This window comes from Vulpes vulpes, chromosome 12 (assembly GCF_048418805.1).
Source record: "Vulpes vulpes isolate BD-2025 chromosome 12, VulVul3, whole genome shotgun sequence".
Taxonomy (NCBI): domain Eukaryota; kingdom Metazoa; phylum Chordata; class Mammalia; order Carnivora; family Canidae; genus Vulpes; species Vulpes vulpes.
In genome coordinates this window covers 98,081,435-98,142,382 of record NC_132791.1, presented here as the reverse complement: position 1 = coordinate 98,142,382, position 60,948 = coordinate 98,081,435, and the positions used below count along the sequence as shown (strand labels likewise).

General features: G+C 46.2%; 2 protein-coding genes across 2 annotated transcripts; one reads left to right on the top strand and one right to left on the bottom strand.

Moving 5' to 3' along the window:
• The first annotated feature begins 523 nt into the window (after positions 1 to 523).
• WRNIP1 (WRN helicase interacting protein 1) lies at positions 524 to 24,888 on the top strand. Its single transcript, XM_025982603.2, has 7 exons — positions 524 to 1,436; positions 3,618 to 3,809; positions 5,100 to 5,341; positions 18,161 to 18,390; positions 22,668 to 22,823; positions 23,516 to 23,595; positions 24,163 to 24,888. The coding sequence occupies exons 1-7, from the start codon at positions 651 to 653 to the stop codon at positions 24,436 to 24,438; spliced, it is 1,962 nt and encodes a 653-aa protein (XP_025838388.2). The 5' UTR covers positions 524 to 650; the 3' UTR covers positions 24,439 to 24,888.
• A 21,475-nt stretch (positions 24,889 to 46,363) lies between these two features.
• Positions 46,364 to 55,589, bottom strand: SERPINB1 (serpin family B member 1). Its single transcript, XM_072729234.1, has 7 exons — positions 55,426 to 55,589; positions 53,940 to 54,114; positions 51,808 to 51,945; positions 51,152 to 51,269; positions 50,041 to 50,183; positions 49,783 to 49,950; positions 46,364 to 47,818 (listed from the first exon to the last, which is right to left on the bottom strand). Exons 2-7 carry the CDS (start codon positions 54,105 to 54,107, stop codon positions 47,417 to 47,419), a joined length of 1,137 nt encoding a protein of 378 aa, XP_072585335.1. The 5' UTR covers positions 54,108 to 54,114; positions 55,426 to 55,589; the 3' UTR covers positions 46,364 to 47,416.
• Between the last annotated feature and the right edge of the window lie 5,359 nt (positions 55,590 to 60,948).

Below are 60,948 nucleotides of genomic sequence, written 5' to 3'. Positions count from 1 at the left end.
AGACGACGTGCGGCTGTTTGCATTGTCTTTTGCTTGCATTGTTCCTTTGTGCAGCCTCCCTGGGATCCGAGGCCCCCCCACGGCCGGCCGCACGCCCCCGCTCGGCTCTCCCGGGGCGGACCTGGTACCATCACCGCGGCGGCAGGTGCAACCCGAGCTCCCCAGCCCCGCCCCTTCCTCCCCTCCCAAAGGGCGCTCCTGCGCATGCGCGCTCCGCCGGCCTCCGGGCCTCTCGCAAAGGTGGCTTTCCGCGGCCGGCCGGAAGCGTAGCGGGCAGCGGCCTGGGCGGGGCGCCGTGTACTACATTTCCCGAAAGGCTGCGGGACGCGAGCCCGGCCGATTACGCTTCCCGGCGTGCCTTGCGCGAGGCGACGCCCGCAGCCGGCGGCGGCGGCGGCGGCTGCGGTGCGCAAGCCGCGGACTACACTTCCCGGCGCGCCGCGCGGGGGCGCTGCGGCGGACTACTCCTCCCGGCGTGCCTCGCGCCAGGCGCCGCCGGCCGCCGGCCGAGGGCGGGCCGACGCGGGAAGCTCCGGACGTGAGGCATGAGCGGCGCCCTCCCCCGGCCCGCGCGCGTCCTGCCGCCTCCCCGAGCGAGGGTCGCGCGGCGCGGGGCCTAGCGGCGGCGGCGGCGGCGGGCGGCAGCCGCCATGGAGGTGAGCGGGCCGGAGGACGACCCGTTCCTGTCGCAGCTGCACCAGGTGCAGTGCCCCGTGTGCCAGCAGATGATGGCCGCCGCGCACATCAACTCGCACCTGGACCGCTGCCTGCTGCTCAACCCCGCGGGCCACGCGGAGCCCGCGGCCGGCCCGCACCGCGCCGGGGAGCGGCCCAAGGCGCTGTCGCCGCCGGGCGCCAAGCGGCGGCGGCTGTCGGAGAGCTCGGCGCTGAAGCAGCCGGCCACCCCGACGGCGGCCGAGAGCAGCGAGGGCGAGGGCGACGACGGCGACGACGGCGGCGAGACCGAGAGCCGCGAGAGCTACGACGCGCCGCCCACGCCCAGCGGCGCCAGGCTCATCCCCGACTTCCCGGTGGCCCGCGCCGGCAGCCCCGCCCGGAAGGGCTCGGGGAAGAGGCCGGCGGCCGCGGCGGGGGCGGCGGCGGCGGCGGCGGGCAGCGCGTCCCCGCGGAGCTGGGGCGAGGCGGAGGCGCCGGACGAGGAGGACGCGGCGGGCGACGGCGACGCGGACGGGGACGCGGACGCGGACGGCGAGGACGAGCCGGGCCGCTGGGAGGCCGCCGCCGCCGACGTCGGGGCGGGCGCGGTGAGGCAGATGCTGGAGGGCAAGCCGCTGGCCGACAAGATGCGGCCCGACACGCTGCAGGACTACATCGGCCAGGGCAGGGCCGTGGGGCAGGACACGCTGCTGCGCTCGCTGCTGGAGACCACCGAGATCCCGTCGCTCATCCTCTGGGGCCCGCCGGGCTGCGGCAAGGTGAGTGCGGCCCCCCCACACCCCCCCCCACCCCCCGGCGGGCAGGCCGGCCGGCAGGCTCGAGCTCAGAACCGAGGTGCCTGCACGCCGGGCTCTGCAGGCGCGTCCGAGCTTAGAGGGCCGGGGAGGACCCAGCCCTCCAAGGGAGGACGTGCTGGCGACTGCAGGGGAGCATCCCTCCTCCCCGGTGGGCAGGCTCGAGCTCAGAACCGAGGTGCCTGCACGCCTGGCTCTGCAGACGTGTCCGAGCTTAGAGGGCCGGGGAGGACCCAGCCCTCCAAGGGAGTACGTGTTGGCGACTGCAGAGGAGCATCCTTGTAGCCAGTCTGGAGGTTATATGGGTGTGAGCATTCCCGGGGGAGGAGGAGAAGGAAGGAGGTGGGGAGTCAAAATTGTGTTGTTTCCGTTGTTTGCTTCCTGTCCCTCGGGCTGTCAGCTTATTTTAACATTCGGGCGTTTGTTTATCCTTCAGAAGGTATATGTAGGTAACCAGGATGACAGGTGGACTCCTTTTCCTTTTCCAAGTCGTTTTCACCCTGCATTTTGCATGAGCCTCCCCGTTTTGCGTCTGCCTTAGACAACACGTCAGTACATTTTCTTCCGGTGTTCCAGTTCCACGCAGGGCGTTAGGAATTAGCACACGGCCGGAGGAAGTTCGGTTTGGATGTTGGGGTCTGGGAAACATGTCACTGGAGAACATTGGAGGGACACTGGTGGAGGCCAGCCAAACAGACCAGGCTAGGAGGTGTTTAGGTATGTGATTTTTTTTTTTTTTCTAGGCACAGGAAGAGAGGATGAGCATCAGTGAGTGAAAAGGCAAAACCCCGGGATCCAGGTGTAAAGGGGCTCTCGTAGCTCCGTGGTACAGACTCCTGAGTTTAGTGTACAAGGACTGGAACGACTTGTCCCGGTTTTTCTTTTCCGACTTCATCTCTGACTTAATCACACCTTCCTTTACTGTTAATTCCTAGAATGCATCTTGCCCATTTTGTGCCTCCTTGTTCGCACTCATACTTTCCCTTTGGCCAGGAATAAATCTCATCTATCCCAAATAACGTGATACCTGGTGGTACATTGACTTGTTATTACCCCACTTAGGAGATTGAGCAGGAGCACGATTAGTGATTGTTCGCAAAATCTTTACTTAAGATCATGGGATGGCTAATCAGCTGTTGGTGGACCAGATGGCAAGGAAAAAACTCCCTAAGGAAACGAGTAGGGTGAACTAATAGAAGATGCCAGGCAAGAGATGCGATGGGCCGCTCAGCATAGTGGTTGATGGTCACCAGCTTAGACGTATGTGGTGTGGGATTTGATGGAGAAGCAGCCGTAGTATCTGAATGGTACTCTACAAATTTTAGAAAGTAAAGTGCTCCTTTCCATTCATTCAGGACCAGATTTGTCCCTCTCTGTTTTATTTTTTTTTATTTTTTGGTCTGTCTCTATTTTAAACCTACTTTTTGTTTATTCTCATTCTTATTACGCTTTTCTGCTAACAATAATGACAAATATCAATAACAGTATATGCACATTTATGGAGCACCTGCTAAGTGCCAGGCACCTGAGCGCTGCCTTCCTTGGATCTCGCCATTGTCTTGCAACTTGTAACGTGATCAAGGTGCTGCTGTTTAATCTACTTCCACGGTAGACATTCAGAGGTGGCAGCATCTTACTATCTAGTAAGATAGTTGTCATTGGTCTTTCCTTCAGTTCAAAGGCTCACTCCTTTTCTAAGCTGCACTGATGAGCCTCCAGTTGTAGGATTGATTGATTCTGTGGTTCTGCACTGTTTCCATAGCTCGTCCTTCAGCAGTAATGCTTTCTTGGCTGGAAGAGGTCACAGCTGTCACTCAGGCTCTGCTAAATCAAGACAGCCGCTCTTTACGGGGATTCCAAAGATCTTAGAGTCCCCAAAAAAGGACTCAAACAGGGTTAGGTATAAAAGAGAAAAGGTCAGGATTAGCCTAAGGTTTAGCTGCTTTCCTGTGTTATTTTTAACTTTTTTTTTTTTTTTTAATCTTTAAAAATGTGCTCTGGTATTTTGGATTGTGTCTGTGCTAAGCATTCTTAGAATTCAAGTTGTTTGGTAGATAGTGCTGATGCTGCGTGTGTTAGTGCCCATGGGTGCTTTTCTCTCTGTGTCTGATCAGCTTTCCAAACTATCTGTGTCCTATTTTCTAGACCACTCTGGCTCACATCATAGCCAACAACAGCAAGAAACATAGCATACGGTTTGTGACATTGTCCGCAACAAATGCCAAGACAAATGATGTGCGAGATGTCATAAAACAAGCTCAAAATGAAAAGAGCTTTTTCAAGAGGAAAACTATCCTTTTTATTGATGAGATTCATCGGTTCAATAAATCTCAGCAGGTATATTCACTTTCTTTACCTTTTGGTCATTGTGAACATTAAGGTAAATATAAAATATGTAAAGTCACTTTGAAAAGCATAAAGCACCGTGCAGATGGTGAGGATTGTTGTCATTGATTTTCTGCATACAGAGAGGTATAAATTGTCAGCGCATCTCTCTTGAGCCTGTTTCCCCACTTTTTCCTAGGGTTTTTGGTGACAAGCAAATGTTTTCTCTATCTGATAAGTGAAATTATGAATATGGCTCAGAGCTATACAATATCTGAAAAGCAGCTTTATCGTGTTTCTCATTTTTACAGATTTTGTATCTAAATATTAGGAGTCCTAGTAAGCAGTTTAAGTTGATTTTAAGATCCTTATTTTCATATTTTTAAACTTCTCCCCTGTACAGTCTTCCTTTATTTTCAAAATTAAAGAGTGTTTCTGTGACCTCAGGCTCTCAGCAGGGTGAATGTTACAAGATCTGATCATCACTAGTTTTTTAAACAGTTGTCTGAAATAAAAGTATAAGGACAGTTTATTTTAATAAAGCCAAGCCACTTTTGTATTGTTTCTAAATAACATTAACTTTTTTCTTCAAATATGCTTTTTTCTTTAGCATATTTGTTAAAGCTTTTTAATCAGAGATATTTTACAAAACCTATTAAGCTTTTGTTTCTGATCTGAATCTCTCTCCTCTTTTTTTTTTTGTTTGTTTGTTTGTTTTGGTTTTTTTTTTTTATCTGAGTCCCTTTTTAAGTAGATTCTACAGAGTTCTGACAGGATGTTATCACTTCAAGTTTCATTAGATCACTGACTTGACTTAGCATTTCTTCCCTGTAAGGGAACATCCAGTGGTTACATATTCACCAATGCATATTTATCAAGTTTGTTAGGAAGAATAACTCTTAAGGATTGAGTACTCCAGCGAAAGATTTTAGGAATACTAATGTTTTTGTGCTTTCTTAGGCTTAAATAGCTGCTGTATGTAAGTTGTCTACCAATTTAAATAGAAGCCTTAGGATAGAAGAGAATTTCCTAAGTAAAAAAAAATCATTTATGCTGTAACTACATTACACTTCTACTTTGAGCAAGTGGCTGGGCTCAAACATCCACGTCCCAAAAGATGTGTTTTTTGGCTTAAAAAGAAAAGCATGAGTTGCACTCTCCCAACAGTGCATCCATATTCAGTGAATATAAAGCTTTGGTTTCTGAACTCAAAATTAGGAAAAGAAAGGAATGGCCAACTTACATAGGATTCTGCAGGTTGTTGACTGGAATCAATTTCTTCTGTTTTCCTCCCATGATTAGGACACTTTCCTTCCTCACGTGGAATGTGGAACAATCACTCTGATTGGGGCAACCACAGAAAACCCTTCCTTCCAGGTCAATGCTGCTCTCCTAAGCCGCTGTCGGGTTATTGTTCTTGAGAAGCTTCCCGTAGAGGCAATGGTGACTATTTTAATGCGAGCAATCAACTCACTGGGAATCCACGTCCTAGACTCCAGCCGTCCCACTGACCCTCTGAGCCACAGCAGCAACAGCAGTTCAGAGTAAGTTGACTGTGGGCAGTATCCTGGGGGCACAGACCTCTCAGAGAATCCGCTGGCACGGGGCCAGAAAAGGCTGGCTGTCAGGAGAAGGCGGGGACAGAAGATACGTTGATCTAGTAATGAAAACAAGAGTGGAGGAAAGGGCTCAATTGTACCAAATGTACCAAATCTATCTCTGCAAACATTTTGTTTCTTTTTGATGGATTTTATAGCCCTTAAGGCAGGGAAGTGCATCTAATTTTTCAAGCTTTAAATTGTCTTGCCCATTATTTCAGTCTTGGGTGTTTGCTTTTGTGCTTAAGGATTTTGTTTTTTCCTGACACACTTTTTTTAAAGGCTTGAAAGACTATGGGAAGCCTTACTGATTATTTTCTTATCATGGAATAGGCTTAAGCTACAAGTCTTGAGATTTATATTCAGATTCCAATTTCTTTTTTCCTGTAGTTTACTGCTGTCTTAGAAATATTAAGTATAAGTTGATGTAAATGTTATAATAATTTTTTGAAAAGCATAAAGCACTTGCTTTCTAGACTTATTTGCATAAAGCACTAATCTTTCTAGACTTATTTTTGTGCATTCACATTCTAAAAGTCAAACTCAATTCTGTGAAAGTAGAGAAATTTTACTTGAAAATGACACATTAAAAGCTCTCTCTTTAAAAAAAGAAAAGCTCTCTCTTTCCTTTTGGTAATCTATTTGTATCATGAGTACCATGTGAGCTCATTAACATACAGAGTATGTGTGTATATATAGTATATAATCAATTAGATGACTTGGGTCAGAGGTTTTCTTTATATTCGAATATATTCTTCAGATGTCGTTTATTCATGTGTCAACTGAAATAACGCAGTGGAACATAAGCTGGTGTGATGAGAGACTAATGCCTGCCTCTTCATGCTATGGACCCCCACAGCTGCTGGTGCCTGCCCTGAGGCCAAGTTCTGGAGCCGCTCTTCTGTGAGGATTAAAGTACGAGACATAGTTTGAGGTTCAGGGCTTAGGTTTCAAAAGTCTCTCCCTGTGCATCTGGCCTCTCCCATTTGCCCCTGTCTCGTGTAGGAGGAATTATACTGTGCCTCACAAAAGCCTTGAAACATGGCCAAGAACCCCCAGGCGCAATGAAGTCACGTCATTTTAGGGTCGAGTTGTGATGGCATAGCCATCAAATTTGTGGCTTAAAAGAAATAAGGAACCTGCTGGTATCATTAAGTATGTTCACACTTAGGAGCCCCTTTGCGTGCTGGGCACTTGACAGGGAAGGGCTAATACAGCTAGCCTGTCACATACAGTAGGGTTGTCTTTTAAACTACATTTTCACTACAAAATTCCTAGAACCAAGTGATGAAAATGGAAAGAGAGGGATAAATATCCCAACATATTTCTGTGTATTTTTATGTGTGCTGATGATCAAAATATATCTACAACTATTATCCTACATTTTTATTAATCTAGGGTAGTTTTGTTGATTTCAGTCACGTCATGATTTCTTGGAATTGTTACGCAGTTACCCTGAGGTTTTCTCTCCCCAGTCACTGCCATGCCATAATTAGGTGAAATGAGGAGGACTGTAGAATAATCATGGAGCTCATCTTAAAAAGGATTTCTGCATTTTAACAGGATCCCCAAATCATTTGCATGCACATTAAAATCGGAGAGGATCAAGTGAAAGAATTAAGATTTCTCTTACTACTGATACTTGGGAGCCTGATTTAAAAGTGAACCAATGATTCTTAATCTCCTAAAATTGCACTTCAGTCAGAGAAAACCGTGTCCAGTGGATTATATACCTTTTCCACTATTGCTCATTTGGAATTGAGCAGTTATTATTTTTTATTCATTCGTTTCCTACCACTCCCCTTCCTGGAAGAGCTAAGAGGATAAAAACTTATCCTTCTTTTTCATATTCCCAGCACACTGCCTAGTGTATATGTGCTTAGTAAATGATTTGTGAGTGAGTAAATTCTAACTTTCAGTAGGAGAGAAATAGTTTGATTTTATTTTTGGATAGTCCAGAATAAGGAATGATTGCCCCATTGCCCAGGTATCAAGAACCTTTTTCTTTAGTACTGTTGCCTAAGCAAACAGTGAAATTAAAGACTATTAAGCTTAATTAATTGGTCTACTTGTTAGCAATTCTGACAAGAAAGTGAAGTTGGGAGATGTCATAGGCCACAGAAATAACTCTTAAGGTATAAGTGATTTTCTAACAGAAGCACCTGACCACCCCAGTTGCCATGGAGAATAAAAAATGGATTTTGTTTTCTATCGGTTTTAGATAAAATTGTACTTTCACATCTTTTGATTGGCTTCAAATGTAGATACACTCTTGTGGACATAACTTAGATTCAGTTATATTAATATAGTTAGAAGGAAAGACTTTTAACCCCAAATAATTACTTTTTCTGGGAAGGCATGAGTGCGTTTGTAGCCTTGTGTCTTGTTACCCTAGTTTACAGAGAAATCTAGACTACTTATGGCTGTGTATGAGAGGAGCTGAGCAGGTACTGGTCTGGAAACTAGTCGAGCTGAGGCTTAACACCATTGTTGGATTTTCTTGAGGAATTGTGAGTTCTCATCTAGTATGCATTTGTACGTGACAGATTCCCGTTAGAGTCAGATAAAAGTATTCTTTTTAAATTTTTCCTTTAAATTTATTCAGCATGAATTGAAGGCCCCCTATATGCTAGGCATTAGCTGAGTGTTGAAAAGCACATTCCTGTGCCTTTAGAGAGCTTGGTGTGTGATAAGGAGATAGATGGGTAAATGGGCTTCCAGGGATGTGCTGTGATTGAGTTATGACCAAGGAGCAGTAGGGGATAGAGAAGAGGCATCTAGAGTATATGAAGTCTGATGGCTGAGTTGAATTTTGAAAGATAAGCAGAATTTAACTAGATGAAATGGAAAGCTCATTTTGGCTAGTTAATGTAGCATGTGAAAGACAAGGTGGTAATAAATAGCATGATCCATTCATTCATTATAGCAGAGTGGAAGAATGGGTGTAAGTGATGGTCAGCGGAGCCAGGGAGGGAGGCAGAGCCAGATTACGAAAGATCTGTGTTCTAAGATAAGGTGAGTGATGTGGAGAGCTATGGGAAACCAGAGAAAGATTTTGAGCAACAGAATGACATATCAGCTCTACATTTTAGGAAGATGGGAACAGCATTGGAGAGGGTGGGTTGGAGGGAGTAAGTCCAATCTTCCCTACCCCTCACCAGGCAGCAGGAAGACCAGTTAGGAAGCTCTGACTGTGGTGCTGAAGACCCATTACAAATGCACGTGACTTGAGCAAAGGCAAGAGCTGCTCTGAGAAGTCGCAAAGGTGGTAGGCCTAGGTGTGAGGAGAGAGGAAGGAGGAGTGTCTAAGATGACTCTCCTACCTTGTGACTGGGCAAACAGTTGTAGTTTTGACAAGAAAGATACAAGGAGGAGCGCCTGGGTGGCTCACTGGTTGAGCATCTGCCTTTGGCCCAGGTCGTGATCCCAAGGTCCTGGGATCAAGTCCTGCCTTGGGCTCCCTGCATGGAGCCTGCTTCTCCCTCTGCCTGTGTCTCTGCCTCTCTCTGTGTCTCTTATGAATAAATAAATAAAATCTTTAAAAAAGAAAAAAGGATATAAGGAGAGGAATAGAAGAGGGGTGGAGTTCAGTTTGGGTCTTAGTTTGTGGGGCCTCTGGATGATTCATATGAAGAGACTTTCTAGGCAGTTAGATAAAGAAGTCAGGAGAGCAATAGAAATGTCTTGAGCCAGAGATTTGGGAGCCACCAACACTTCAGAGAATGTATAGTCCATGTGTTTGAATACGAGAGCTAAAGAGAGCCATGAACTAAGGGTAGGAAGTTGAGGATTGTCAGCATTTATAGTGTAGGAGAAGAGACAAAGTTCAGAAAGGTAGGAAAACCAGAAGGATGCTCCACAGGGAAGAGCTTCAGGAAGGAGAGAGTACTCAACATTATTGAACCATTTAGGAATAGATTTGCTGTATATAACAGGAAGAAAAAAAAAAATAAGACTAACTGGCATAAACAAGATAGATACTTTCCTTCTCATGTAAAAGTGTCCTGAAAGTAGACAAATGTAAAAAATGCAGTTGCTAGTCAGCCTCATGGTGTCAGGGACCTGGGCCCTTATCCTTCTGCTCTCCCACCTTCAGCACAGGGCTTCTGCCTCGTGCCCCAAGGTGGCTACTGGAGCTCTAGCCATCATACCTGCATTCCAGGCAACAGAAAGGAAGAAGGGCCAAAGAACAGCATCTTCCCCATCTGGTCACATGATACAAACAGTGAAGCATGTTATCTGTGCGCTGGGTTAATTTTGGAGACCAGGGGAAAAAAATATCCCTGATTTATGTCGTCCAGTGAACTTGTGCTGCTGGAAATGAGAACGTGAACTAGTGTTTAGTCACTCTGAGAACTTGCTGCTTTGAAGGATTAAAGATTCCACATAATAGGATCCATGCTTATTCAGAAACACCCGGAAAGAATCCATTGTGTGTGGGCCAGATACCAGTGCATTTGTGTGTGGATGTGAGGAGACTGAAGAGAGGAGTCGGGGCTGCCCTGTCGCTGTCTAGCTAGACAGTTCCGACAGTTGGTTGAAGTTAAAACAGCTCTGTCCTCCGGAAGTGAGGGTGCTGCGGCCTGACTCGGAGACTGGGAAGGGAGAGCCCGCACAAGATGGCTGCAGGCTGGCTTGGTTGGTTTTCACTAATTAATATTATTAATATTAATACTATCATCTGCCTTTCAAAAATAACCTTTTTTTTTTTTTAACACTGAATGGAGAAAAGTTAGTGGAACACCAATATAGAAAGTACTGGTTGTAATGAGTTGTGGATTTAGAGTAGATTTTAATAATTCTCCTTAGAAATGGTTCAAAATAAGAGGGAAAAAAAGGTATATAAGCATATGTTATATAAATGATGACAAAAATAACGGCAACTGGAAAGAAACACCAGTTGGTTTCTCCTGACCTTGTATTCCTGCCGTCACAAATTATGGTATCTTTTTGAAAGTTCACATTACACACGCTGCATATTCACAAAAAGACCTGCATTCATAGGTCATATGAAGAGGATTTTCACTCTTACCAAAAAAAAAGGCAAAAAGCAAAAGTAGCATCCAGCACTCGTTTCGCAGTGAGTCCTTTACAGAGGCAGTGCCCCCAGCAGGTGGAACGGCCCTACCCAGCTCCTTACCTGGGAACCACTCTCCGTGTCAGGCTTTGGATTCTGTCTGTGAGCATGTTTTATCTCAGTTCCTTTTGTGCATCTGTTAGCAAGATGTGTCCTAAGATCTCAGAAAAGCCTAAGAGAGGGTCACTTTTTGGGTCTGGGAACACTAAAAAAAAAAATCTCCATTATAAATTAATGGTAATTGGCTATTTATGCCATTCTGGCTTGCAAAAGGTTTCAGGAGAACCCTGTACTTTCAGGTAGTGGGGACAACCTGTATCACAGAGTGGGTGGCTTACAACAATAGATATTTATTCTCTCTCTCCCTGTTATGGAGGCTCTGAGTCTGAAATCTAGCTGTCAGCAGGCCCATTCCTTCTGAAGGCTCCAGGATAGTCTTTCCTTCCATCTTCACACGGCTGTCTCTGTACCTCTGTCTTCTCTTTTCCTGTCCCCTATGAGGACGTTTAGGTTTAGGCCCCATACTAAATCCAGGATGATCTCATCTTGAAATCCTTAATATAGTTAAATTCACAAGTTCAGGGATTAGCATTTAGGCACATCTTTGGAGGCCACTGTTCATCCCAGTGTTCTCTCCCAGGTGGAAGGTAATTGGGAAAGATGTATGCCTCCATGGGATTAAACAAGGGGAAATCATCTGTGAAGTTTATGCAATTTTTGGAAAAAGTAAGGGTTTTTTTGTTTGTTTTGTCTTATTTTTAGTCTGGTTATCCTGGAAGCAGCAGAGTTGAGGGCTCTGCCTTGAAGATTTGCAATTCTAGGCTAATTGGAATGAGGTGTCATTACCTCCCTTTATTAGATGAAGAAACCAAGGCACAAAAAGGTGAAGCAATGTGTCCAAGATCACCCAGCTTGACTGCAGTAGGGCTGGTATCTGAAGGCATGCTTCTAACCACAGGCATACCTCAGACATAATTTGGGTTTGGTTCTAAACCACTACAATAAAGTAAGTCAGGTGAATTTTTGGTTTTCCAGTGAATATAAAAATTATGTTTATGCTACACTGTAGTGTATTAAGTATGCAGTAGCATTATGTTTTAAAAAACAACATGCATATCTTAATTTAAAAACATTTCTGCTAAAAATTGCTAACAATCATTTGAACTTTCAGCAAATCTTAATCTTTTGCTGGTAGAGGATCTTGATGTTGACAGCTGCTGACTGATCCAGGATGGTGGTTGCTGAAGGTTGAGTGGCTCTGGCAGTTTGTTTAAAGCAGCAGCGAAGGTTGCCACATCAATTGACTGTTGTTTTCACAAACAATTTCTCTGTAGCATGTGATGCTGTTTGATAGCATTTTACCCACAGTAAAGCTTCTTTCAAAATTGGAGTCTCACCTCCTGCCACTGCTTGATCAACTAAGTTATGTCATATTCTAAATCCTCCCTTGTCATTTCAGCAGTCTCCATGGCATCTTCGCCAGGAGTAGGTGCCACATGAGGAAACCACTTTCTTTGCTCATCCATAAGAAGGAACTCCTCAGGGCACCTGGGTGGCTCAGTTGGTTAGGCATCTGCCTTTGGCTCAGGTTATGATCCTGGGGTCCTGAGATCGAGTCCCACATCAGGCTCCCGATTCAGCGGGAGTCTGCTTCTCCCCCTACCCCTCGGCCTTGCTTGTGATCTCTCTGTCAAAGTTCTAAAAAAAGGGGTGGGGGGGGAGGAAGGACCTCCTCATCCATTCAGGTCTTATCACAAGATTACAGCCTTCCAGTCACATCTCCAGACTTCACTTCTAATTCTAGTTCTCTTGTTATTTCCACCACATCTGCAATTACTTCCCCCATTGAAGTCTTGAATCCCTCAAAGTCATCCACAAAGACTGGAATCAGCGTCTCCAAAAGTCTTGTTCATGTTGATATTTTGACCTCTTCCCATGAATCTTGAATGATCTTAATGGTATCTGGAATGGTGAATCCTTTCCAGGAGATTTTCAGTTGACTTTGCCCAGATCCATCAGAAGCTCTAGCCTTACAAGATGTATTTCCTAAATAATAAGGCTTGAAAATTGAAATGACTCCTTGATCCATTAGCCACAGAACGGATGTTGTGTTAGTAGGCCTGAACACAACATTCATCTCTTTGTGCATCTCCGTCAGAACTTCAGGATGAACAGATGCATTGTCAACAAGCAGGAATATTTTGAAAGGAATCCTTTCTTCTGAGCAGGTCTCCACAGTGCGCTTAAAATACTCAGTGAGCCATGTTGTCCACAGATGCGCCATCATCCAAACTTTGTTCTTCCATGTACTAAGCACAGGCAGGATAGATTCAGCATAATTCTCAAGGGCCCTAGGATTTCAGAATAATAAAAGAGCATTGGCTTCAACTTCAGGTCACCAGCTGCATTAGCCCCTAGCAGGAGAGTCCAGCTCTCCTGGCTTTGAAGGCAGGCTTTGGCTTCTCCTCTATAGCTATGAAAGTCCTAGATGGCATCTTCTTCTAGTAGAAGCCTGTTTTGTCTGCATTGAAAATAACATTGAATAGTTTCCTTTGCATTTTTAACTTGGCTGTTTGGTGCAAGAGGTCTAGCTTTTGGTCTGTCTGGGCTCACACTGTGCCTTCTTCACTCAGCTTAATCATTTCGAGTTTTTAAAGTGAGAGATGTGCTACTCTTCTTTTCAGTTGAATGTTGGGAGGCCACTATAGGGTTATTAGTTGCCCTGATTTAAATATCATGTCTCAGGGACTAGAGGAACCTAAGGAGGAGGAGAGCAATGAAAAGGGTTGATGAAGCAGTCAGAACAAATATTTATTAAACGGTAAAAGTTCTGTCTCATGTGGATGTGGTTTGTGGTTCCCCAAGGCAATTAGAATAGTAACATCAAAGATCACTTATCATAATTCACCATAACAAATAATAGTGAAAATTTGAAGTAGTTTAAGGACTACCAAAATGTGACCTAGAGACATGAAGTGAGCAGATGCTACTGGAAAAATGGCATTAATAGACTTACTCAGTGCAGGCTTATCCCAGACCTTCCATTTGTAATAATGTAGTGTCTGTGAAGTGCTGTGAAAGGAAGCAAGGTAAGGAGGTAGGCCTGTACTCCGTCTAGAAGGGGTCTAAGTACCAAGTTAAGCAAGTTACTTATTTGCGCTTAGTATCAAGTTAAAATGCTACTGGTGGATATTAAAGTTCCAGTCTTCCTCTGTGTTTCTTTGTGTAAAGACAATAGTTTTAACTTGTGAGAGATTAAGAACCAAAGATTCCCATCTGCAATTTGGCAGTAGTGCCTTTTAGCCAGATCTACATACCACATTTGCCGAGAATACATTTTGAAAATATAATTGACCCCTGAACAATATGGGTTCACTTACACACACATTTCTTATGGTACAGTACTGTAAGTGGATTTTCTGTCCCTTATGATTTTCTTAATAATCTGTCTTTAGCTTATTTTGTTTTTGAGAATACAGCATGTAATACAGGTAACATACAAAAGACATATTAACTGACTTTTGTTATTGATAAAGTTTCTGTCAACAGTAGGCTATTAGCAGTTACGCTTTGGGAGACTCATAAGTTTTTTGTTTTATAAAGTTTTTCTTTTTTTTTTTTAAGATTTTATTCATTCATTCATGAGAGACGCAGAGAGAGAGAGGGCGGGGGGCGCAGAGACACAGGCAGAGGGAGAAGCAGGCCCCATGCAGAGAGCCTGACGTGGGACTTGATCCCAGGTCCCCAGAATCATGCCCTGGGCTGAAGGCGGCGCTAAACCGCTGAGCCACCCAGGCTGCCCACTCATAAGTTTTATATGAATTTTTTTACTATGTTGGGGGTCATTGTCCCTAAACCCCACATTGTTGAAGGGTCATCTTTACATGTGCCAGGGTCTGTCCTGGAGATTATAGAATCAGTATATCTGTGATTAGATACACATGTCTGTATTTTAGGATAGTTCTTTGTAATGTCCTGCACATTCATGTGCAGTTGTCACCCTGACCATGGAATGTTCCTTTTCTGTAGTAAGAGAGAGTCACAAAGTATTGTTTCGTGATTTAGAGAGAGTTTAACTGAGCCACACCTATTTTTTTGTTCTGCCACAAAATAACAAGTACATTGTCACTTATTTTCACTCCTCCTCCAACTTGAACAGCTAAGCATCTAAAAAGAATTCTCCAAATCCTGGTATTATCCACTACAAAAACAGTGTGCAGAAAGATTCAGGCCCTTAGAAATAAAAAGGAAAGGAGGAAGTTGACTTTACAGCATGCTTCCTTTACACCTGCTAAGACCAAAGCATCTCTCTTCGGTTAGAGAAACAAAGTTAAGTCTTTAATTTCTACATCTGTTAACTGGGAAGATGATCTTCTCCAGTACACTTATTTTAACCATTTTTTTAATAAGTTTATGCTTAAATTTTGAAATAATATCTCTGGACAAGGAGCACTCTTCCAAGATAATTTGTGCAATAGTTACCGTTTATCAAGGAGTTTTGCAAGTATCAGTATAAATATTCATTGTTGTTGGCATGAGTACTTATGTGCTCCCTCTTCTAAGATTTCAAGATATTTTAATACATCTTATGACTTTTCAGAACCAAGGTAGTGTAAACTGGGGTTCAGGACCTACTGGAGAATAAGGTGTAGAACCTTTTGGAAATCCTGCACCGTGTTCTTAATAGCAAATTTCCATTTGGTAATTTGCTTATGTGACCATTGTGAGTGCCATCAGCAGTCACCTTTTATTACTTGAACAGAGTTGCTGACAGATTCATTTGTGTTTAAAAATACTCATTTCGGACAGGGGTGAAATTTGAAATGTGGATCATATCAAGGGGGAGGAAGAGTGGAGCAGTGGGAGAGCTTGTAGCTCTCATTGTGGCAGCTCTCCCACTCCCCATGACTCCAAACCTGATTAAAAAGGATAACAATAGAATGATTCCAACTTTAGTTAAGAGTTTAAAAATTGAAGGAGAGAGAGTATTTTTCCAACCGCATAAAATACCCATTGAAAGGCCTATTTACATTGTGCTATTTATAAATCTATGGAGCAGTCTGTAGTTGGCTTCTCTCATAATTATTACGGCCTACTCGCTGACTTTGTATGAGGACCAATGGAATTGAGGCTGCAGAGTCAGTGCTAGGGGTATATAAGGACACCTGTCTTTTTTCTGTCCCAAAAGCACTCCATGCTGCTAAATATATACAGTGGACAAGTTCATTAGAAAGGGAATCTATACCAAAATACTAACACTGAGGTAGTACAGCAATAGGTGATTTTTGCCCCTTTATGTCTGTTTTTCAAATTTCATATAATGTTTATTTTGTTTTGCAAAATATTATTTAACTGTTAAGGGTGCAAACTATATATAGTATTATCCAAATTTTGTTTTAAAAATTAAATGTAAGGTTGATGGTTGCATAGGTTGTTGGACCATAAAGAAAACTCACCAAGACCTAGTAGTTATTATTATCTTTAGGTGGCACATAAAACGGGTTTTTTTGTTGTTGTTTTTTTAAATGTTTTCCCATGTGTTATAATTTTTAAAAAAAATAAACACTTCACTCTGAGATTGTGGGGAAAATTGAAATTAGTCCATTTATTGTGCAGATACTGAATGCCTGTTCTCTCCCAGGTACCAGGGATGTAAAAAAAGGAATAAAACATAATTCCTGCCCTTGAGGCCTCAGCCTTTAGTGGGGATTGAGAGATGAGAAATGTGATCAAGTAATGGCCCGACTCCTGGTGATGGCTCAGTCAGTTAGGATTGATTAGGGCTCCTCCTTTATTCCTTTTTCTTCCTCCAAATGATCCTGTAGGCTCTTTGTTGCTAGGAAGCCTTCCACAGAGATGGAAAGCTTTGCTTTTAGTTCTGAGGCTGAAATGAGATATTCAGGCAGTTTTGGTTTTCTCTACCCACCTCCACCCCCCGCCCCACATACACACATGTGCACATACATGCACACATGCAGACATAATGTCCTGTAACCAAGCCCCTGGAGTGCCCTTCCCTTTCAGGCACATCAGTTACTACCATACTCCTCTGACATTAGTCCCTCCTAACACATTTTCTTGAGTATGTGTCTGTCATTTTCTGCATAATCATCTAGAATCTGCTAAACAATATCTGTTTGAGAAATGCTTCCTCAGCTTTACAGACACCAGTGATGTGGGCTTTGTGTGTGTTTTGAGTATCTATCTGGTCAGAAGGGAGGAAGATGGGCTTCTAAACTGTAACCATGGTTCTTGGGGCCCAGGCAGCTGTCAGGAATCTGATGAGAGACTCATTCATTATCAAGTTAAGACAAAACAGGTGCCTATGTGTGGTGATAGATGAGAAACTGGAAGTCTTGGCTCTGGGATGAGGCTGTTTTTAAAATGTTGGAAACATCTTTTAGTGAATGAAATGCAAATTGCTCTTATTCACGATACTCACCAAAGCGAAGTAGCAGGTGGGTGTATGGTATAGAATTATGCATAGACCTTCAGAGAAAAGCTGGGTCCCTCTGAGGGACTGGACCTCCACCACCCCACCTTTTCCCAACCCAGTTGGTGCCTGTGCTTTGTTTTCTAGGTAGCTGATTTGGACAGTCCTAATCAGCTTATTAATTACTAGAGACATTTTCAGATGAAGGTTGCAATGACATGGGTGAGCTGTAACTTCGAAAAACATATTTTCCTTTGCAAATGTGGTAGCTAGCAGCTAGACAAGCAAGAATTAGTAAGACCCTTTGAAATAACTAAATATGTGATATATTTTGTCTAATTAGACTAGAGATAGAAAGATTTGCTGAATTAGACTTGAGAATGAATCCTAATTAGATCTTTATGAAGGTCCACACTTAGAAATATCATGGTGACTTTACCCCAGGTCTTACAGCCAAGTTCTGTCAATGTTCTTTTTTTTTTTTAAAAAAAAAAAAAAGCAAGATTTATTTATTTATTCATGAGAGACACAGAGAGAGAGGCAGAGACATAAGCAGAGGGAGAAGCAGGCTCCATGCAGGGAACCTGAAGCAGGACTCGATCCCGGGTCTCCGGGACCACACCTTAGGCTAAAGGCTGCTAAACCGCTGAGCCACCCAGGGATCCCCCAGAGTCTTCTGATTGATACCCAGATGAGTGACCTCTCTGCTACTCTGGGCAGGCTTTTTGGAAGCACGCCCCAGGCCGAAATCCCAGAGGCTTGCTTCTAGGTTCTGCTGTATCCAGAGTAACTGGGGACCTGGTTTGTTTGTAAAATGAGGGAATTGAGCTGCGTGATGTGATCCTGGCCCTTCCCTGTTTGGGAAGTAGTGTGAACATACCCCTCTCATCAGGATGTGGACCGTGTTTGAAGTATGTTTTCTGTATATTATAATGAAGCCCTGGAGGTTTCTATAGTTTTTACTCTTTCGTAGGATAAAACCAGAGAAGTCGTATGTCTTTCCATGTCTCCTTCATGCATGCTTATGCATGTGTGCTTGTACAGTAAAATAATCTCATGACTCAAGGTCAGGAGAGTTCTCAAATCTTGATAATGCTTAGCCATGTTGACAACGTGAGTTAGAGAGGGAGGGCGGGAGCCTTGAACCTAAGGTAGCTTTTTAATGACCTTGCTAAGACATAGCTGTTCTGTAAGAAGTGCTACAGAATGAGAAGTGTCAAACATGAAAATCACGGTAACCTTGTTTGTGTTGCAGGCCATCTGTGTTCATAGAGGATAAAGCAGTAGACACTCTGGCTTATCTTAGTGATGGGGACGCCCGAGCTGGGTTGAATGGACTACAGCTGGCAGTGCTGGCCAGGTTAAGCTCTAGGAAGATGTTCTGTAAGAAGAGTGGGCAAAACTACTCTCCCAGTAGAGTTCTGATCACTGAAAATGATGTGAAGGAAGGCCTCCAGCGATCTCATATTTTATATGACCGAGCAGGTAAGTAATAGAAAGTGAAAAGAGGGGAACTTTAATGAAATAAATTGTGTCCACACATTCGCATCCCAGGTTGCTTTCAGCTGAGTTCAGAACATGAACTTGATTCTCAGTTGGATCTCCACGTTGGTAATTGAATTAAACCTCCAACTCAGAGCCTGATTTCAAAGACCTAGCTTCCTGATCTTTCTTGTGAGAGGCCACAGAGAGTAGCAACTATCCTGATAAGAATTGAGAGGAGCTTTCATATTGAAAATTGCAGACTTCAAACTTCTCTTGTAAAGTAGGTAGGTATTCTTTCTGTTATTCTCTAGTAGTGCCTTTTAAAATACATTTTTGAAAGCCGCTACTTTTACAGTTGACAGTAATCTTTGTGATCATATATAATGGTAGGAAATAACGCTTTTGTAATAAGTGACTTATTTTTATTAGGTTAATGAGAATTAAAGTCCTTAATTTTTAGAGTCTCAACTAAAAATGGAGTTTATGTGGATCTTGATGTAATTCTTTTAGCTTGTCACAGCTTTTTTAAAGAATTTTGCTGGGTACACTTCTGTTTTTGTACAACTGCATTTACCGATAACAGATTTGAAATGATATTAGATTAGATCTCTTATTAGATCTGTTACCTAGCAATATTAAATGTCATAAGCATAGCACAGCTGTATCTTTTTATAAAAGAAGTGGGTGGTGAAGATCAGCATATTATAGATTAGGCTGGACTCTGGGGCTTGAGTATTTGTGTGATTGTGTTTTTGTTTTGTTTTGTTTTGTTTTAAGATTTTATTTATTTATTCCTGAGAAACACAGAGAGGAGAGAGAGAGGCAGAGACACAGAGGGAGAAGCAGGCTTCATGCAGGGAGCCCCATGTGGGGCTCGATCCCGGGTCTCCAGGATCACACCCTGGACTGAAGGTGGCGCTAAATCGCTGAGCCACCCGGGCTGCCCTATTTGTGTGATTCTCTATAGAGTCATATTGCAGTAACTGGAATAATATCCACACTTTTAAAAGCTATGCTGGAAAAAAGAGCTGATCCTTGAAGAGGCCAGAGCATCACATAGGTGGTACCTTGACTACAATATTCCCAGATGCTTTTCGGTGATGGAGAATACTTCTTACTGGTTAGAGAAGGCGGGTGCAGGAGTTTAAGAATAAGTTTGGGTTCCAGGCACTGCCTCCTGTTAAGTTGAACAGGACACTGTGTGACTTTGAAGAAGTGACAGAGGTTCTTCAGCCTTAGTGTGCCTCAGCTGATTGTGGGCAGAGGTGTGGGCATGGTCCTAATAAACCTAATGGACACGTTAGTAAGGACTCATCAGAGGCATCTAATAGTCCTGTCTCCTCTCTGGTATGAGCGTGCCTCTTGGCAGGACCTCTGCTAGCACAGCCCAGAGATCCCAGGTGGCCAGCTCTCTGTTCTCCTGAATGTCATATGAAGGCTTGAAAAGTCTGAAAATTAAAGCATTCTGGCCATAGAGCTTTGCTTTTTTTTTTTTTTCCAAATACAAGAATAGAGGATATGAACAAAATGTAAAATTTTAAGAGGTAAAAATGTCCCACCTGCTACATTCTCCATGGTTTCGAGGGGTTCCAGCAAGGGATCTCTCCCCCTTGTATATGTCCTAAAGGAGACTCTTCATTTTGACTGGATGGACTGGAACTGTTCTCACACACTTTTCATAAAATCAGACAGCTGCCATTTAACATAAAATTAACTAACACTGAATATTTGAGTATATATACTGTCGTGGTTTTTTTTTTTTTTAATTCTCAAAATTACATTAGGAGGTAGTAGTTAATATTATCCCCATTTTACAGATAACAAAGCTTGCCTTACTTCACAAAGCAAGTGGTAAAACTCATTCTCAACTCCAAGTGGAAGACAGGTTCCTAGGACTTTGTCTTTTGGAAGGACACAGTCCTAGGAACCTCCACGCCAGCCGCTCCCTCAGGTCACCGGTTTCCCTCTAGAGCACACTCACACAGTCACGTGAGTATACTAACACCCATACACACACAGTAGATGCCAGACATGTCTAGTCCTAGGGTTTCTACCTCTCAAGGCTCCCATTCCATCCAGGGGAGCCATGCACGGTGGGGATTACTTTCTCTGTAGCTCTGCGCTGCCCCAGGAAGAGCTGGGGACAGTGTTGGCTGCCTGGGGTCAGGCCCTGAGAACCCACACATTCTGCAAGTCTCAGATTCAATGTGTCCATGTGCTCCACTCCCGCCACTACCCCACTGTAGTAGAACAGCACAACGGTGGATCCATAGACACTCATAAATAGTTCAGATCCTAGAGAATTGTTCTCTTCCAAGCTGGGTTCCATAAATAGGGATGAAAGAAGCATTGCCCTGGAATCCTGCTAGCTTATACTCCTGGGCCTTTTTATAACTCTGGTGAGACAAAAATCCCCAGCCCTAAGATTTTAATTATTTCTTTTAATGCCATCTAATGTATAGTTACCCACTTGTGGGAACCAGTAACTAAGTACAGTACAGTAACTGTACAGTACAGTACAGTAACTAGTTACAGTAACCAGTAACTAGCTCACATATTTCTGTATCAGAGTGAAGAAATGTTGGTTGGTGTTAGTAAATGTTTCCAAATTGAGAACAGATTCTTTGCCTTGCATTGAGGTCAGGGTTCTACATAAATAATGTGAAATTTTTGGTTAAAAAACAATACATGATAAAAGCAAAAATGGAAGCTAGCATACAGTAATATCTGACACTTAGATGTTCCTGTAGTGCTTACTCCATACCAGGCAGACGTTACTTAAGACTCACAGTCCTAGGAGCCAGGGAGTCCGTAATCCACTGTTCACAGACAAGCAGCCCGAGCCATAGAGAGGATCAGTAACTTGCCCATGGTTACCTGGCTGGTGAGTTTGGCTCACACCCAGGCTGCCTGGCCGTAGAGCCCGTGCTCTTCACATACTTGCCTCTCAGCACTGACCTGCCATAAAGGTATGAGGCAGTAGTAACCTTTGTGTCAGGGAGGTTCGTTGCCTCCTCCTCCTTTATGTTTCATGGAAATTGAAACAGAGGTGGCTGCTTTCATCTCCCACGTGTATGTGAGGTGGCCAGGCCTGTGAATGGGGGGGGTGGGGGGGTGTGACAGGCCCCCATTGTGGACGTCACCCAGAACCCTTTCCCGGCCGGTCTCCGTGACATTGTGACATAGGTAGGAAGCCTGGGGATAGATGACCATTCCATTTGTCCCCAGAAATCTGGTGGCTGGACTGAAAACCACTGATCTGCTGTCTTCCTGAACAGGAGGTGCTCAGGCCCCTGCAGTTGGCCTCCCGGCTCTTTCCTCCCTGCAGGCCAGCAGCTTGTCCCATGCTGTCTTCAGAGGAGGGCCAGGGATTGTCATACTGGCATGGTCAGCTGCTGGGACTCGTTCCTGGGGCCCGAATGCCGTGCAGAGCAGGCCATGATCTCTGTCCACATTGGTGCTTCCCTGGAGGGACTAATGCGAAAAAGAGTAACTCCCCTGCTTTCCTTCATGACAAGGCCGTCCTCTCCTTGAACTTAGGGAAGGGGTGATGGTCAGAAGATCATGAAATTTCTTTTTTTTTTTTTTTTTTATAATTTCTCTTCTTAAATATGTTTTTTAAAGCACATTTCACTGCTTTGTTTGCATGTGAGTCCTGGGTGAAAAGGGGAGGAGATCCAGGTGCTGAGGGAGGGGCTACAGTGCTTTCAAGGGGAGAGCTGTTAGCCCACACCTCGGCCTTTCTGGGATCCTGCCACACCGGCGTCCCCACACCAGAAGTAAGTGACTGCAGCCCTCAGATCCCAGAAAGGCAGCTGGAAAGGACACAGAGGAACATATGGGGCCGTCCATAACAGATGTCCCTGTCATGGACCCTCCATCTTGGCTCCAGCCGGGCCCAGTTTGCCTCAAAATGGCAGTGGGGACACATGGCGGACGTGGAACATCAGAGCAGTCGCCTCCACCTCCTGGTTGTGGCAATCCAGTGAGGCCCAAGAGAACACCAGCCTCCCCTGGTCTCTGTTCGTGTTCAGCACGGGCAGCACAGATGCTCCAGCAGCCTCCTGCTTAAGGGGGAGCAGGTTACTAGACAGGGAGCTGCACGGGTCACCAGTGACCTGACGCCCTCCCACCGAGCACCTTGGGGACAGCAGCCAAACCTCCCTCTCCCCCAGACTGTCCTAGGTCCCGTACTCAGGCTTGGATGACCCTCCCATTAGCCCTGTGAATTCCGTCTTCGGGCCCGTAATTGAGCGTGTGCTTTCTGTGGGATCTAGGAGAAGAGCATTACAACTGCATCTCTGCGCTTCATAAGTCGATGCGGGGCTCAGACCAGAGCGCCTCCCTCTACTGGCTTGCGCGCATGCTTGAAGGCGGCGAGGACCCGCTGTACGTGGCACGGAGGCTGGTGAGGTTTGCCAGTGAGGACATAGGTGAGTGTTCTGGGCAGGACCCGGGCCCGTGTGTGCACAGAGGATGGGGTTGTGCGCTGTAGGGGCAGGAATACTGCTGCTGGTGCTTTGGGGCCTGGGACTTTCTTGGGACCACATGGACAGGTGAGGAGAAGAAGACGAGTATGAACTCACTGGTTTATTTCTTGGCTTGTGTGTGTGGTTGAGTGTCGGTGTTCTGAAGTCGTCATTACCTGTTTTCTCTCCGGGAGTGATTTTCCTAACATGAGTGTTGAAATAAATATTTTAAAAGCTTTGCAGTCGTGTGTTCGGGTTTTCATTGGACAGGCTCCTGAAATAGTCATGGAAGATTCTGGACACTCTGTAAAGAAGAACATTAGGAAGACTTTCCTTTGGTGTTAGTAAATGTTTAGTCTCCCGCGCGTCTGTCCTGTGACTGCATGGCCTCTGCTCCCTGTGCTTGCGGTGCACACTCCCGTGTTCTTCCTACTAGATGTCGTTTTATCCACAAGGAAACCATTCTTGACACCAGTCAGTAAACATTTCTTGAATAAGCTCATGAGATTAGAGCAGTCTGTCCATTTTGCCAAAGGGACTTATTTTGTTCCGCGAGGAGCACCGCGGTGGCGGTCTGTGGCCGCAGCAGCTCGTGGGCAGGTGTGGGTGGGAGTGTGCAGTATGACCTAAACTTCCTTTGTCTCCGTGTGCGACAGGTCTGGCCGACCCCTCTGCATTAACACAGGCGGTTGCTGCCTACCAAGGCTGTCACTTCATAGGCATGCCCGAATGTGAGGTAATCAGCTCGGTTCTTGGCGAAACGGTTCCTTTCCCTTGTGCCGTGTCCCTGGGTGGACCAGAGCGTGTGTCCTGCCTTCATCTTTAATGTTCAGGCCCCGGAGAAGCCGCTTGGCTCTTCAACTCCCATTTTAGAAGTTCAGACTCGAGAGAGAAAGGAGGGACCTTAAGTATCGACAGGGTCACGTTTTGGAACTTTTCAGTAGTCATGGTTTCAGAGGAAGTGCTCAGGCTTTCCTGGGGCCAGAAGCATTGAAAGAGCTCAACAGGAAGTTTCTGTAAGTTCACCCACAAACGGAGCAGCTTCATATTAACTCTTAAATGTTAGGGTTGTAAGAAAAGACTCATTTAATAAAAATGCTTCTGTTTGACAGAAAAAAGTAGACCATCGGTTTGGTTCAACCCGTCGCCTCCTGTTGGAATTTCTTCTTTGTATCCCAAGTGGTTATCTAGACTGTAGGCATAAAAGCCTGTGGGAATCTTTTAAGAATTACCTAGAGGTGTCCCAAAATATTCTGCAGAACAAACTTTCTGGCACCTTCCTAACGTTTCCTTTGTGTCCTAGGTGCTTCTGGCCCAGTGCGTAGTCTATTTTGCCAGAGCCCCAAAGTCCATTGAGGTGTACAGCGCTTACAACAACGCCAAAGCCTGCCTGCGAAACCACCAGGGCCCTCTGCCCCCCGTGCCGCTGCACCTGAGGAACGCGCCCACCAGGCTGATGAAGGATCTGGGCTACGGCAAGGGCTACAAGTACAACCCCATGTACAGCGAGCCTGTGGATCAGGAGTACCTGCCGGAGGAGCTGCGGGGAGTCGATTTCTTCAAGCAGAGGCGATGCTGACTCGCAGGCTTTGACCGCAGAAGGGTGTGTCTGTTTTTAAGGAGAGCAAGAGTAACTGGATTGTGAAGTTGGTTGCCCGGTGGAAGTTAAACCGACATTCTGTGCCAGAAGTGTCAGGGTTCCGTAGAGGGAGGCACATGTACTTCAACTAAATGTGTAACATTGAAATTGTGTTCACTTGCACTCTGTGCAATGGTTATGCTTATGAAAATATCTGGCAGCTTTGTGCAATGAATTAATGTTATAAGGAATTATCTATTTTGTCATAGTATTTAAGTCATAATGTCATTCAGAATTCAGTTCTGTAGGATTCTTTTTTCTTTAAGAGATGTATATTCAGGGTAGTTTGAATTGGTAAAAAAATGTAATTGTGATTTAATACTGCATAGTGTTTTGGGTATTTTTTTTATATGCAAAGGTCTTATGAGCCAATAAAACTATTTCAAAGTACTCTCAATTGGTTCACGTCTTTCCCACCCGGGAGCCTAGCCGCCAACATCTGTCCCCGTCACATGATGGTAGGTCAGTACCGGGAAAGAAAACTGCCCACAGGTGAGAAGGTTGGAAAGCTTAGGGAGAAGTCCGTATCTTCGGAACAGTCCATATTAATTTTTAAAGGAAAACAAGTTTGGCTTATAGAAGGATCCAGTAGTCTGGTCGTTCCCGCAGCCTCTTGCAGCTCCGTGTTTCTAAATGACACAGTGCTGTTTGATTTTTGTGATTCCTAAACTTAAATACACACACACACACACACACACACACACAGCGTCGTTTCCTCTGCACCTACTGCTAATTGTTTTCCAACTACCTGATGGTCGTTCACGAGTTGGTTCTGTTGCCTGCCCCACGCCCACCCCGTCTGGTGTGATCCCTCCAGGACAATGCCGCGTCCTTATGTCTGGAATGCTGCACAGCTGTGCCCTGGGACGCCCCCTGCCTTCACACCAGCCCTGCCTTCCCGGTTCCAATTTACTCCATCGTTTCTGCACGACACGTCCTTTGTTGGTTTTACCAGGCCGGAGAGACCGGGAGGTATCACTAGCTGGCCTGCTGTGCGAACTCCCCTCCTCGGTCCCGACATCCCCCTGGCACTGCCCCACGTGTTCCGGTCGCTGGGCCCAGTGCTTTCCTGTATCTGCTGAGGCGAACCACATGCCCTCGGAGCTTCGTGGAACCAGGATGCATGGAAGACAAAAAAATTTTTAGATCTTAAAAGGGTCTGAAAATGCTTTTCTTCAACTTTCAGACTTCTCTGGTAATTTGGGAATAAATTCTGGGTTGGAAATTGTCAGTTGTCTTCCTCTTTCCCATGTTGCTATTAAGAAATTCTGATTTGTGACTTCTGCAAGTTGATAGAATCCCCTGTTCCTAGTGTTAGAAAGGTTCACAGTGATTTACCCGGGTGCTCGGCGGACCCCTCCAGTCTAGAAGCCCGGGTCTCTTGGTTCTGGGAAAGTTTCTTTATTCGTTCAGTAAGTCTGGGGTACTAGCCTCATGCTAAGCACTCGTATTGGGAACACATCAGTGAAGAAAAGCATGCCGTGCTCATGAGAGACCAGTATGTTCATGAAGGGTGCCGCGGGGAAAATGGAACCACTAGAAAGGGCGGGGGACGCCCCGATTGTATTTGGAGTGGCCAACGTAGGCCTTACCAAAAGGGAACACCTGAGTCAAGAATTAGGAGGGATCATGCCCTTCAAATACGTGGAGATGGTTCCGGGCAGAGGGAACAGCAGGTGCCGAGGGCCTGAGGAAGGCAGGTTGGGGCTGGTTGGTGCCAGGAAGGAGACGAGGCTGAGGAGAGGTGATGGGGTTCGCACTAACCTCGGCCGTCCTGGGAAATCGTTTCCTCAAGGATCTAGCAAAGGGGGCACGGTGGCGCGGAAACGTCCCTTGCTGCGTTGTTGGGGGACGGGGGGGGGGGGGGGGGGGGGGACGGGGGGGGGGGGCGGCCAGCCGGCTCCGCACAGGGTTTCACTGTGACTACGTGAGCGGGGCCGGAAAACACCCGCTGAAACTTGCTCGGTCTCGGTCTGGGGCCGCAGGATGGGGCTGCCCCTGCGTGCTCTGGAGAGCCGCGCCGCCCCCAGGAGTCGCCCCCCCACTGGAGACCCACCTCATCCCCCCGCAAACAGGGTTTTGAAAAGACTTGGATTCCAAGAGCGGCCCGTGATGCAAAACTGGCACAGGACGGAGGCGGCCGAACAAGCGTGCACACGTACGGAAAAGAGTAATAAAAATCAGCCTTAACATCCTCCGTGACATCACTGTTCACGGCCCCCTACATGCCCTTCGGGTATTTTTCCAGTGCACGTGTGTGTGTGTGTGTGTGTGTGTGTGTGCGCGCGCGCGTGCACACGGCATGGGCTCCACCGCCCGCTGGTTCTCACCTCCCCACCTCATTTCTCACGGCTCACCTGTGACCCCAGGCGGCCTGCAGGGCACCCAGAGCCACCCCGGCTGGGACACGTGGCTGCCCGAGGGCTGGGGGCACCCTGTGGGCCTCGGGCCACTTCCTGGCCTCGGGGCCGCCTCTGGGCTGGTCACCTGGGCCCTGCCCCCAGCACCCCCACCCTGTGAGCCCCCGGGAGGGAGGCCAGGCACAGCCGTGCCATCCCGCGCCATCGGGCCCTCTCACCTGCTGCTTCAAGTCTGTCCGCGGCGCTTCTCTGCCCTTGGGATAAAAGCAAAGTCCCCGACCCCACCCCGACCTCCTCCCCAGCCTCTCCCCACACTCGGGTGTGCAGCCCCAGCCCAGGCTCCTGCAGCAACTCCGCCAACTACGTAGGGTCAACAGCCTGGGCCCCCTGCACACCTGAGCCTCAGTGCGGTGGTCAGGCTCTGCCTTGGGCTCAGGTCATGATCCCAGGTGCGGGATGGAGTTCCGAGCCAGGCTCCTGGCTGCGGGGGGGGACTGACACCTGCGTCTCCCTCTGACCCCACCCCCACCCCCCATCTCGCGCTCTCACTGTCTCTCTCTCAAATAAATAAAATCTTAAAAAAATAGAAAAGTTAGAAGGCTTTGGGACTTCAGGTGGCGACTCCCGGGTGGCAAATCCAGGCTGGGAGCCCGGGCGGGGGCTCTTGCCCTGTGAGCCCCACGGGCTCCTGCGGTGCCTGCTTAGGGCCCAGAACGTCCCATCCGGGCTGTGCCACCAGCACCAAGAGTTTGTCCCCACCCAGCTGGCAGGTGCCGCTGCCCCCCCACCCCCGTGGGCCGTTATCTTCCCTCTAGAGACCCAGGGGAGGCCCGGGATGCCTGTCCCAAGTCCCCACGCCAGCTGGGCCCACGTCCGGCCTCCCCCCTCGCCCTCCGCCCCTCGAAGAGCCAGTGCAGCAGGTTCAGGGCCCAGCCCCTGAAATGGGGACAGAAGTGGGGAGCCGGGGCCACGGTGGTGGCACCGCTCTGGGACCCAAGGGAGGGTGTCCCGTGGGGCCAAGACCGTGGAGACGGCCAGAGGCGACCGTGGAGGGAGGGGGCCCGGTGCCCACGGGCTCCTTGGTGGGGGTGCAGGTGGCGCAGGGGCAGCCTCCGGCCGCAGCTGCATCCTGAGGCTGAAGCACTCGGGCGGCTCCACGTCCTCCGCTGCATCTCCGCGTGCTGACGCCTCGCCCGGGCGAGCCCCGTGGGACGTGTGGACGCCTCGCTCAGGCCGCCAGGTAGAGCCAGCCGCCCCCTGCCCAGCTCGTGGCCTCCTGCCCGCCGCGGCCGGTCCTAGGGGCTCTGGGCACTTCCCAGCTGGCCATCCCCCGGGGAGGCGGTGACCCTCAGGAGCAGACCCCCGCGGCCCACACGGTGCCGGCGGCACCTGCCGGCTCAGGGCAACGGGCCGGGGCCGTTCAGGATGACGTCTGGGTTTCCACCTCGGCGCTAAAACAGGATCCATTTCCCTTTTGCAATATCTTTATTCAAGCAACGACCCCAACACTGATTGAAGAGTCGGTGTTTCTCGACCTTTCCGTGAGGTCTTACTTACTGGAGTCGAGCACAAACTACATAATTAATATGACCAAGCTGGTAAATCATGAAACGGGCTTGGACAACTTCCGGGAGAATATTAATTGGCCTCTCTAAGCCTCCGTCTCCTTATCTCTCAAAGGAGCGGAGATTAATCTCTAAAAACTCGTGCAGTTTGAAGACACGCGCGTGTTATTCACGTCCTAAAACCACTCACAGGAAAGTCCCCCTTTTGCTGATGAGTCACTCCGTTAAAGGGCCCATTTTAGATCTTTCTAGAATTCTTCAACTTCGGGAAAATGAAATTTTGAGACAAGGCTGTGGTTCGATCTCTGGCGAGGCGCCTCCTTCTTTGTGCTGCCGCTTTCTAGGTCTGGGCTGAGGGTCACAGTGGCTGCTGGGCTCACCTGGACTTTGGACGTTTCTTATGAAAGTCAAGTAGGATAGCACAAGTCCCCTGGATACTTCATCAGCCGTCAGGGAAATCCAAAAATGAGGGACCACTTTTTTTTTTTTTTTTTTTTTGGACATTTATAGACGAAATAGCGAGTTTCAGAGGCCAAATGCCATGGGAGTCAGATTTGTTTCACCGGCTCGCTTGCCACCCACGCAGGAACGAGGGGGCCTCCGAGCAGCACAGACACGGCCCCACTCCCGCCCCCCGGCCCCCCGGCCCCGTCGCCCTGCAATCCTGCCCACTTCCTCCCCTAACGGCCCGAGTGAACGTCCGCTCTCCACTGTCCCCGCCACCCGGCAGCGGGCCGGTGGCCAAGGCCCTGTCCCTGTCCGCCTCCCCGCCCGCCCCCAGAACAGGACCTGGTGGGCCCTGGAAGTCACGAGGGGTCCCAGCAGCTGACGCAGAGGATCACACTGGGAGCCTCTCTCCAACTTTCTCCTGTCGGAGGAGAGTCACAGCGACACGGGGAGCAGGACGGGAAGGGCACCAGGGGTGTCACAACGTCGAGGAGGTTTAGGAAACCTTCACCAACGTTTCCCCAAGTCACGCTCGCCCTGGGAGGGTCACTGACTCCGGGGGGCAGGAGAGCCTGTAGGTTCTGCAGGACAGAAGCCGGGAGCCGCGGGGACACGGCCCTGCAGGCCTCGGGGACAGCCCGCGGGGCAGGATGGGCTTCCCGCCGTGTGCAAGGGCGCCGCCAACGTGAACCCTGGCCCACTAGTCGGTTAGCCGGGGTTTGTGGTTCTCCGGGTGTGCTGGCGGTCGTTGAAATTTAGATTCAGTTACCCAACGTGTACGGTAAGTCCATCATCGATCCAAAGTAGCAGTGCTCGGTGACTCACCGGCGCTCACTCCTTCAGGTGCCCTCCCCGTGCCCGGCCTCCCACCCTGTCTCCCCGAACGCCACCCCCCTGGTACCCCGACCCCCCGTTACCCCGTCCCCCCCAGTACCCGTCCCCCGTGGGTACCCTGTCCCCCAAGATCCCGTCCCCCCAGTACCCCATTACCCCTGTACCCTGTCCCCCAGTACCCCGTCCCCCCAGTATCCCATCCCCCCACTACACCACCCCCCACCCCCAGTACCCCACACCCCCATACCCCATCCCCCCAATACCCGTCCCCCCTGTGTAACCTGTCCACCAGTACCCCGTCCCCCCAGCATCCCATCCCCCCAGTACACCACCCCTCACCCCCAGTACCCCACACCCCCCAGTACCCCATACCCCCCAATACGCGTCCCCCCCTGGGTACCCTATCCCCTAGTACCCCATCCCCCCAGTATCCCATCCCCCCAGTACCCCATATCTCCAGTACCCCCCAGTACCCCATCGCCCCGTACCCCACCCTCCACTACCCTGTACCCCCCCAGTACCCGGTCCCCCTCACCCGTCTCCCAGGTACCCTCCCCTCCAGTGACCCGCAGTGTGGTGCCTGTAGCGAAGAGTCCCTGGGGCTTGTTCCCCCCTACACCCGCTGACTCCCCTCCCTGCTCCCCTCCCTGCTCCCCTCCCCGCTCCCCGCAGGTCCCCACAGTCCACGGAGGAGCTGCCACCAGGTGTGGGGAGAAGTGGGTGCAGCTCGGGGAGGAGAGGGGGCCGGCGCCTCTCACCCGGAGGCGGGGCCGCTGCCACTTGCAGCTGAGCCTGCACCTTCTTCTGCACCTTCTTCCAACGACTCCTCTGCGCCCCATTTGTCCAGGTGTCATGGTTTCAGCTTTGTCAGCCTCACAAAGATACTTTTAAACATTGTCAAGGGATCCCTGGGTGGCACAATGGTTTGGCGCCTGCCTTTGGCTCAGGGCGTGATCCTGGAGACCCGAGATCGAGTCCCACATCGGGGTCCCGGTGCATGGAGCCTGCTTCTCCCTCTGCCTGTGTTTCTGCCTCTCTCTCCCTCTCTCTCTCTCTCTCTCTCTCTCTCTGTGACTATCGTAAATAAATTTAAAAAATAAAAAAATAAACATTGTCAAGATGTAGACACACTCGCGAGGTGGTGCACAAGGACGAGGCATTTTAAACATAAAATTCGGGGCACCCGGGGGGTGGGGGGGCTCAGCGGGCAGGCATCTGCCTTGGGCCCAGGCCATGACCCCCGGGGTCCCGGATCCAGTCCCCACGTTGGGGTCCCCGCACGGAACCGCGGCCCCCTCTGCCTGGGTCTCTGCCTCTCTCTGTGTCCCTTGTGAACAAATAAAACCTTAAAAAAAAAAAAAAATAGCACCTGCGGGTCGGGACAACCAGGGACAGGTCCCGGCACTGCCCGGCTCCCGGGCTGGGGCAGCCTGGCCGGGAGCCCTGGGCCCGCGCCGCCGGCCTGCGTGTGTCTGGAGGTGGGGGTGCAGCTCGCGGGGTTCGCAGCAAGACCCTAGATGTTAAACCCTGTGTGCGAGGCCTCAGGCGCTGCTTCCTCTCCTTAGTCCATGCTCCCGGGAGCCTAGAGCAGAGGCTGCTGTGTTCTTAGCACTTTGTGTGGGTCTTTTTTTTCTTTGACCTTTTAGCATCAAAGAAAGCTCGGTTGTGAGTAGTAAGCAGGGAGCAAGGTGCGCAGACGCAATATAATAAGGGCCTGCAGGTGCTGGCGTCAGGAGAGTGGAACAGAAGGGACAGCTGTGGGGGAGGGGCCCTGAGGGCTGGATGGGCCGCGTTGACCTACAGTAAACTGCACAGACTGAAGGGGGTCATCTGCCGAGCGTCACGTATGCTCGCACCTGGGAAATCACCACCACAATCATCTCTCAGCCCCCCGAATTTCCTCATCCTCCCTGCAATCTGTCTCCCTGCCTCTCGCCTTCCCCGGGCCACCACTGATCCTCTTTCTGTCACTAGGTCAGTTTACAATCAGTAGGATGTTACACAGGGACACCTCGGTGGCTCAGGGGTTGAGCGTCTGCCTTCAGCCCAGGGTGTGATCCTGGGGTCCCGGGATCAAGTCCCACGTCAGGCTCCCTGCATGGAGCCTGCTTCTCCCTCTGCCTGTGTCTCTGCCTCCCTCTCTGTCTCTCATGAATGAATAGGTAAAATCCTGGGGAAAAAAAAAATGGAATCATGCCCTGTGCGCTGTTAGTGTGGCCTATCTTCTCTCATTCAACATAGGCATTTTGACATTCATCCATGTTGTTGGGCGTATTAATAATTTGATTTTTTTTTTCTAAATAGTACTCTATTCCGTGGACATACTACAAGCTGTCCATTCATTCACCTATTGATGGACATTTGGGCTGTTTCCAGTTCCTGGTTATTACAAATAAAGCTGCTATGAACTTCTGCATACAATCGTTACGTGGACATGTGCTTTTCTGGTAAATGCCTAGAAGCGGAATGACTGGATCCTGTTAGGTACATATTTGACTTTTTAAGAAATTGTTTTCCAAAATGACATCATAGTTTACATCACCACCAGCAGTGTATGCTTAGTATGATCAGTCTTTTTTATCTAACCAGTCTAGTGGCTGTGTCTCATTGTGGTTTAAATTTGCATTTCCCTAATAAGTAAGGATGTTGAACATCTTTTTTTTAAAAAAAAGATTTGTTTATTTATTCCTGAGAGACACACAGAGAGAAAGAGAGGCAGAGACACAGGCAGAGAGAGAAGCAGGCTCCATGCAGGGAGCCCGATGTGGGACTCGATCCCAGGACCCTGAGGTCACGACCTGGGCCAAAGGCAGATGCTGAGCCACCCAGGCGCCCCTGAATGACATCCCTTCTATGTAGAATCTAAAAAAGCTCAACTCATAGAAACAGTGAGTAGAGTGGTTGTTACCAGGACCTGGGGGGTGGGGAAAATGGGAGATGTTGGTTAAAGGATACACACCTCTAGTTATAAGATGAATAATTTCTGGGGGTCAAATGAACAGCACGGTGATTATAGTTAATGATACTGTAAGATACACTTGAAAATTGCTGCAATAGTAGGTTTTAAATGTTCTTACCAGAAAAAGATACGATAATTATGTGATGTGATGGAGGTGTTAACTAACCCTCCTGTGGTAATCATTTCACAATATGTATCAGATCCCAACATGTTGTATATTTTTAACTTAACGCATGTCATGTTCAATTACATCTCAATAAAGCTGGAAAAGTATATATAAGAAGTAAGTGTTGAGATTCATATTTTTGACTATGACTGTCACATTGTTCCAGCACAATTTGCTGAAGAGATTATACTTTTCCCAGGGAGTATCCTGGCGTGTCTGTTGAAAATTAATTGATCATATGTGTGTGTGTCTATTATTGGACTCTATTCTGGTTCATACGTGCATGTATAATATGGAGACATAATATATATCATATAACATTATTTATTTAGATGTAGTAGACACACACATACATGTATGATATATAGGTGATGTAAGTATCTATCTTTCCCTCTTTGATCTCAATACCACACTCTCCTGATTATTACTGGAGCTTTATCACATGTCTTAAAATAACATAGTTTAAATCCTCCAACTCTACTTCTCCTTCAGAGTTACTTTGGTTGTTTTAGGCCTTTTGCATCTCAATATAAACTTTCATTAGCTTTTCTTTTTTTTTTTTAATATTTATTTATTTATTTATGATAGACATAGACAGAGAGAGAGAGAGGCAGAGACACAGGCAGAGGGAGAAGCAGGCTCCATGCCAGGAGCCTGACGCGGGACTCGATCCCAGGACTCCAGGATCACTCCCTGGGCCAAAGGCAGGCGCCAAACTGCTGAGCCACCCAGGGATCCCCCTCATTAGCTTTTCTAACAAAGAAACTTGTTGGAGTTTTTATTGGGATTTTATGGAATCAATTCTCCCCAATTTGGGGAGAATGGACATGTTAATGATGTTGAATCTCCTGATCCATAAGCACAGTAGGTCTCCTCATTTATTTTTGGTTTTCTTTAATTTCTTTGAGCCATGTTTTGTAGTGTTCAGTGTACAGGTCTTACACATATTTTGTCAAATTTATCCATAAATAATTTATATTGATTATTATAAGTGAGATATTAAATTTTTTCTGTTTTTGATTGTTCAATATGAGTATATATAAATACAATTAATTTTTGCATATTGTCCGTGTACCCTGAAATTTTACTAAGTATTAGTTCCAAGTAGCTTTTGCATAATTCCTTAGGATTTTTCTACATAGATGGCTATATTGTCTATAAAGACAATTTTAATCTTTATGTCCAATTTGGATGCCTTTCTTTTTTTTTTCTTGCTGTATTGCATGGGTTAAAACCTCCAATAAAATGTTGCATAGAAGTGATTAAATATAGACATCTTTGTCTTATTCTCAATGTTAGGGTGAAAGCACTCTTTCATCATTAAGTAAGTATATTACTGTAAATATTTTTTTGTTTTTTGTAGATGGCCTTTATCAGGTTGAAGAAGTTTTCTTCCATTTCTATTTTTCTGAGAGTTGTGTGTTATTATGATTAGATATTTAATTTTTTAATGCTTTTTCTGTATCTATTGAGATAATCATGACCATGGTATTTTGTTTTTAATTGACAATATGGTGAGTTACATATTTTTTAATTGTGCATTGATAAATTTTTTAATGTTAAACCAACCTTACATTTTTGAGAAAAACTCCAATAATCATGTTGTATTCTTTTTAATATATTGCTGGATTTGATGTGCTAAAATTTGATGAATTATTTTTCCATCTACATTATGAAGGATATTTTTGTCTGACTTTCTCTTCTTGTAATTTGTTTTCTGATTTTGGTATCCTGGTAATTCTGGCCCCATATAATTAATAGGAAGTGTTTTATTCTTTCTAATTTTCTGGGACAGTTTACATAGAATTACCATTATTTGTTCCATAAATGTTTGGTGGAATTCAGCAATGAAAGCCATCTGGGACTGGAGTTTACTCAGTGAGGAGGTATTGAACTACAAATTCAATTCCTTTCATTGACACAGTATAGTCAAGTTACCAATTTGTTATTGGTGAGCGTTGGTAGTTTTAAATTTTCAATAAATTGTTCATCTCATCTAAGGGCTTGAATGTTTTAATACAGTATTTCTCATATTTCCTTATTGTTTGCAGAGTTTGTTGAGCTGTCTTTTGCTCATTATTTGTATTTGTAATTTGTATCTTTCCTCTTTTTTTTCTGATCAACTGGCTAGAGGCTTACCAATTTTATTTATATTCTCAGAGGGTTAGCTTTTAGCTCTACTGACTTCCTCTATTTTTGTTTCTATTTTCTGTTTGATTTCAGTTCTTATATTTCTTTTCTTCTGCTTTCTTGGGGTTTATTTTGTTTTTCTTTTTCTTGCTTCTTAGGATGGAAGCTCAGGTCATCAATCTGAGACCTTTCTTTTCTATTATAGGCATTTGAAGCTATTAATTTCCCTCTTCTCACCACTTTAGTTGCATACCATAAATTTTAATACATCATTTTTTCAATTTCAAAGTGAAATTCAGCATAATTTTTTCTCTTTTTATTTCTGCTCTAACCCGTGGGTTACTTTCAAGTCCATTGTTTAGTTTCTAAATATTTCGAGATTTTCCACATACTTTTTTGTTAATGATTTCTAATTATATTGTAATTAGAAAAACAATTCGTATGATTCATATCATTTTAAATAAATTGAGCCTCGATTTTTGGCCCAAATATGGTCTATCTTGATCGGTGTTTCTTGTGTCTTGAAAAGAATGTCTATTTTGCTGTTTAAATGGAGTGTCCTATAAATGTCATAAGTCAGTTTGGTTCATAGTGTGAATCTATATCTTTACTGATTTTCTGAGTACTTATTCTATCCCTTATGGAGCAATCCATAGGACTTACAGTCTCTAACTATAATAGTTTACTATTACTCAATGTATTTTGAATTTCTGTTACATGCATAAACAGAAATGGGTTTGGGGGAAATCTACAATTCTTTACAACTCTGTGGCTTTTCAGAATGGGAGAGCTGATGAAGAAGAAGGAGGAATCCAAATAAGTCTGTACTTGTCTGGTATCTGTACATTCAGGTATTTATATAAGTCACTGGACAAGAGCACCCGAGTCAGGATCAACCCCAGGCCAGTGCTTTTTTGAAGTCTGAGATATGGGTCCATTATCTTTTCATTTCACTCAGAGCCCAGTGTGCCTGTGGTCTCTCTCCTACTCATGTTTTGTTCTCAGGTCCTCAGTCCAACAAACATATAAATGACTGATCTTCACTAAGATGCAGATGGTAGCTAAAGACTATTATTCCTTTAGTGAGCATTTTTATTTTAAAGAGGACTTAAATGCTTAAGGTAACAGGATAGAGGTTCATCCTGGAATTTCAGGTATTAATCAGAGGATAAGTAAAGTCTCTGGAGGCAGAGGTGCTGGAAGCCTCAAGGAACAGCTGTAGACTATCAGGGTGTCTACTTGGCTTACACCAGCCTGGTTTCAGGCACAGTAAATGCTAAGTGTTTTCCAAGTTGGAATTACAACTGTGTAAGAATCTTCCACCACTCTTACAACTAAAAGAAGGAAACATGCCCTGTTGCTTTGTGTTCAAAATACCACACTCTTCCTGCTCTCCAGGAAAATCCAGTTCTGACCAAATTCTTTACAGCATAGGAACCCGAATCTGAATCTGAAGTTTCTCCCCTTGGCTTTCCCCTGACGTAACTGTGTGTTCTGTCATAGGCCTCGGTTGTATTCTTAAAATTCAGCAGGAATCTGTCCCATAATGCTTCAAATGCAAGCCAAAGCTGAGGTGCAATTATAGCAGTGAAACACCCAATGTCTTATCTTATAATAAATCCTGATGATCTATCACTTTATTTCTGCTGCCTGGTAATTCAGGAACATAAAGGGACCTTTATTCTGTGTAGGAGGAAACAAAATAGGGATAGATTTGCTGAGGTTATAGAAACAGTGATAAGGGGAGATATGGAATCAACAAGGAAATTGTTGCCAGGCAACGTGCTTGGTTGTCAAAGAGATAGAGCATTCTTCAATAATAACCTATGAGCAATCTTCAATAATAGCTCATAGATCTCTGAGACATTTTCTAAATGTCTGTGTCATGAGTTGGTGAAGGCATCCAGCTATCCCATTCCATCCCATAATATGAACCATGATGTAAATATAAGGCCCTGGGGTTTAGCGCATTTGAGGGGTGTAGCGTCCTTGCTAAGTGGAGCATTTTGTGGCTTTTTTCTATAGTTGTACCTCCAGCTGTATGCAATATTTTTACTCAGCACCATCAACCGCAGTCACAAGATGCACCCAAATCGTGCCCAATATCTTGTTTTGCGAGGCTGGCAAAGTCTTGCTGATTTGATCACCAACATGTGCCACCGAGTCCCGTTCATAAACGAGACCATGACCAGGCATGAAGACTGCAGGATGTTAGGGTTTAGAGGAAACTTAGAAGACATTAGACCCACATCCTCACTTTCCCAAGGGAGGAATGTGGTTTCTAGGATTGATATGCTAATGGCATCTCCTCCTGCTCTTTGAGTCTAGGTTCCAAATAGAATGGAATAGTCCTGATATTTCCCACACATTTCTTCTCCCTTCCCTTATATTCCCTTTCACTATTATTTATATTCCCCAAATGAATGAGAACATACACTGTTTGTCCTTCTCCGAAATATCAGGAAGGGAGACAGAACATAAAGACTCCTAACTCTGGGAAACGAACTAGGGGTGGTGGAAGGGGCGGAGGGCGGGGGGGGGGGGGGGGGGGGGGGGGGTGAGGGGGAATGGGTGACGGGCACTAAGGGGGACACTTGACGGGATGAGCACTGGGTGTTTTTCTGTATGTTGGTAAATTGAACACCAATAAAAATTAATTTATTAAAAAAATTTTTTTTAATTAAAAAAAAATAAAATAAAAAAAAGAATGGAATAGTCTTTGTGTTTGGAGTCCTCTGCAGCTGTGCTCATCCTGTCATTTTCCTCTGGGAAAGGACTCCTTGACAGAGGACTCTGCTCTACTCATCCCTCATCACTGGCCACTGGCGCAGCTCGTTAACACATCATTTCACAGGAGTATTAATACATCGACCTGAGCAATGATCTTGAAGACAAAGAGTTCATCATAACCAGCCAGAGGGTGTCGTACACACCTGCCCGTCACTCTGTGCTGCAGAAAGCAGTACCGTGGCTACGAACAAAAACTCTCTCCAGGTTGAACCTTGGCTCTTCGTGACCCCTGACAACTTGACTCTGCGCCTCGGTTTTGCCATCTGTAAACCAAAGATTTTGGTTCTATGTAAACTCCTCAGATTGTTGAGAGGATTAAGCAAGCTATACGTAAACCAATAAGTTTAGAAAAGTTCCTGTCACATGAACATTATGTATGAGATGTTACCTTTCTTTTTTTTAGAGTTAGATCGAGGTTAATATCATCAGTGACCTTTGCAAAGCGACTTCTCCCAGGGATTGGGACTCGGAAGGGCTGTGCTCAAAAGGAGTGCCAGGGGGCAGGGGGCAGGGTTGGCAGAGGTGGTGGTGGGAAGGCCAGCCCCTTTTCTCTTTTCTTTTCTTTTGGGTTTTTACTACATGAGCCGCATGATTGCTGGGTTGGTGATTCTGAGCAACATAGATTAAGCAATTATCCGGCTTTTCCTCCCTGGATTTTCCGTGTCATTGCTGATTTTGGTTTACTATTATTTCTTTTAAAGAATAGTCAGCAAAGAAGTTTACCAAGAGTTTTATTCATTGTTGTAACAAAACAGGTTGAACTGCTCAGAAAAAAAAAGCTTTCCTGCTCAACTGGTAACAAGACAGCTCATATTTAGAAGCCTTTCTTAACATCCAGGAGAAGGGAGCAGGCTACAGAAAGAAAATCCAAACAGGATGAGAATTCTTTATTATCACTTGGACACATAAAAGCCAAACACAGAACTTCAGTCCTATGGGATGTTGCCTTCTTCACAAGAGAAGTTGGTCATTCGGAATAGATTTATATGGGCTCCACACATAGGTACACACAAAATATAACAGTAAGAAAGTTCAGATAGAAAATTAAAAAAAAGAAAAAATTCAGACAGTGTATAGACAAAACTCTTCTAAGAGAGTAGAGGAGAGTTTATCCTGGCCGGGTTTGTGACTTCTGGAGCTCTGGGAGGATTCTATTTCTCGATCTGAGCACTAAATACAGGAGTATGTCCACTTTGTGAGACATTTTTGAGCTGCACTGTTCAAAGGTAGTGAGCGCGCTATATAAAACACTAGTTAGTTCTTAGCACATGTCATTTATCAAAATGTAGACTTCTTAAAGAGTTTTAGAAGTTTTATAAAGTCACATCAAGGTGATCCCTAGTTAGGAAATTTGATGGTTGCAATGATTGAACAACAAAAAAAATTATCAAAAAGCAGATCTGAATGGTACTGTGTGGATAAATCATCCAGTTCCAGGATTTTTTTTAAAAAAGATTTTATTTATTTATTCACGAGAGACAGAGAGAAGCAGAGACACAGACAGAGGGAGAAGCAGGCTCCCAGCGGCAGGCAAAGGGAGAAGCAGGGTCCCCGCGGGGAGCCCAACACGGACTCGATCCCAGATCCCAGGATCACACCCTGAGCCAAAAGGCAGGTGCTCAATCACTGAGCCACCCAGGCGTCCCTCCAGTCCCAGGATTAACTGACCTCCCCACACCCTCCCCGTTCCAGCCCCCTGGGGCCAAATGAGTCACTCCTTTTCTTTGAAAATGCTCTGCCTCTCCCTAGTCCTGCACCTCTCATGCTTTATTGTGGTAATTTGCTTCTTGTCTTCCCAAATAGATAGTCACCTTCCAAAAGAACCATTTTGTCTTATCTTTTCATCTTTAGCACCCAGGGCAATGAGAGGCGTATACAAGGTGCTCACTTTTTACGGACCGGATGAATACTTGCAAGGACGGAGGACTTTCCATTTGGGTCCTGGTGGGGGAGCTTTCCAGTCCCTGAAGAATCCTAAGACCACAGGACCGATTGGCACCTGAGAGGTCGTCCACCCAGCCTCTGTCCCTGATGCCTGGACACAGTAGGCATCTCTTGGTACACATCTTAGGGATGTTCTACCTTTGTCATATATGGTGCAAATATTTTCTACAGGTAGAAAAAAAAATATGAAATCAAATTTATAAATTTCTACTTTATGGCTCTGGATCTTTTGTCTTAAGATACCCATTGTCACTCAAGGATTTTAAATATATTCTCTGGGGTTTTATTCCAGTACTTTTATTACTTTATCTTCTTAATTTATAACTTTTTTTTTTTTTTAAGTTTAGGCCTTTAATCTATCTGAGATTCTTTCAGGGTATGAAGTGCAGATGTATTTTTCCCCAGCCAATTGCCCCAACACTTACTTAGTCAATCCATTCTTTCTCTTGATTTAAGACACCACTTTCATCCTGTAACAAACTGCCACATATTCTCACAGACTCACTACTAGATACTCTGTTTTATGCTGTTGATTTGTCTATTTCTGAGCCATAGCCACACTCTTTCTGTTACAGTAGGTCAAGTTTTCTCTCATTTTTCTCTCTTCTCAAAAATTTTTTTCCTATTTTACTCATTTACTTCTCCAGGAAAACCTTAGATTTAGTTTGTCAGATTGGAGTTTTGATTGGAATTTCATTAGAATTATGGATTAATTTGGGGGAACTCATGCATCTACCACTTTGATTCTGTCTTAGAATATGATTGTCATGTCATCATTTTCCTGTCTTTCACTCAAGTTTAATGATTTCCTTTCTACTCTTCCACTTCTATTAATTTCTAGATATTTTCAAATTTTGTTGATATGGCAAATGAGATTTTTTATTACAGTTCCTGACTTACTTTTGTGATTAAATAGAAGCCTATTAATTTTTGTATATTTACCTATCTGTTGGTCCCATAACTAGTAAGTTATAGTGGTTTATTAATTGAGTGGATGCTGGGGGTATCAGAAATATTGGTAGGGATGGTGGTTTCATGCATATATATATACTTTTGTCAAGATTCCTTGAAATTTATGCTTTGGGAGGGTGATTATTTGTAAACTATGCCTCAGTAGGTTGATAAATAAGAAATCTATGCTGTTACCACAATCTTCCACAATGGAAACCACATTTCCATTTAGCTTCCATTGTTACCACTGGATAAATGTTCCTTTGCTAAGGTCCCCAGTAACTGCCATGTTGCTAATCAAAAGGGCAGTTCAATCTTCACCTCCTCGACCTCTCCTGAATTTGATGCAATTTATCCACTTCCTCCTCCTTGAAACTCTCCCTTCCTGTGGGTCCGCTGACCCCTCCCTCTCCCATTCTTTCCCATCTCCTGAGCTCCTTCTCTCAGGCATCCTTTGTCCTCACTGGCTGACCCTCAGGCTCTCTCCTCTCCCTCCACTTCACAGTAGGCACACCAGGAACCTCTGTGGTTAGACTCCCAGCTTTCTCACCAGAACTGCTCTTCCTCCAACCCCCCACCCCCCATCTTTGTCCATTCACTCAGTTGCTAGAAATCTGGAAGAAAATTCTGATCATTCATTTTCTTTCACTCTTCACAAGTTACCTCCTGCGAAGGGCTGCTTCCAAGTATGTCTCAAATCCATCTTTTGACATCCATCTTCACTGGCCCCTGGTTGAAGCCACCCTCATCTCTCACTCCTGGAAGAGTCCCTAAGTAACCCTCTGACTCCCACTCCTACCCTCCAAATGTGTCTTCACATGCCAGGCACAGTAAATGTTTCTCATGGCCTATCTGCTTTAAAAGACCGTTTTCACTCCAATTTTTAACCGTTTTGTCTTTAGTACCTAAAACAGGATATGGGACCTACTAAGGTGAATGGAGTAATTGCACTTAAAATAGAAATCCCCAGGTCCACCTGCCTTCAGTGCTCTGCAGGACCCAGGCTCTCCACTCCCTAGCCACATCCCCCTTGTTCTTCCCTTTTCCTGTTAATCTCCAATCACCCCACCCTGATTGTGGTTCCCTAACCTTGTGCCTTTGCTCATATTTTTCCCTTTGTAAAGGGAGCATCCACCTGCTCCTGGATTAGCTGTGTTTTGGGGATTCACAACTTTGCTTCAACGGAAGACCCCAGGTATATCTAGAAGGGGGAGTAGATACCAGAATACCTCCACTGATAACAAGACAAGTAAAGGGGCAACTGGGTGGCTCCATCGGTTGAGCGTCTGCCTTCAGCTCAGGTCATGATCCCAGCATCCTGGAATGGAACCCAGGTCATTGGGCTCCTTACTCCGTGGGGAGTCTGCTTCTCCCTCTCCTTCTGCCTCCTCCCCTCACTCATGTTCTCCCTCCCTCCCTCACTCCCTCCCTCTCTCTCTCTCTCAAATAAATGAATAAAATCTTTACAAAACAAAGAAAACCACAAAAAAAGTGCAAGATAAGTACAGACCCGCTAATTGCCAGCTTACTAAATAACGTAGAGAAAAACTTCCCAGGGTGTTGGCACTCAATACTGAAGAAAACCCCTTGGGTTGCAATAAAGGGAAAGATAGGAGCAAAAGCACGGGATTAAGGATCCAGCAACCAAATTGATACCATTGCTAGCTAATGGGTCCAGTTAAACAAATGAGTTATTGGAGAATTATTTTATGCACTAGACATAGACTACCTTTGGGCAGGGGTCTTACTGGGTTCATCCTTAGAGCCTAGTCCAGAGCTTAGTACATAATATATGGAGGAGGAAAATTAATTATAAAAATGAGTGAATTTGAAACTAGAACAAAGAGAATTGATTTAAACAGTCTTGAGAGATATTTCATGCTATTTGTCATGGTTCAGTGGAAGATGGTTTGCCTTGAATATGAAGGACCTTACCTATTCTAGACTAGCAATTTTACTGGAGTTAATCTATTTTTACTTAAAAAACACTCACAATGATTTAAAAACATTAATTTTTTTAACGGTAATTCAACAAGTAATGTAGAACATGAATGATAACATATTAATGAGTCTTAAAAGTATATTAGTCCTGGGACGCCTGGGTGGCTCAGTCAGAAAAGCATCTAACTCTTGATTTCAGCTCAGGTCATGATCTCAGGGTTGTAAGACTGAGCCCCGAGTCTATGCTCAGTGCAGATCTTGCTTAGGATTCTCTCTCCCTGTTCCTCTGGCCCACCCCCCTCCACTCACACTCTTTCTCTCTAAATAAATAAATAAATAAGCATATAAGTCCTTACAATAATAAGGCTATGTCATGTGAAAGCAACTGAAAATTTTAAATATCTATTATTTTGCTTTTATAGAAAATATCTGGGTTTAACTGAAAATGGAGGGGAAAAATTTTACCCAATTTCCTAAATATATCAAATTTTGCATAGAAAACTAAAATTTGCCATGTATATTCAGTCTTTGAAAACTGACCTCTTAGAATACTGTACAGTCATATTTAAATTGTTAATTTAGGGGCACCTGGGGGGCTCAGTTGGTTAAGCATCTGCCTTCAGCTCAGGTCCTGATCCCAGGGTCCTGGGATCGAGCCCCACATTGGGCTCCTTGCTCAGCAGGTCCTTTTCCCTCTGCCTCTGCCTACTGCTCCCCCTGCTTGAGCAAACTCTCTCTGTCAAATGAGCAAATAAAATATTTTAAAATAAATAAATAAATTGTTAACTTACAGGGAAACTCATTTATCTGCTGATGCAAAATAGCTTATTACCAGGATTTGTTGTAACATAGTTACAAAACCAAGGAAGGGCTGATGCAAGAGCTCTTTGAAAACCTCTTCTAGTAACATCCTCTTGTTCTTGCTATGCACTGCTTTTTTTCTCTCTCTCTCTAATTGTCCCTCCTGTGTACTGGAAAGTCACCTTTGCTCCATGGCACCCATGTGGTTCTTTGGTAGTATAATTTGGAGCTGACTCATTCACGCCACATCACTCCAATCACACCCTGTACACTGGGCTCCTGTCACCACAGCTACTGACCATTTTATCTTTTTCAGATCAGAAGCTGTCTGATGTCCAATTCTGCACATGTGTTTCGAAACCTGAGCATTTAGATGAAGAAATGCTTTTTAGCTGTTCATGTTTATGAGACAGTCACCTCCCCACGGTTGAAATGTGACCGATCCTTTTTCAGTCTCCAACTGTCATTTTTTTTTTTTAAACGACAAATTCTTCCTCCAGGATATTTGTTGTCCCCACCCAGATGTATCATTTTTTTTGTAGTGATCTCAGCTCTTGGCAGTGACATTGGAAGCCAAAAGGGTGCTGGATTCACGCCTTGGAAAAACAGTAACTCAGCAGGTTCTGCTGAAATGCCCTTTGCCTCCTGTTTCCCAGCAATTTCAGGTTATATTTTGCCTTTTCAATAGCAAGTTTATTTGAAATCGTAAAATTATCGAAGATTTCATTTGCAGTGGCTGCAACTGTCAGCTGAGAGGGGACTGGAGCATTGATATTGAAGGGTGCAATGTTGGAGACCCGCTCAGAATGCACTTCTCATCCTTCTGGGTGAGACTCGGTGACACTCAGAGTCGCTTCAGGTCTGGATGAACCAGGGTGACCTGGGCCCTGTGGAGCTTCGAGCCCCAGCCGCATGCGGCTTCCCCTGGTGCCTGCCGTGGGGTAGGTGCTAATACACCTGCCGGGGCTGCCCCCAACCTCAAGGAGCAGAACTCGGGGTAGGGTGGGCTCTGTTGCTGAGTGAGGGAGACTTCAGGGCGGCGGGAAGGCGGCAGTAATCTGTTTAATCAATGTAGAAATCAATGTAGATCGGTGTAGAAATCACAGGCCCATTTGACATCTGATGACATTAAAGCCCTCCTGATTCTGCAAGACCCAACCGGATTCCCCTTTCCCCCCTGAGATGGGCCCACTTTCTCCGGGTAATTAATGTAAGACAGCCTCTCTGATGTATAAAAACTCTGAAGATACTCGGAAGCCAGTCTCCAAAGCTGTACCTTCCCGGAGTCTGGCTGCCCTAACCACATATTTTTAGTTCTAACTTGGGAGATAAGGATGGAAAGGCTCCAGGCTCGGACCCCTCCCTTGGGGCATATTCACTGAGACAGCGGGGTGCCCTCCCTGGGGCGCTGGCCTGCACCCGCTAGCCCGAGGCCTGCCTTTTCACTCTCTTAATGGTGTGTGATGCGGAACTGTAGTTCTTAATTGTCATTTGGCCTAATTTGTCATTTTAAAAAAGTGTCCAAATGCCTAGAAATAAATTTAACAAAAAATTGTGCATGTGTCCTATTAAGAAATCACAAGTTCATGAACATATATTCTTATACGATCTAAAATTTTTATGGTTTTGCTCCCATAGTTGGGTCCAGCTGGTCTCAATATTTGTCTGGGCTTAAGGCAGGAATCACCTTGAATTGCTTTCCATGTAGGTTCCCAAATATCCCAGAACAATGTATTGAAAATGTCCTCCTTTCACTCCCAACTTAGAAGTGCCACGTTCATCATAACTATGATGACCATATGGTTTATTATCCAAATTGATTCAATCTTGAGAGTAAAAGAGGGCATTGATACTAATTAAAGTCTCGATTCAATTATGTTCCTCTCACCTGGTTCTTCTTCAAGATTGTCTTGGATATTCTTGGTCTTTTACAGTGTTGTATAAATACTAGAACCACTCACCATGTTTTACCAAAAATATTTATAGCTACATCTACTCCTATGGTTTTTGTGCCATAGATCTTTTCCTTTCAAACTCTACTTTTATGTTATAGACACATTTCCTGTGAGCACCAGATAGAATTTTTCCAGTCTAGCATAACCATCTTTGTCTTTTAACTGGCACATTTAGCCAATTTGCATTTTAAGTAGTTCCTTAAACTTTTGGAGTTGATTATATCATCTTGGTATTTGTCATGCCTGCTTTGTGTAGCTTTCTCCCTTTTTTTTCTTTTTAAAGATTATATGTATTTATCCAACAGAGAGAGCACAAGCAAAGGAAGCAGCAGGTAGAGGGAGAGGGAGAAGCAGACTGTCAAGCAGGGAGCCCGACTCGGGGTTCGGGAGCCAACTGAGCCACCCAGGCATCTCTTTCTCTTTTTTCTTTCCTCTTTTTGGATTGATTGTTTATTTTTTGTTACTTTCTTTTTCTCTTTGGTTTATTTTTAAAGTTATAAACGCTTTGGATGCCTGGGTGGCTCAGTGGTTGAGCACCTGCCTTTGGCTCAGGGCATGATCCCATGGTCCTGGGATCGAGTCCCGCATCGATCGGAGTCCCGCTCCATCGGAGCCTGCTTCTGCCTCTGCCTATATCTCTGCCTCTCTCTGTGTATCTCTCATGAATAAATTTAAAAAATCTTTTTTAAAAAAGTTATAAACCCTTTTACTATTCTTCTAGTGGTTAACCATAGACTGTGCAACATGCACCCTTAACAAAATAGAATGTAATTATAATTATACTTTTATTCTCTTTCCCAGACAATGCAAAGACTTTAGAATTTTTACTATATTTCCTTCCACAAGAAGAATAAAAGGAAGGAAGGCTTGCTGACAACAGATTTGCTAACATACTGTTTTCATTCTGTGGACTCTCTTACTATCACCACGGACACCAGTACTTTCAGGCCAAGAACCCCCTGTTCTATTCTTGGCTTGTATAAGATCCAGGAGAACAAAAAGAGAACTGAGATCAGTCTGGCTTGCAGTATCTTAAGAACATTTATTAACCAGCCCACCAGTTTTGTGGAAGCAAGAAAATGCAGCATTTCAAGCCTTGTTCCAAGAAGTACATGTATATAATTCAGAGTCCACCCCCCCATTTCCCTCCACAGCATTGCTAAAGCCATTCCATCGCCATAAAAACCCGTATCACATGACAGAAGTCAAGAACCTTTAACAGAAAACATGCAAGAAGACTGTTAACAAGTAAGATCCTAGCATCCCCTCTTTGCTTAACCGTCTCTCCCACTACGTTAGTCTTTTTGACATTTCTTGGCATCTTTTATAAGACATCCACTTCTTGACTCCATGTGATCCCACACAAACACCACAGCAGGTAGGATAAAGGAGAATATAAAAGGCAAGGCAGGCTATCACCAGGTGGCTCTTTAATTGTTTGAAAGAATAAGAACAACAACAACAACAACAAATACTAATGCTGTTGAACAAGGGATCAGAAATATTGGCCAAAACAAGTTTGCCTTCATAACCCAAGCCCTTGAGGCCCAATATTTCAATCAGATATCTGGTTTTAAGGCTCTCTTCCACAACCAGTGTGTCTCTACTTAGGCTTTCAAAATTCTGTCTGTAAAATAAATTACAGTATTATCAGGTTTCCTTTGGGCTGTCAGAAGAGCATAGCAATTTCACAGACTACTATGTGGTCAAGAATCTACACACCTAAAAAAAAAAAAAAAAAAAGAATCTACACACCTGATTTCACTTCTTGCCCCCCCCCCTTTTTTTTTTAACCTTGCATTCAAAGCAATCACTGGATTTTGTCAATATAACAAAAAGGAAATGTGCTCGCTTCGGCAGCACATATACTATAACAAAAAGGAAAATAGAAAAAAAAAAAAAAGGAAAATAGATACCCGTGCCAAAGTTCATAGACGTATATAAACAGAGCTACACTTAGGAGGGGAATTAAAGATGTTTTTGGATAGTGGTTGTACTGGCCAAGATGTACGAAATTGCCACTATTGGAAGTACAGGTAACAAAGCTCTAAGCTTGACCTTGGTACTTCCAGCCTCTAAGGGGAGCAAAGTCTACCAAGGAACAGGATGTTAGATGAGGGATTGTGCCGGATAAAGAAAATGAATGGATGGTCAGCAACAAAGTTCTCCTCATGCATCATCATGGCAAAGGTGGCAATGCCTGCTGTGGCGGCCGCCGCCTCTGTACCCTCCTCATTCACTTCCACAAAGGACTTGTGGACAATTTTTGATATGAAAAGATCTCTGACTCCTGACATGCCAGACAGATCAGCCCTGCCAGTAAAGAGATCCTGTACACCCAGGTGGGCCAGGTGGGAGTTGAGTTCGTAGCTCTCCTCCAGCTTGAACTTGGGCAAGTGGACACTGACTTCAACACGATCCAGATTCTCAGCTTTGGTCCACTCATGCAGTTTTTCCAAAGTCAGATGTTCCTCAATCTGGAGGAGAACGGGCAAGAAGGAGAGGTGAGAACAATCTAACGTAAGTGAACTAATAAAGCATGACTGAAATGAACGAGCCCGTTGTATCAGTTGCCATTTAGTCCGCATGTCTTGTTCCAGAACACATTCCACTTGGAAGATGTCCTTTCTTTCCGGTGATTGGGGATAACAGAGCAGAGCTGCGTTCCAGGCCACCAGGTGCCCAAGTGCAGGAACTCTGGGCGTCGGGTCCATCAGGTATCCATCCACCTCCCTACCCATAGGCTCATCCACCCACCCATCCATCCGCCCAGGACTTACTAAGCCCCTCCCATATCAGCTTACACATGGGATGTGCCATGATGACTGTATTACCTAATTAGTCAAGTGGTACAAAGGAAAATTTGAAAGCTTTTTTCTTTTTTCTTTTTTTTTTAATTTTTATTTATTTATGATAGTCACACACAGAGAGAGAGAGGCAGAGACATAGGTAGAGGGAGAAGCAGGCTCCATGCACCGGGAGCCCGACGTGGGATTTGATCCCAGGTCTCCAAGATCGCGCCCTGGGCCAAAGGCAGGCGCCAAACCGCTGCGCCACCCAGGGATCCCTGAAAGCTTTTTTCTATTTATTCTGAACCCCACTGATCACAGTGATCATCTGTGAGCCTCACAGAGCTGTAATCTCTAATAGACTTAGCTCCTAGGGGGACATAGAAAAAACTTAGTTCCTTATTTAAAAGGAGTAATAATAGTACCTACTCTACAGCATTGTGTATAAACTTAGTTAACATATATATCAAGCGCTTGGCACATAGTAGGTGCTATAAGCTACTCCCTATAAATGTCCCTATAATGACAGCCATTTTCATTACTCTTATAATTACTACTATTGGACGAGAGCAGAACCATTACCCACTTGTTCTACTGATGCTGATTATTCTTTTTATGAGGCTAGAGACTTTCTTTTTATAATCAGAGAAACAGATGAATGTAGAGATACAATTGAAAGAAGGAACATGTTGATTCTAATGGAACGCAGGATTCCAGTCTAAGGAACATATGATTCTAACATACTCTATACATGGAAATGGCTAATATTAGCCCCCTTCTGGAAAGCAAGTTTGATCGTGGACGTGGAGGAAAACCACACAGCAGCCTAGAGACACTGAAGAAAAAACATAATCTTATTTTAAGACTTATTTATTTAGAGGGGGTAAGTGGAGAGGCAGAGAGAGAATCTCAAGCAGACTCCACGCTGAGCAGAGAGCCTGACCCAAGGCTTGATCTCATGACCCTGAGATCATAACCAGAGCTGAAATCAAGAGTCGGACATTTAACTGACTTAGCGACTCAGGCACCCCACCCCCCAAATCCTAATCTTCACAGTTTTGCCTCATCTCAGCCCTGGCAAGAGACAGCACAGCCTTTAAATGACACAGAATAGGAACCTCATACAAGGTTCGCGTTAGGAGTCAGCCTTAACCCTCAAGCCGACATTTCACATGAATCTTTTTCTGCTGTGTGACTGTTGGAAATTCGACTCACAACCCATATGGATTGCAGCCAGGAGGAGCAGTGTAGTAGGGTTTGTAGTACACGATGAAGCTTATGTACCATAATGTTTTGGGGTTTTTAAATTTCAAACATTTGTTTTAATAATCCTCATTCTATTGCATTTTCCCCTAACGTCCTTCTAAGAGAGTTTCCATGAGCACGAGCCACTGACTCGTGTTACGCTTAGTAGACATCGTTAGATGCTCTCCATCACCTCTGCTCACTGACAGCAGCTGAAAATTTAAGGTTGGGGCTTCGGACAGTAACGTCCATGGGCCACCTGACAACAGAGCAGCAAGCACCGGGAAGGGAAGTAACAGCCGCAGACACATACCAAGCACCTTCCACCAGCACCACCAGCCACCACCACACAAGGCCGAATGGATAGGTCGGGAGGAAACGTGAGGCGTGAAGCTGGGAGCTGTTACCTTCTTGAGCCCCGTGGACTCATCCTCGATGTCATCCGGCAGCAGGATGACCATGCTGAGCTCCCTGCCTCGGTAAGGCAGTTCCAGCACCCGGCACTTCAGATCCGCGATGTAGCCAAATGGGAATTTCTTCTTCTTATACATCATTTTTACGGTTTTTTGGTCTTTCTGAGCAGTTGGGGGAAAAACACGTCACTCACATCTTTATCCACGTTCTCGTGGGCCGAAGGGTAACCTTAGGCAGTTGCCCCACCTTACCTTATTCAATCGGAACGGGGCATCGGCAGTGTCTTTTTTTGAGAACTCGTCCTCCCAGCTGCCTTTGAAGTAGATGGCATTCACCAGCACGAGTTTAGTCATGCTGTCAACCATACCTGCAGCCAACAGTTCCGGAATCTTCCCTGAAAATATAAAGTAAGCTTTTTTAGAAATCCACATAGCAGAATTTCAAACTGGAACGGACATTTGATTAGCAGTGAAACGCAATCCAGAAGCATATTCCGTACCCACTTTTCCTTTCACTTGGCATGAGGTTAGGAAAGCCCTAGCAGCAGGTTTCTACTTTAAATAAGCCAAGGAAAGGGCTAACAGGCTACAACAGGAAAACTCTCCTTTTCTGGAGTGTAGGGTAGACAATGAGCTTTATTTTGTGAGTGACCATTCTTTTTCAGGGCCAAAAAAAAATGTCCTGAACAAAAATATTTTTAGTCACTAGTAAATCACTTTTTCAAATCCTCTAAATAGAAACCTACTCTCTCTCTCTCACACACACACACACAAAGATTTTAGTAAATATCCAAAAGGTAGGACAGTTACTGCACTGAAACACGAGAGCCAGCCTTGACTGCAGTGTGGCCACGAACGAATCATGGTGTGGAAGACAGTCGTTCTGCAGATGCTCTGACGCCTCCCACGACTGGCGAGAGAACTACACGTATCACCCTTGAATTCTCAGACAAGAGGCTGGCAAAAATTATTTATGACCACGGTGGTTTGTGAATATTCGTTCCCAAGTATTAGGCTATTTTTTCTCCACGTGTATGTTAAATAATTTAGGCCAGGCTGGGTTTCCCTCAAAATTTTTATTCCTTTTATTCTACAGTCAATGTGAATTTTAATTTTAAAATGCAGTTTGGGGAACGTATGGGGAAAACGTATTTAGCTGCTTCAGTTAAATCATGTTGAAGTTTCCTCTGTGAAGAATTTTTACATGCGAACACTGTCCAATGGGCAGTGCAGAGTCCGTTCCCAGGGTGAACTCGAGGATTCCCAGGGGCAGGATGATGGGACAGGAAAAAGGGAGAGAAAGTCACCTGCAGGTGGGGCAGCAGGCAGGAGGGGAAGAAGCTCCGACTGCCCGGTCTCTTACCTTCTGTCTGCCCTTTGACCCACTTATTAATCGTCTTCCTCGCGTCTTCAGAGGCTTGCTGAAAATCCACACTGGCCAGTTCAGCACCATACATTTTCTGAGTTGAAGCTAAGAATTCCTGTTTAAAAAAAATTTGTTTTTAAGGAAATGTCATGAATAACTCCTACTACATACAGAGATAGTTTCCAAATATCCTTTAAAGCAGAAATCATCTTAAAAGGTACAACTTGCACTGTAACAACAACAACAAAAAAATCTAACTCTAACATTTTTATTATGGTAAAAAAAAAAAAAAGACACAGAACATTAAATTTACCATCTTAACCATTTTTTAGTGTATAGTTTGGTAGTTTCAGTGTTGTATGAAATTTACCAATTCTTTTCCAACGTTTGGCTAACATTTTCACAAATAAGCAAACGCTGATGGTACTTGGAAATGAATTACGGGATTCGCTCTTGCTTTAGTAAAATAGCCAAGAGCCGATCTTTTCACTGTGAAGACTATAAAATGAAGCCACGTCAATTAGTGGGAGTGCTGGCTGTCATGTGTTTTCATTCGGTATCATTTTTCTGAGATTTTATAAAAATTAAAATTGACTTTGAAAAAAGTGTGCATTGTCTAGTGAATTTCTGAAGAGGAAGTGCAAAGTACTTACAGGGAGGAAATTGTAGGTCTTCTCTCCATATAACCTATTAGCAAGTTTCAAAATATAGGAAGCTCCACGTTTGTTGATATCAGCATTCAGGCTCTGAAATCTTGAATGAATCTCCTCAACGGCATCAAAATGAAGAGCCTAAAATAAAGAAAACATTCTTTCTGTAACTACTTATTTTGAAATTTTAAGGCGATCCCTTGGCATTTGCTTCCATCAAATTAATTGGGTTTTTTTTTTTTACTGATTATTCATGATCTCCACCCAAAATTTTATTAATTTCTCATTGGAGAACAAGTAATACAGAATCCAGAATGTATAGCTTTGTGAGACACAATAATCATAACATTAAAAACTGCTTTCATATCACTTTTTTGTTACAATTCTCGTTCTATGAGTTAATAAATATTTATTTAAGTCTACTTTTTCCAAAGAAAACCATAGATGATACGTTCATGTGCTTATTCTGCATCTAATATAATTTCACTGAAAGTTCTCAGAGATAAACAGCAGAAATAAGAATCATTACCTAGGCCGGAACACAAAGATATTACAGATAAAGGATTTTTTGATACTATTAGCATCAGTAACTCACTTACTTAAAAATAACTTATTTTTTTAAATGACTTCTTTAAGCTTAACATTTGGCAAAAGTTTAATTCCTCATGTATCCATTCCAAATCAAGAGTCCCTTTATGGTTTTATGAGGCCTGGGCTGGTTCTTTGCTTTTAAGACACAAAGAACAAACCTATAGTTACAAAGTCCAGTTACTCACCAAGATGTGGAATGTCTACACAGAGGGTATGACCCCTCTGCTTCAGTGGAAATGGGGGGGGGGGGGCTTAAAGCTATTTTTTGCTGAAGGCATAAAGTCCCTGGAAAGCCTCCAAATAGAAGCTGATATTACCCTGCCAGGAGCAACTAACAATTAGTACCAGGGGGTTTCAAAAAAAGGGAAAAAAAGTGGATTTTTAAAAATCTTAAAAAGCTTTCCTAACTGCAGTGATGACGATGATTGGTTCGCCGTAAAGTAGAGGAAGAGAAGCTCTGCAGCTGGAGGAGATCCATGAGCTTGAGTCCAGGGCTAAGACCTTCTCTGGCGGCTCGGGGCCCTGCGCTTGGTGGCTTCACTTTGTTAGAGAGACCTTCACTTTGCCACCCCTTCCCCTAGATTCCAGGGAAAACCAGAGTTCCCCTCTCAGAATATAAGAACACCTGGTGCGGAAGGGCCCTCCGCCCCCAGCAGGGCCAGGAGGAAGGCAAGGCATCCTGCTGCTTCTCCTGTCACCAGAGCCATCGGCCGCAGCCCCAGGGGCTTGGTGTTGGGCCTGCAGCTGCCGGGCCTCGCTGTCCCTGCCATTCCTGCTCCCACCTGCGCCCGGGGTCACAGCCCACAGAGCCACGCTGGGGGCCTGGCCCGGGGCTAGTGGAGGGAATGTGGAATCCCCGAGTCGCCCTGTCCCCTCAAAAGGGCGCCACCGCCAGCAGCGGCACTGTGATGCGTCTCCTATGTGTCATCAGGCTCAAAAGTAACACTATGTGAACGGGCATCATTCACGAGCAGCGGGTCATGACATGCAAAAGGGACACTGGAAAATCATCCTCCAGGAAGAGGCACGATGGCTCAGAGGCGGGCTGTCGAGGCAGGCACCAAGCCCGGCTTTGCCCGCGGCCTCTCTGCTGTGCCCTCAGCCGTGCACACAGCAGGGCCCGGTGCAGGTGGCAGGCGGCAGGTTGCAGGTGCTCGGGAGGCATGTGCTGGGGAAGGAAAGCCTGCCCACAACTGCGCTGTTCTTGGGGCTTCTTCCCAAGCTCTGACCTCACGGTGTATGGTTGTTGACACAGAAATACACTTCTAGGAACGCTCTGTACCAGGGGGCGCCTGGGGTCCTGGGGGGTTGGGGCGCTTGGGGGCCTGGGGGGTGTCTGCCTTCACTCAGGCCGTGGTTGGGGCCCTGGGATGGAGCCCTGCACCCGCTCAGCGGCTCTGCTTCTCCCTCTGACACCCCCCCCCCCAGTTCTCTTTCTCTCAAACCAACAAACACAATCTTAACAACGACAGCAGGACACCCTACGAGCTGCAGGGCGCCGCCAGCAGGGAGACACGGGGGCCGCTGCTGCTCTTCCTGCTCACCTTGGACACCTGAGCTGCGGTGCTGCCCCGAGTCCCCAGGAAGATCATGGCCAGCGCCGAGGAAATGCTCAAGGGGGAGACGAAGATGTTCCCAGCAGGACTGTCCTTGAGCAGAGCCCGAAACAGGTCCACGGCGAACCGCGTGTTGGCCGCGCTCAGCTGCTCCATGGCGGGGCTGCAGGCAGAGCGGGGGCCGGGCCGCGTGAGGGTCTTCCTCCGCCTGGGCCCCGGGGCGCCCCCGAACACCCCGAAACACCCGGGGCCTTGCACGCCCCCCTTCCCCACGCGCACGGATGCCCGCCCAGGGCCCGGCAGGGACACGGGGCCCCAGGCCCGCCTCCCCGAAGGAAGTGTCTCCATTAGGAGATCCTAACCCCCTGCCCGCGCACTGAGGCAAATCCCCCCCCACCCCCCACCTCCACCCCCACCCCACAGCCAAGTGGCCTCATCACCAAGAGGCAGCCTTGGGGGTCCTGAGGCCGCGAACCCCGACTCTCTGCTCGCGTGCGACGGGAGGGTCCAAAACCCCAACCGTGGGTCCCGGGGTGGGGCCTGGCGGCCCCCCGTGTGCCCCGTCCAGTCCCTGGAGAAACCCCCTTGTCGTGCGCCCCGTCCTGAGAGGACCCCCCCGCCGTGCGCCCCGTCCTGGGAGGACCCCCCTGCCGTGCGCCCTGTCCTGGGAGGACCCCCCTGCCGTGCGCCCTGTCCTGGGAGGAACCCCCCCGCCGTGCGCCCCGTCCTGGGAGGACCCGCCCCCGCCGTGCGCTCCGTCCATTCCCCAGAGGACCCCCCCCGCCGTGCGCCCCGTCCTGGGAGGACCCCCCCCCCCCGCCGTGCGCTCCGTCCATTCCCCAGAGGACCCCCCCCCCCTCGCCGTGCGCCCCGTCCTGGGAGGAACCCCCCCCGCCGTGCGCTCCGTCCATTCCCCAGAGGACCCCCCCCCCGCCGTGCGCCTCGTCCATTCCCCAGAGGACACCCCCCCGCCATGCGCCCCGTCCTGGGAGGACCCCCCCGCCGTGCGCCCCGTCCATTCCCCAGAGGACACCCCCCCCCGCCATGCACCCCGTCCCCGGGAGGACCCCCCCGCCGTGCGCCCCGTCCCCGGGAGGACCCCCCCGCCGTGCGCTCCCGCCTCCAATCCCAGGAAGGAGAAGCCGGGCGGGACCGGCCGCTCACAGCTCGGGCTGGAGCCGGAAAAACATTCTGATCCCGGCCTCGGTCCTGCCTGGCAGCCGCCGCCACCTCGGCCCCGCAGGCCCGCGGGACCCAGCGCCCCCCACCCTGCCCTCCACGCGGTGCGCGGGTCCGGAGTCCGGGGGGGCGCACGGCGGGGTCCGGGGTCCCGTGGAGGGGGGCGCACGGCGGGGACCGGGGTCCGGGGGGGCGCAGTGGGCGCGGACCGCGGGGGCCCGCGGGGGTCTCCGGGTCCCCGAGGCTGGGGGCGCCGGAGCCGGGCTGCCCCGCCCTCCCGCACCCCGGGTCCTACCGGCTCGGCACGAGTAGCGCTGGGGTGCGGGGCGGGCGCCGAGGCGGGCCGGGCCCTTATAGCCCGGCGGGGCGGGTCCCGGGGCGGCGGGGCGCGGCGCAGGGCGCGGCCTCCCCGGGGACTTCCTGGGCCCTGGCCTTGCAGGCCGGGCCGCGGGGGAGCCCGGGAGCCCTGGTGGAAGTGCCCCCGCCCCCGCGCGGCCGCCCGCCTCCCCGACAACCAGCCCCTTTCTGGGCCCCAGGGGTCGCTTGGCCACGGGGACGCGATGGGCTAGTTCCCACCGCGCGGAGCAAGTGGCGCCCCTGGGGGCGGCCAGCCCGGGCCGTGGGTACCGCGCGCTCCACGATGACGGGGGGAGCAATGCGGGACGCCTGGCACGGGGCAAAAGTGGGTCCCCAGGAAGAGAAAGCCAGGAGCCCTCCAAACCGCGTCCTTGGGGTCCCTGTCTTTCAGGTACCAAAGTGCCGCCCCAGGACTTCCCTCACAGGCCAGGGCCACAGCAGCTGAGTCACAGCCGCACACCATGGTGACCCACATCTGGTCACCCAAGAGTGTCTTACCCCCTGGACTAGAAGGCAGACTCGCAGTTCTTCCTCCTGTACTGTTAAATGGGTCCACTGTGGTTGCAGAGTAAACCCCCTAACTCTTTCTGTGGGGCTTTTGTCTATTTGTTCTCCCTTGAAAGGTCCACGTACGTAATTTCACCAAAATTTATAGCGCTCGAGGGTATGAAATAATTCTGCATCCATGGGGATCCCTGGGTGGCTCAGCGGTTGAGCACCTGCCTTCAGCTCAGGTCATGACCCCCCAGGGTCCCCAGGATCCCAGGATGAGTCCCCCGTTGGGCTCCCTGCATGGGGCCTACTTCTCCCTCTGCCTGTGTCTCTGCCTCTCTCTGTGTCTCTCATGAATAAATAAATAAAGTCTTAAAAAAAAATAATTCTGCATCCATGAAACTTCTCCTGTGCTTTTGTTTTTGTTTTTGTTTGTTTTGCAAATCTCAACTCGTAAAGGGAACAAAGGAAAACACCCTATTGTTTTATTAGTAGGGATAATACAATGTGCATGGATTTGTAGATTTATTTCAACTGTCAGAACTTGTTTATAATGAAAAGGAGCAAAAAAAAAGATCACAGTGATGAGTAATAAAAATACTCTCCATTGTTATATAAAAAAACAGCAAGAGTTAAAGAACTAGGGTTGTAGGCTGCCATACAGTTTATTAGAATAAAGAAATCAGCACTTATTGAAAGGCCATCACAGGCAGGTGGAAGTGATTCGATGGAATCTGGTAATCTCTCCACCATTTCCTTTTTTTTTTTTTTTTTTTTTTTTTTATGATAGTCACACACAGAGAGAGAGAGAGAGAGGCAGAGGGAGAAACAGGCCCCATGCACCAGGAGCCTGACGTGGGATTTGATCCCGGGTCTCCAGGATTGCGCCCAGGGCCAAAGGCAGGCGCCAAACCGCTGCGCCACCCAGGGATCCCGCTCCCCACTATTTCTCACAGAACTAGAGAACCATTTGGTAGCTTCTGCTAAGAGGTCGAGGTGAGAAAGTCAAGAGAGCAAAGTTGCACTGAAAATGTGTTAAATTAAAATCTGAAATACATAAACCAAAAGAAAGCGTTCTGAATTTTTATTTTCTCTCCTGACATTTTGCCTTTGTGCTAGCCTGGAGTTAGTAATGTGGGTCAAATATGAAATAAACCCATTTCCTAAATCAACACATTTGCTCTATAAGGTCAGGACGAAGTAACTCTTCGGTTGAATAACAGTGGAGGGTTCTACTCGTAGCTTTAAACTGTGCGCGGCCGCTATCAAGGTCGCGCAGAGATGCCCCCATACACCGGTGGCGCCCGGCCGGTTTGGACAGTGCTTGGCGTATCCACTGAGCTCAAACACATGCTTACCCTAACTATGATCCCGCAGTTTCACCCCCAGGAATACACCCAAGGAGACGTGTGTGAGTGTGTGCCCCTGGAAATGTGTACAAGAATGTTTATAACCGGGACGTCTGGATGGCTCAGGGGTTGAGCGTCTGCCTTCAGCTCAGGTCATGATCCCGGGGTCCTGGGATCGAGTCCCGCGGGGAGCCTGCTTCTCCCTCTGCCTCTCTCTCTGTGTCTCTCATGAATAAATAAATAAAATCTTCTTAAAAAGAATGTCATACCAATGTCCTTTATATGAACCCCAACCTGGAAGCCTCCTAAATGCCCATCAACAGAAGAATAGATTAAATTAATACAACAGAATAATATACCGCGGTGGAGATGAACACACTACAACAGCACACAACACATGGCTCGATCTCACCAACACACCAGTGAACAAAAGACTGCAGATGCCAAAGGGTATGGTTCTAGTTACGGGAAGTTCAGAAACACAGCTGATTCGTGGTGTTTGAAGTCAGGAAAGACGTTCTCTCCGGGGAGGGAGGAGTACTTTTACTGATTGTATTTTCTTATTTTCTGTATTCTTGGTGCTCTGGGGTTTGGGGCCCTGCTCCCAGAGAGATTGCCCCTACCAGCGCTAACTAATTCCTAGAGAGAGCGAGTGATTCCCCTGATAGTGAAACTTTGATATATAAAACCACCAGTCCAGTGGCCCTACTCTCAATGCTCTTTTTTGTCAAGCTCTCATCCCTCAAGCCAGTGCTCCCCCTGCCCTAAACCACCCCTGGGCCAGGTACCGGACAACTGGAGACTACCCGAATAGCCCAGAGCCCAGCAAAATTATTTAAACTACCCAATCCTAAGTTTTCTTAGTGTAGCTACCCTGCCCTGCCCATTCCTTCCTGCAAGAACCCCAGTAAAGGCTCTAGGCCATCCTCTACCCTCTCGCCTCCTGCCTCCTGGACGACCTGTTCTTCCCAGGTCCCGCAATGGTCTGGCATGGTGTGACAGGGTTTGCCTTTTATTTTTAGGGATAATAGACGTCCTTCATGACTTTCATTTCCATGTCTTACCACAACCAACAAAACCACATCCAAGTTTCATTTTTAACACGTAGGGTCATGTTTCGCAGCAGACGGGGTGGGGACGGCTCCGGTGTACTGATGATGTGGCACTTCTTGACACAGGTAGTGGTTACACAGGTGTGTTCATTTTGTGATACTGAACCGAGTTGTACACATATGGTCGTACTTTTCTGCATGTGTGTTATACTTTAATAAAAAATCATTAAGAAGTAGCAACAAAAAAAATGTCAGATGTATGTGATTATCTTATTTCCTGTTTCTTCTTTCTCCACTGCCGCAGGATCAATCAGCTTGAAGCTGGCTGCCATGGCCCCCAGCATGTCCACCCCTAACTGCGGTCAGCGGCTTATGCCCAAGGGACCCAGGTGAGCTAGTGAACCCTGTGCTCTTCCTGCCTTCCCACGTCCAGCAACACACCGCTCTCCAAATCCAGGTAAGAAGCCCTTCCCCTCTATTTTCACATGTGGGCACACATCAAGGAGATGCAATATAAATCTTTCAAAGATCCACAGCCAGATTCATAAAACCCAGGAGAAAACCTCCAAGCAGCACCAGTAGGTGTTTGAGAACTAATTGTGTCTGTTACTGACTTCTAGAGAATTGTACTGTGGATAGAGAATGTGACCTTTATATTATTTTCATCTGTGGAAGTGTTTCCAGACTTCCTTTAGGATCCACATGATGGTCAACTTTTGTAAATACTCCTGTGTATCGGAAGAAAAGATATATCCTAAATCCATTAAGGGCAGTATCCTGTATCTGTGACCATTAGGATAAGAGCCTAATCATTTTATTCAACTCTCTACTTAGATTTACCAAGCATATTTAGCAACACAGTGACTAAACATCAGTATTTCTACTAACTGCCAACAGATGGAAAATGAAATTAAAGGAAAGATACCATTAAAGTAGCATCAAAAAATCAAGCAGGAAACGCTTCTAGGGCAGCCTGGGTGGCTCAGCGGTTTAGCGCCGCCTTCAGCTCAGGGCCTGATCCTGGAGACCCGGGATCGAGTCCCACGTCAGGCTCCCTGCGTGGAGCCTGCTTCTCCCTCTGCCTGGGTCTCTGCCTCTCTCTCCTCTCTGTGTTTCTCATGAATAAATAAATAAAATCTTTAAAAAATATAAAATAATTAAAATTAAAAATAAAGAAACGCTTCTATATAGAAAGCTTTTAAACATTATTAGGAGAAATTTTTTAGAAATCTAAATGAAGCAATGTGTCATGTTCATTGAGTGGAACTCACCATTGTAAAAGTGGCTGTTTAACTGATTTTTTAAATCAATCTCAATCCCAAACAGTATTCCAAAGGAAGCATGTATGTGTGTATGTGTGCATGTGAAACTAGGCAAGCTGATTTGAAAATTTGCACAGTTTTGGGGATCCCTGGGTGGCTCAGTGGTTGAGCACCTGCCTTCGGCCCAGGGCATGATCCCGGGTTCCCGGGATGGAGTCCTGCATCGGGCTCCCTGTGTGGAGCCTGCTTCTCCCTCTCTCTGTATCTCTCATGAATAAATAAATAGAATCTTTAAAAAAAATGCACAGTGTTTTAAATGATCAAAACACCCTTTTGTTGTTGTTGTTCTTTATTATTGATCAAAACACTCTTGCAAGAGGACACACCCAGCTATATACCAAAACTTATAAAGCTGTGATCATTAAAACAGGGTCATATGGGTGCAAGGAGAGATGACAGATCAATGAAATAGAACGAAGGGTCCAGGGACAGACCTTTGCATATTGATAGATGACAGAAATGGCAAGGTGTCAATGGGGAGAGGATGGAATACTTAATAAGTGGTAGAGACAATTGAGTATCACTATGTAAGAAATAAAGAGAGAGACATAGGAGAGCCTGGCTGGCCCAGTCAGTAGAGCATGCAAGTGTTTTTTGTTGTTGTTGTTTTTTGTTTTTTTAAGATTTTTTATTTATTCATTGATAGACACAGAGAGAGAGAGAGAGAGAGAGAGAGAGAGAGGCAGAGACACAGGCAGAGGGAGAAGCAGGCTCCATGCAAGGAGCCCGACATGGGACTCGATCCTGGGACCCAGGATCAGGCCCTGGGCTGAAGGCAGGCGCTAAACCTCTGAGCCACCCAGGGATCCCCAGCATGCAAGTCTTGATCTCAGGGTTATAAGTTCAAGCCCCATGTCAAGTGTCAAGACTACTTAAAAAAAAAAAAAAAAATCTTAAAAAAGGGAAAGAGAGAGAAAGAAAAAAAAGAAGAAAAAAAATCCTTACCTTATCCTATACCAAAAAGTCAATTCCATGGATATTCAAGATCGATGAAAAGTACTGTGAAAAATAAGATTAAATAAAGTTTTAGAAGAAAATGTAGGAGATTTTCCCATGGGTTTTCAAAGAAGAAGACATTTACTATACAGGAAGATGAATAAATCTGCTTTAAAAATAAGAATTTCTGTTTATTACAAAGATATTAGAATATCATTAGGAGAGTCAAAAACGCAAGCCACACAGTTGAAAGAGAATTGAATGGCATATGATGGACAGACTGGTATCACATGTGCGTGCATGTATATGA

Coding starts and splice junctions, on each gene's coding strand:
- SERPINB1 (XM_072729234.1), bottom strand. CDS start 54,107: ATGGAGCAGCTGAGCGCGGCCAACACGCGGTTCGCCGTGGACCTGTTT. Junction 51,270..51,807: donor AGACCTACAATTTCCTCCCT/GTAAGTACTTTG, acceptor TTTTTTAAACAG/GAATTCTTAGCTTCAACTCA. Junction 49,951..50,040: donor CCCCGTTCCGATTGAATAAG/GTAAGGTGGGGC, acceptor CCAACTGCTCAG/AAAGACCAAAAAACCGTAAA.
- WRNIP1 (XM_025982603.2), top strand. CDS start 651: ATGGAGGTGAGCGGGCCGGAGGACGACCCGTTCCTGTCGCAGCTGCAC. Junction 1,437..3,617: donor GCCCGCCGGGCTGCGGCAAG/GTGAGTGCGGCC, acceptor CCTATTTTCTAG/ACCACTCTGGCTCACATCAT. Junction 22,824..23,515: donor GTTTGCCAGTGAGGACATAG/GTGAGTGTTCTG, acceptor CGTGTGCGACAG/GTCTGGCCGACCCCTCTGCA.